General features: G+C 40.7%; 1 protein-coding gene across 2 annotated transcripts; it reads right to left on the reverse strand.

Annotated features, from left to right (window-relative positions):
* Window positions 1-36,252: 36,252 nt before the first annotated feature.
* DYRK2 (dual specificity tyrosine phosphorylation regulated kinase 2) lies at window positions 36,253-49,984 on the reverse strand. Of its 2 annotated transcripts, XM_045553413.1 has the most exons (3): window positions 49,610-49,984; window positions 48,819-48,967; window positions 36,253-41,789 (listed from the first exon to the last, which is right to left on the reverse strand). In XM_045553413.1, the coding sequence occupies exons 1-3, from the start codon at window positions 49,656-49,658 to the stop codon at window positions 40,182-40,184; spliced, it is 1,806 nt and encodes a 601-aa protein (XP_045409369.1). In that variant the 5' UTR covers window positions 49,659-49,984; the 3' UTR covers window positions 36,253-40,181. The 2 variants fall into 2 exon arrangements, with proteins under 2 accessions (XP_045409369.1, XP_045409370.1); XM_045553414.1 differs by lacking the exon at window positions 48,819-48,967 and having other exon boundaries at window positions 49,610-49,629.
* Between the last annotated feature and the right edge of the window lie 22,105 nt (window positions 49,985-72,089).

Raw genomic sequence — 72,089 nt, forward strand, 5'->3', positions numbered from 1 at the left:
TAATCTTATGGTAGTATTAACCGATAGCTTTTCGTGTCATTTCATGCAACCGACTTCTTATAAACTTGTGTTCACCCCCAAGCTGCCGGAGTGGACATGGAAACCACCATAGAAGAAACTGCACGAAGGCAAAGTAACATTTTCCGTCCATATCCTTTCTCTAATGACGTAAGTCTGCAGCTTTGGGTGGTATGTGGCCCTGTGGGAATTCCTCCTGCTTCCTCCCATCTTTTTTTTTTTTTTTTTTTTTTGACTACTGTCTTCATTCTCAGGCTTGAAATTTTTAGATGGGTTAAGGGAATTTCTATGCCACTTCTTTTTAAATGGGCCAAGTCAGTCAGAGCCTGTTTTTTGTTCCAAGGGTTTAAAGCACTGAAGATATGATCTTGCTTTTAAAATGAAGAATAAATGCCAGAACCAGGGAAATTGCAACCTGGAGAGGTTAAATTACTTGTTACAAACAGAGAACTGAGGGTGAAATCAGGATTTGAGGCTGAGCTGCTAACTTCTCCCACTAATTCCGTGTGTATGTGCTCAAGGCTCAGCTATGCGAATGATAAATTACAGTGGCTTCTGCAGAAGACCACGGACTTCTCTAGCCAGAGCCTTCTAATATTCCCTCTTATCATAGCACCATGCGATTTTTTTTTCCTTCATAATCATACACAATTATATTTAAAATGTATCTGTTGTTCCAGGTGATATGGAGTAACTATGGCAGAACGGCGCTCTTGCCCAGCAATACAAGAAAGGCCAAATTACATGCAGAATCGCCTGTTTGAAGGCAGCGACAAGCTGTGGCGACGCTGAGAACTGGAGGGACTCAGACTGGAGAGTGCAGAACTGCAGAGAGGTGAGCTGACACTGGCACCTGCTGTCCCAAAGGCCTTTGTCCATTCTGGGTCCTGGCAGAAGCCGAGAATTTAGGGACAGAGGAACCAGAGAATAAAAACATTACTGTGAAAGAGATCATACCAAAAAGTAACAGAATGGTGCAAACTGTGTGCTTACAGTTGGAAGGCTTATGCACCCTTCTTAAAGAAGAGCCTATTGACTTTTCTGGCGAGAAAGAGTTCTATCATTTGTTTTATACTACTAGATTTAATTTAAAATAATCAGAACACTTCCTATCCCAGCTGATACCCCTTTCCACAGCTAAGAACGTCAAGTCACTATTAGGTTAGTGCAAAAATAATTGCGGTTTTGGATTGTGAATTTTAAATCATTATAAGTAGACTCAAACACATCTTTATTAATCAAAATAGGAGCCATTATAATCAACACATTTTTGCCAATGAGAAATAAATTTGTTTATTCCTGTAGCATAAAAATCCATGCTTCAGGATTCAACAAACTCTTTTTTTTTTTTTTTTTTTGAGACAGAGTCTTGCTTTGTTGCCCGGGCTAGAGTGAGTGCTGTGGCATCAGCCTAGCTCACAGCAACCTCAAACTCCTGGGCTCAAGCGATCCTTCTGCCTCAGCCTCCCGGGTAGCTGGGACTACAGGCATGCGCCACCATGCCCGGCTATTTTTTTTTTTTTTCTATATATATTTTTAGTTGTCCAGATAATTTTTATTTCTATTTTTAGTAGAGACGGGTCTCGCTCAGGCTGGTCTCGAACTCCTGACCTCAAGCGATCCACCAGCCTCGGCCTCCCAGAGGGCTAGGATTACAGGCGTGAGCCACCGCACCCGGCCTCAACAAACTCTTGAAAAGGATTTTCTACATCCTGCTGGTTGTGGAAGACTTTTCCCTGCAAAAAGTTGTCAAAATGTTTGAAGAAGTGGTAGTCGGTTGGCGAGAGGTCAGGTGAATATGGTGGATGAGGCAAAACTTCGTAGCCTAATTCTTTCACTTTTGAAGCATTGGTTGTGCAACATGCGGTCAATGTTGTCCTGGAGAAGAACTGGGCCCTTTCTGTTGACCAATGCCAGCTAGCAGGCATTACAGTTTTCAGTGCATCTCACTGATTTGCTAAGCACACTACTCAGATGTAATGGTTTGCTGGGATTCAGAAACCTGTAGTGGATCAGACCTGCAGCAGGCCACCCAACAGTGATCGTGACCTTTTTTTGGTGCAAGTTTGGCTTTGGGAAGTGCTTTGGAGCTTCTTGGCCCAATCACTGAGCTGGTCGTCACCTTGTCGTATAAAATCCACGTTTCATCATAATCCAGTGGAGAAATGGTTCATTGTTGTTGCATACAAGAAGGGGACACTTCAAAACGATGACATTTTTTTATTTTCAGTCAGCTTATGAAGCACTCCACTTATTGAACTTTTTCATCTTTCCAATTTGCTTCAAATGCGGAACGACCATCGAATGGTCCACCTTGAGTTCTTCAGCAACTTCTGGTGTAGTTGTATAATATATAGGAAAACAAGGCAACCGGAGGCAGCGTGAAGAGGTTCAGCCTCACTGGTGAGCCCTGGCCCCCTCCAAAAGGTGCCGCCTCCTAGGCCATTACACCACCAAGCCTGGACCGCAAGGGGTTGTCTAATTTGTTTTGCTCTTTTTACAAACTATAGATATGTACAGTTGATAACTCAGGACTTCTAATCAATAACACCACCTTATAAGTAAACTTTTTAAAATTCCAGGAATGTTTTTAATTGCCTTCTCATATAGATCTCTAAGTTTATGGACTGAGGACAATAAGAGATTCTTTTCCTTTTGCAAATGTTTAGAAATACGGACAACTTTGATAGAATTTCTGGGTGCTTGTCACGCCCATGAACGCAACACGGAAATCACTTGTAATTTCTAGAGCACTTCAAAAGCTACACTGTAATCATATTTCAATTGGGGAATTAAATCCAATGAAAGCAACAGTTCCTTTCTCAGGTGGGAGGTGAGTCAATTACCGCATTTGTCCTAGGTGTGTTCACATGGAAACAGACATGCGGTTTTCTTTATTATTCCCTTTCTTATCCACTTTATCCCTTTCTCATCCTCATCACCTTCCTCTCCCACCTGTGCTCTGGGGCAGGCCAAAGGGTCCCTGTATCCCATCACTGTCCTTCCATTGTAGCTGGCAGCATGCTTCCCATACATCTCCTTCAACTTTGCTGTCTTATTACATAGAAGGTGGCTTTGCACTATCAAAAAATTATCCCACATGTTTTATTTTGCCATCACTGTGTAACAGATCACCACACACTTAACAGCTTCTAACAATATCCATTTATTAGCACTCAGTGCTGTAGGTCAGAAGTCCAGCGCAGTGTCACTCAGTTCTCTGCTCAGGGTACGGCAAGCCGGAAATCAAGTTATCAGCTAAGCTGAGTCCTCACCTGCAGGCTCTGAGTTGCCATCCCTCCCAGGCTCATTCAGGTTGTTGGCAGAATTCAGTCCCTTGTGGCTGTAGGACTGAGGATCCCACTTCCTTGATGACTCTTGGCCAGGGACCTCTCTCGGCCCTTTAAGGCTGTCTGAATTCCTTCCCACGTGGCCTCCTGCATCTTCAAGTCATGTCCTCTTTCTTCTTCAAATCTCTGACTTCTTTTGCCACCAGCATGTGATTAAATCAGACCCTCTAAGATAATCTCCTGTCTTAAGGCCAACTCTGCCATTGAACATAAGGCAATCACACTTGCTAGTGATGTCTGGGGGTTCTGGGGATTAGGGTAAAACATTGTTATGGGGGCATTTTAGGAATTCTACATATATACCATGTCATCCAGTTTTTTTGGCCTCATCTCTAGTGGAAATGCCTAGGTTTGTGAATTTAATCTTGTGCAGAGATCTAAGTAGGACAGAAAGAAGCCTCGTGAGATATGAGGGTGTTTGGATCTTTCTTCTTGCCTCTTTTAGCTGGTCTACAGTCCTTCATTTCCTGCTCATAGCATGCCTTGACATTTCATCAGTTCTGTTTTTTTCTTTCCCACACATTGTATTCCACCACTCAGAGCACTCTTGCAAATTGCAGCTTATAGGGATTTCTGGACGTTTTTGGTGTGTTTGTCTCAGCAGTGTCTTCACAGAGAAGGCATAAGCAGACATCTTGCCTTTGTGTTTCTTGAGGTCACCTTTAGCTAATCCTGACTGTATTGTTTGCTGCTCTATGCAACACAGTGTACAACGATTTCCCAGCCATGCACTAGCTGCCTCAAGCATTGCCTCAGGCAAAGATTCCTTAAGACACAAAAAGCAATAATTGTAAAGGGGAGAAATATTGATCAATTGGACTACATTAAAATTTAGAACATCAGTTCTTCAAAATCATTAAGAGAATAAAAAGGTAAGCCATAGACTGGGAGAAGAGATTTTCAGTACACACATCTGACAAAGGACTCCTATCCGAAAGACATAACCCACTCCTTCAAATCAATAAGGAAAACGAAGAGAACTCAATAGAAAAATAGGCAAATGTCAGAATAGATACTCCATAAGAGAAGATAGCCAAAGAGAAAATAAACATATGAAAAGGCACTAGATTTCATTAGTCATTAAAGAGACACAGGTTATAATCATAATGCAGTTCCTGTTTCCCAGCTACTTGAGTCCAGGATTTCAAGTCCAGCCTGGGCAACATAGCAAGATCCCATCCCATTTTAAAAACATCATAATGCAGAAACCACAAAATACCCTCCAAAATGGCTAAAATGGAAAAGACAGACAATGTGAAGTAATCAAAACTCTCTTACTCTGCTGACCAGAGCGTAAATAGTTACAACTCCTTTGGAAAACTGTTTGACACTATTTACGAAAAAATGAATATACCCATACCTTATACTCAGCAATTCCACTCCTCAGTATATATCAAAAGGAAATGCATGTATATATCTAACAAATGGCATGAATAAGAATGTTAACAGCATTAACATTGCATTATTTGTAATATTTCCAAACCAGAAACAACCCAAATGTCCATCAACAATAGAATGGATAAAAAAATTATGGTATATTCATACAGTGGAATAACATACAGGAATGAGAATAAATAAACTACAGCTACCCACACAAAAAAAAGAAACTCACAAACAAAATGTTGAGTAAAAAAAGCTAGTCAAAAAGGAGCACATGCCATGATTGCTTTTTTATTAAGTTTAAAAACAGACAAAAGTAATCTGTGGTTTAGAAGTCAGAATAGTATTTACCCACAGGGGTGGTCGTGAATAGAAGGGGTATCTGCAGTGCTGGTGAGATTCTGATTAGTGATCTGGGTACTAATGATATGTGTGCATTCCTTTTGTGAAAGTTAATTGAGCTGTTTACTTATTATTTGTGCACCTTCTATATGTACTTCATACTTCAACAAAGTGTTTATGTTATGTAAAGCAATTTGAGTACCTAATATCTTTCCTAATATGAGTGCAAAACCATATCTGGTTTGTTCCCTACAATATTAACAGCCCCTAAACAGTGTCCAACACAAATTATTGCTTGTTGAATGGCTGATTAATGAGGTTTTAAGAAGTGTTTCTTTAATACAGTTGGTCTTATTTTTTTGTCCTCATTAGTGGAATTATATTTACTCATGTTTTACCAAATATCTTTAGGTATTGCAAGGTAGTTATTTCAGGTAGATCAGCTTGCAGAGGAGAGAATGGAGCAAAACGCAATGAGGGTGCTGGAATTTAAACTCCCTGAGAGTAAGAACTTGAGTATCACTTGTTGACTATGCAAGGTGGCACCGTTCTGATAACTTTGTATGTATTAGTCATTTAATCCTCCTACCAACCAGTAAGGTCCCTCACAAATGAGGTTACTGATGAGAAAACTGAGGCTTAGAGAAGTTCTATAATGCAAGGAGGGAATAACACCACTGGGATTCAAACTCTGAATACGAGTTTAACCATAGCACTATCTTCTTACCTCTGCACATAGTAGGCACTTTGAAATTACGTGTTGTTTTTCTCCTCCCCGCTTCCCCACACAGTTATAACTGCATACTACTAGTCCGGTCTCCACAGGGGGTAGGGAGGTAGGGGGTGGGGAGCTGAGAGAGAGAGGGCAGGAAAGCCTTTTAGCCTGGTCCTCCAGTTAAGAGAGCATCTCAGACATAGACATTCGACATCCCCAAATGAGATCATATGTGCACTAAAATTCACTCATTGGATCAGAAGGAGTCATCTCTTACACCAGCGGTCCCCAAACTTTTTGGCACCATGGACCGATTTCATGGAAGACAATTTTTCCACAGATGGGGGAAGCGAATGGTTTCAGGATGATTCAAGAGCATTACATTTATTGTGCAGTGAGACCTCTCTGCTAATGATAATCTGTATTTGCAGCCACTCCCCAGCGCTAGTATCACCGCCTCAGCTCCACCTCAGATCATCAGGCATTGGATTCTCATAAGGAGCATGCAACCTAGATTCCTCGCATGCGCAGTTTGCAGTAGGGTTCGCTTTCCTGTGTGACTCTAAGGCAGCTGCTGATCTGACAGGAGGGGGAGCTTATGCAGTGATGTGAGTGACAGGAGCGCTGCTGCTCACCTCCTGCTGTGTGGCCTGGTTTAGGACTTGGGGTTGGGGACCACAGCACTACACGACCTTAAACTTGAGTCCCACAGCCTGTAGTGCAGCCTGCAGAAACATTGCCTATTCATGTTGTAAATCTTTTGGAAAGCAAAATAATTACGCTGCACTTATTTAAATGCATGTGTTAAAACTGATTTCTAAACAGAAACACTAAAAAGTGCACCACAGTGTTTGTAACCCTATTTTGGCATTTCTTCACTTTTTAACATACCATATTAAAAAAAAAAGGAAGTGGCTCAGGCATTTTGGCACTTTGTCTAGACAAATGTGTAAGAGGCTGGTTTCTGTGTGCACAGCAGGATTTTATCTCATGCCTACTGGGGTGAAAGCGCTGCTACGTGAAGAAAGACAAGAAGGTAGCCCTTGGGCTAATTGGAATCTTGAAACCCACAGAAAACCGAAAGCTTCATTCCATTGCAACTCTGTACCCTGCGATTCTTGTTCCTAGGGTGGTTCTTAAATAGCAACAGAAATGCTTGCTTTTACTTTCACTTCCTTCCTTCCCCATGTCAGGCCTCTGGTGGAGGTTCTTAGGAGGTTTTGATGACAACGGCAGACGGCAATAGCAACACTTTCCACTTAGAGGAGCTTTACAGTTTACAGAACCTTTCAGTTCAGTCTCCTTCAGTCCTCTCAAAAGCCCCAAGCAATTACTATTCTTGAGAGTTCTGGTGAAGACAATCCCCTGCTCACCCCCCAAAAATGTATAATAGAAGTGACTTTTCCCAGGTCGTGGAACTACTATATGGCCTAGCAGGGATCTCATTGCCCATGATGGGGAAAAGAAACACAATACAGTCCATAGACTGAGAGCCTTAGTATTGCCTTAAAACTGCCTGGCTTCTTGGTGCCTTCATCTTTAGTTATATGAAAGTTAAAAAAAAAATTAAATTTAAGTTCAGCAATTTTAATATTTTCATCGACTGAAAAGAATCAATCCATTGCAACTTCTTTCAGCGTCCACTAGAAGCTTGTGAAACTGTCCAGGTAACCCAGGTGAAGGAATTAATTTTCATTTGTTGCAGAAACCAAAAGGGGGAAAATGCATTCTGCAGAGGATGAAGCCATTTCCACTTTATTTCAAATGGAAAAAAGAAGAAAGAATATAACATAAAAAGGAAAATATTTCAAATTTGTAAGGGAAAATATTTTTCAGTAGAAAAGTTTTCTCATGGTCTCATTTTTGTTTGGCTTAGCCTAGCCATGGCATTCCAAGCAATCTGCCTCTCAGCACCGCAGCTGTGAAGTGAACACACTTAAGGAAATTTAGGTGGTTCTTACCCCTCCCCTATCTTGTTAGCCTCTTCACTTTCACTGGGCTTCATTGTGTGCAAGGTCGTGCCATTGACTCTCAGGCTGTGCTGTCTAAACTGATTCGCAAGTCTATAGGACACAATCACATTTTCTAATAGAAGTTAACATAGCGGGGAAAATGGTAAGAGAATAATACATGGTCACAAAACCACATTGCCATTTTGGAACAACTTATTATGTACACTATTATCCAGGCTATCCTCAAGAATGGGCAAGTTTTAGAATAAACATAATTACAGATTATATAACAGAAATTTGCGTCTACTAGATTAGGAGTTGGCGAACTTTTTTGTAAAGGGCAAGACAGCAAATATCTCAAGCCTTGTGGGCTATGCTATCTTAACTACTCAAATCCTCCATTGCAGGGAAAGTACGCACCAACAGTAGACAATACATAAAGGAATGAATGTGGTTGTGCTTCAATAAAACTTTATTTACAAAAACAGATGGCAGTTGGATTTGCTACATAGAGCTGCAGTTTGTTGACCCAGATCTAGATGATGGATATGTTTGCAAAGGCTGTTCCTAGGTGAGAGAGTCCTAAATATTTGTTTGCCAATTTGCCTGAAAAATTGTCATAGATTTTTAAAGTTAAAATTAAAATGAATTTTCTTATGAGAAAATATTTAAAAGAGTAGGTATTTGCCAAATATGTTGGAGGACACACTGGTTCTTTCTTTTTTATTTTTTTAAATAGAGACGAGGTCTCACTGTTGCTCAGGCTGGTCTGGAACTCTTGAGCTCAAGCAGTCCTCCCGCCTCCGCCTTCCAGAGTGCTAGGATTGCAGGTATGATCCACCACGCCTGGCCACACACTGGTTATTTCTCTACATCACAATAAAATTAACATAAAATAGGCCATTGGAAAGAAAAGAATATTTTTTGAAATGCTCATATATTGAATAAACTGACAAGGCCCAGCTGAGCCTTGAGCCCCCTCTGACCTTCAGGTTGAAGATTTGTCTATGCCCAGACTCTCCCTTACAGGAATTCTGGTGCACAGAGTCAGTGTCAAGTTTCCAGACATAGCTCCTTCTTTAATCGTGGTGGCACTGTTGTGCATTGCACTGACTGCTCTTTTATTAAGGCAATGCATAGGGCTTGTAGACTCAGTATGACTTCTTCAAGTCATTGAAAAATGACTTAATTTCCAATTTGACATTGGTGGTGACAGTCCTTTCCTTAATTTGGGGATCTTCCCGAGATTTAACAAAAATTTCCCACTCAGGATTTTGTTTACATTACAAACAAATAAATGAATTGAAAATCATCGCATGCCAGGTGGCACACCGTTGAGCCTCAGAGGAGAGCAGTGTTGTTGCCTTGGCTACCTACTCTTCCTCTGCACTGCTTTATGTCTGCTGGCTTAGACGTAAAACACTAAGGCAGCAGTTGAAATGATTGTATTCCAATATTAGTGTTTGCATATTAATGGAATTTACTCCAAAATATGCAAATCAGGTGCATATAAATAAAGAGATGGCACATTGTTCGGTCCTTAACTACACTGCAGGCTGCCCTCCTGAGTCCCAGGATAACAGAAGCAATCCTGACTTCTTATTTCTCAGAGAACCAGAGGCAGCATCTTAGGCTGGAGCAGAGGGGAAGGATTCTCTCTCCGGAATTCCTTGCCTATCTTTTCCTGGATGACCCTGGCTTACAGATCTTTCCTCGTCTCAAAGTGGGTTTTTCCAATGGTACAGCAATCAATCGAGACAGCTATTTTATACTACTCTTTTATATTCTGTGCCTGGTTGTGATATTTATTTTCTATTTGGCATTGAGCTTTTATCATCCATCCTCCTTGAGGTATTCTAACGAAGGGTAGCAGTGGTTAATGTCTCTTGAATAAATGAATGAATAAAAGTCTTCACTTATTGATTCATCCATTCCATGACTATTTATTGAGGGCCTACTATGTACTAGTGAACAAAACAGGCAAAATTCCTGTCCTAATGGAGTATACATTCCAGTGAAGAGTCAGAAATTTAAAATAATGGTATTAACTTAGCAAGTTGTAAGTTCTACAGGAGAAAGTAAAATAGGAATAGGGAAAAGGGAATCCCAGAGAAAGTGGGGATGTAAGTTTTAAAAAAGTAGCCAAGGAAGACCTCACTAAGAAGGAGACATTTGAGCAAAGACCTGGAGGAGGTGAGGGAGAGTGCCTCATTGGTTTCTGGGGGAAGAGAGTTCCAGGCAGAGGCGACAGCTAGGGCAAGGGCCCTGAGATGAAGAGAAACAGCCTGGGGCGTGAGGCTGTATCAGAGAGCGTGAGGAGGTTAAAAAGGAAGAGGAGGATCCACCATGAAAAGGACTCAGGGCATTTACTTTAAATGAGACCACCAATCACTTGCTTTTTCTGGGTTTTCAAAAGTCTATTTGAGCATGACCGGTTCAGTGGCTTTAACCCCTCTTTCTCATAAGGAGAGTTGACCCCAGATGTCTGCTTATTCTTTCATTTTCTTTTGTTTTCTTTCTTTCTTTTCTTTTCTTTTCTTTTTTTTTTTTTGAGACAAGGTCTTGCTCTATCACATGGGCTATAGGCTAGAGTGCCGTGGTGCCATCATAGCTCACTGCAACCTCAAACTCCTGGGCTCAAGTGATCCTCTTGCCTCAGCCTCCCAAACTGCTAGAATTACAGGCCTGAGGCACTGCGTCCAGCATTATTCTTTCATTTTCTATGTTTAATTTTCTTATACGTGAAATGGAAATAATAACTGCCTTTCCCTACAGAGATTATTGAAGGGATCAAATGACCATCATTATGGGAGCATGAGTCTACTGTTCAATAAAGTGGCATCACAACTACTTTATCAACAACTGTTGATTGAGCACCTGTTATGGGGAGGCAAATGGAACCTGTGTAAGAGAGGAAGGAGAAAAGATTGAAAAATTGGAGCAGGTTGGAAAGGAAAGCAAAATCAGTAAGATGGGGAAGGAGGAATAAGAAAAGGGAAATAAAGGAAAATTGCCATGTGCCTAACCACAGGGATAAAGAGCATGGCATTTGGTGTTGGGCTGACCTGGTTTTAAATCTTAGATAGTCCACTTACTGGTGGTGTGACCTTGGGTAAGTCACCACTTGGAGCCTGTTTCCCTCTATGTAAAACTGCAATTTAACATCTCCCTCACAGGACATTGTCAGGATTAAAAGAGATACTGCACCTCACCTAAATACCTAAAGAGACAATACACCTAATACCTAGCACAATGCCAGCACCAATTTAGCCAATAAATATTAATCATGTTACTATTATAATTGTCATTATCATCATTCTGGGAGGACAGGAAATTAGAAGCAGCTCTGCATTTTCTGGCAGGGAAAGATAAAAGTAGGAAATACCTCCTGAAGGGAAAACTCATAGGACTCATTTTAAAAGCAGTTGACTGTAAGATTATGCACTGAAACTCAATTTGTTGCGTGAATTGGGATGAAGCTTAAGGGACATCTTTTCAGTAACTCAAATCCCTAGGAATCTGGCTTAGCTGGGAAATGGGAGTTATCCTGGAGAATATGTACCTATAGGAAAGAGGATAGAATTCTGGAAAACCTTGGTGATGATTCCAAACTAAAAACAAATATAGGAGACCTTGTGTGACTTGGATAAAGACTGTAATGTATTAGCAGTTCCAGGAAAAGAAGAAGACAGATTTGGAACTGAGCGATACAAAAATGAAATAGTGCTATGCCAAGGAAGAAGGGATCGAGTTAATCAGCTGCCAAGTGCTTTTCCATTTGGGACAGACAAGGTTTATAGCTGGCAGCAGGAACTGCCAAAGACTTGATATATATGAATCTCATGAAATCATCTGAATATATTCTGTACTGTAGTGGGCATCTGCCACTTTTTTGCCTGGCATCCCTTACTGCAGAGATTTGCCTCTCCCCAACTCCACATGATTCTCTTGAGTCTGTGGATCAAGGGGCCCTGCTTCCCGCACTACCTTGTGAGCCAGGGTGTCTAATCAGAATGCCCCATTTCCTGGGCCACAGTGATTGGTCCAGAGGAAGACACATGACCCAAGCATGACTATTCAGAATTCTCTGGAGGCCTTGTTATGGTTGCTGAAACTCAGAGTCTCTCCTTTCGAGATTGCCAGCTGTCTGTACCATATAACCCTGGAGCTGCCTGAAGCCTCATTGCTACCATGTGGAAGAAGACTAAGAATTAAGTCCAAACCTAGGCAAGAAGAATCAAAAGAGACAGGATTTCGCTATTTCTAGTTTGAATTGGATTTTTTCCATTTGTAACCAAAAGCATCAATTAAGTGTGAAAGAAATGAAGAACCTAGCTAAATGATAAAGGCAATTTGAGGCAACCTAACTGGGGTACATAATTCTTCACCCCGAAAACATAATAAGTGTTTTAAGACATTACAAAAGATTTCAATGAAAGTGTAATATGGGGTTAAAATGGCCAGGGGACCTAGTCTGTCCATTTAATCCCAACAAAGGAATAGAGTTTGGCTCCCCATAGAATGTAGACCAATACATTCTACAATACAGTAGAGCAATACAGCTCTACAAGTCTGGGGCATGGGTAGAATCATTCTAGAAGTTTGTAGCCCTACGATTCATGTCTTAGTCTTGAATGTCTGATAAATAAGTAACAATATCACAGCCCCAAATCTTTCAACGCTCTAACTTCAGCCCACCTGAGATGGTAAAGCTGCTCCCCTCCATTGGGAAATGATTTTACAATTACAGGAAGGCTTAGAATTAAACATAAAGATCGTGAAGTAAACTGGACCAGGATAGAAGTTATAATTTGTGCGTTTGAAGTGAACATAATTTATGACCAATTTTATTCTCATTATCTTAAGTGGCAAAGTTTTGATAATTTGATAATGTTTACAGACAGTATTGGAATGTTTTGATTCATTATGGTTTTAAAGGTGAATTTTTAGATTTACAATTACTTTGATTTTGCTTGTGGAGGTTTAAGTCAGCCTTGTGAGCCATCCGAGTTGCTTGATATATGAAATTATAAATGTTTTTAAAAGTTTAGAGGAACTTAATTGATGACTTATTACTATAAGTATAGAGGATTTTAATCTACTAAAGTTGAATTAATCAAATAAGTAGAAGGAAGCTTTTAAATTATATAAAAATTACTTGATTTATAAGTAAAATCAAACTTGCAAAGAGAACTTAAAGTCCTAAGAAAATTATAGTTTAAAGGTTTTAACTTAAGTTAATGAAATATTATTTGAATACTAAAATACCTATAAATAATTTCTGTCTATGCACAAAAGCCCTCACTTCTCAAACATTGAAAAACCACTTCAACACACGGTAAGGAAAATCATTATAGACACAGAACCCCAGGATGCAACAGCACTTCCTACAGAGAATGAGTAATGTGTGATCTTTAAGAGGCATGAGGTCAGGCAAAGTATATAAAAGCATTCATAATAAACAATGATGAACCAGCCAGACCAGCTACCAGGAACTAAAATAAAAGCAAAGAACCAACAACTGGGGTGGTAACAACCAACCAACCATTCAATCATTCATTTATTCTTTTACTCAACAGATATTTATTAAATATATACTCCAGGTGAGGCTCTGTTCTAACACTTTAAGGTATACGTGAGGAAGGAAAATGCAGATTACAGCTGGATGTGAAAAAGGCAAAAGGAGAGTAGATGAAGTAATTGGGAATGAAGGAGAGATGCCAGCAGAAGGCAGCTTTGATAGAGGAAGGACTAGGTTGTCTTGTCTTGTATTCCTCAACTTTCCTCATGTCAGCAAGCGTGGAACATAAGGGGCGAGAGCATCTCAAGACATTCTCTGAAGAAAAGGAGAAAACAAAATAAAAAGAAAAAAAATGAAGATAACATTTTCAGTAACCATAGATGGCAGGCACAAAAGAAGAAGCACTGAGGGGGGAAATGACAGAGCCAGGGACAGGTGGAAGGGGTGGAAGGCACAGACATTACTGAAAAGAAAACAAAGTGGGGTTGGGGGTGGGGAGCTCCAGCAAAGTTTTCCGGAACTAATTAAAATTAAACAAATATGCATAAAACACCACATTAAGTAGGAACAGGCAGTACAAATAAGAAGGCAGTACAAGAAGAAGAACAAAAAATCTGGAAGGGCTAAATCTGTGGGATTCTGAGAAGAAAGTCTGGATATGAGTTGAGGCACAAAAAACAAGATTCAACACCAGCACATCTTGTTCCAGAGCATTGGGGTTGGACTCCTCATATCAATCTGGAAGGGAAAGGAGACACGTAGTATGGCTGCAGTTCAAGAGGAGAACCACATAGTCATGATATAGAGAAAGGGCACTATATCAGTAGATTCAGAAAAAAAAAATTGACGAAACATAATAGCCATTCCTGGTAAAACTCACACCAAACTAGAAATAGATGGGAACTTCCTCAACCTGATATAAAGCGTATACAAAAAAGCATAGCTAATATCTTACCTAATGGTGAAAGACTGGATGCTTTCCTTCTAAGATTAGGAACAAGACAAAGACACTCACTCTCAAACTTCTATTCAACACTGTATTGGAGGCTTTGCTAGTCCAGTAAGATTAGAAAAGTAAACAAAAGATATCCAGATCAGGTAAGAAGAAATAAGACTGTCTATGTCAACAACATGATTGTCTATCTAGAAAAAAACTGAATAAATCTAGTTTTTAAAAAAGCTAATAGAACTATTAAGTGAGTTTAGCAAGGTTACAGAAACCATTATGAATATGCAAAATCAATTTTATTTCTTATATACCAGTAAAACATAATTGGAAAATAAAATTTTATAAAATAACATTTACAGTTGGACCAAAAATATAAAATACTTAGGGATAAACCTAACAAATATAGGCAAGATGTGTTCATTGAAAATTACAAAATTGTTAAGAAATATTAAAGAAGACCTAAATAAATGGGAGAGATATATCTTGTTCATGGGTGAGAAGACTCCAATTGTTAAGATGTCAGTTCCTCCTGAATTGATCTACAGACCCACTGCAATCCCAATCAAAATCCCAAAAGTTTTTTTTTCCCTGTGGTATCAACAAGCTGATTCTAAAATTCATATGGAAATGCAAGGGACCTGTAGTAGTCAAAATGATTTTGAAAAAGAAGAACAAAGTTGGAAGACTAACACTACCTAATTTCAAGGCTTATGATAAGACTAACCAAGACAGTGTGATATTATTATAGAATCAAGATATAAACAAATAAATCAATGGAACAGAATGGACTCCATAAGTAGACTACACATATTTGAACAAGTGATATTTGACAAACGTACAAAGGCAATTCAGTGAAGAAAGGATAGTCTCAACACCTGGTGCTAGAACAATTGAATACATGTACGCAAAGAAAATTAATTTTGTGTCACACATCTTACCATAAACAAGGAGTATATTTATCCTAGACTTAAATATAAAACCTAAAACTATAAAACCCAGAAGAAAATCTTTGTGACTACAGATTGGCTATACAAAGATTTTATAAACACAACACCAAAGCACAATCCATAAAAGGAAAAAAGTAAAGATTGAGCTTCGCCAAAATTAAAAATGCCTATTATTCAGAAGGCACTGTTAAGAGAATATTAATAAAAAGGCAAGCCACAGATTGGGAGAAAATATTTGTAAATCATATATTTAATAAAGTCTTTGTATCCAGAACATATAAAGAACAGTCAAATCTTAAGAATAAAACCACCCAATTTTTTTAAATGACCAAAATATTTGAACAGGTATTTTTCCATGAATATATACAGATGACAAAAACATGACAAGATGCTGAATATAAATAGTCACCGGGGAAATGCAAATTAAAACCTCAACAAGATACCATAACACACCTATTAGAATGGCTGATAAAAGGCTGACTATGCCAAGATAAGGATGCCGAGGAGCTGGAACTCTCAAGTTACTGCTGATGGGAATGTGAAACACTTTGGAAAACAGTTTGGCAATTTTTTAGAAATTTAAATATATGCCTATCATATGATCCAATTCTTCTAAGTATTTATCCAAAAGAAATAAAATATCATGTCCAAATAAAGATTTGTACATTAATGTTCACAGCAGCTTTATTTGTAATAGTCAAGAACTGGGAAAAACAAGCAAACAAAAAACCCAAAAACCAACCAAATTTGCATCTATAGGTAAATTTGTTAACTGTGGTTTACCCACAGAAGGAAGGTACTGATACACACAATAACATGGAAGAATCTCAAAATAATTATGCTGAATGAAAGAAGCCAGATAAAGAAGCCAGACGTAAGAGTGCATACTGTATGATTTCACTGATATAAAATTCTAGAAAATGCAAAAGAAGTTATTGTCAGAGAAAGCAGAAGAGTGGTTGCCTGAGACTGGGGGAGTGGGGAGAGGCAGGAAGAATGGATTAGCAAGAGGCATGAGGAAATCTGGGGACACGATGATTACGTTCATTGTTTTGAGCATAGTGATAGTTTCAGGAGTATTCACATTTGTCTAAAACTTATGAAATTGTTCACTATAAATATTGTAACTTATTGTATGTCAATTATACCTCAATAAAGTTGATTAAAAACTAAATAAAATACATGCATAACGGTGATAAAAACCTCAAAATACGGCAAAATAGAAAAAGTCTCCCTCCCCTCCTACAGAGTTTGATTTGCCAGTGATAACTGCTTTTGATTATATCTTTTTAAAATTTCTTCTGAGGGTTGCCTCCATCACTCTGAACACAGTTATGCCTCTATTTCTTAATTTGTCAACTCTAAGCAACATCTACTGACCTCTCATTTTAAAAATAGCAGAAAATAAATTTTCTCAAACTACTACCTCCTTTTCCAATTTCTGCCGATTGAAATTTTAATTTTTTAATGTTTTGTGCTATACTTTAATTTGATTTTTTTAATTGACAAATAAAGAACTGTATATATTTATCATGTCAACATGTTGTTTTGACATATGTATACATTGTGAAATGGCTAAATTGTGATAATTAACATACGCATTACTGCACATACTTACAATTTTTGTGGTAAGAATACTTAAAATCTATTCTCTTATCAATTTTCGAGAATCTAATACATTGTTATTAACCATAGTCATCATGTTATATAATAGATCTCTTGAGTTTATTCCTCCTAACTGAAATTTTGTACCTTTGACCGATATCTGCCCAGTCTCCCTCCCCAGCCCAGCCCAACCCCTAGCAACAACCATTCTACTGTCTACTTCTGTGAGTTCAACTTTTTTAAACTCCACATATAAGCAAGATTATCATGTATTTGTCTCTCTGTGGCTGGGTTATTTTACTTAACATGATGTCCTCCAGGTTCATCTATGTTGTCCCAGATGCCAGGTTTTTCTTTTTTAAAGGCTGAATAGTATTCCATTGTGTATATACACACCAGATTTTCTTTATCCATTCATCCATTGATGAACACTTAAGATGATTCCATATCTTGGCTATTGTGAATAGTGCCAAAATGAACATAGGAGTACAGGTATCTCTTACATACTGATTTCATTTCCTTTGGAAATGGATCATATGGTAGTTCTATCTTTAATGTTTTGAGTTACCTCTATGCTGTTTTCCATAATCAATGTACCAATTTACATTCCCACCAACAGTGTACAGGGTTCCCTTTTCTCCAGTTTGAAATTTTACTGTTTAATTCTTTTGTTGTTTTTCTCCATCATCATCATCATCATCATGACAGTCATGTCACACTTTTTATGTGCCATTGTTCTAAGCACTTTATGTATATCAACTCTTTTTATTTTCAGAATAAGTTTTTATTCTGAGAATAATAACTATTTATTCTCATTTTGTGATAAGAAAACCAAGGTATAGATAAGCAGTTTTCCCAAGTCAAAATGTGGAGCAAAAATTCAAAATTCAAACCTAGGTATTCTGGCTCCAGGATCTGTGCTCTTAACAACTATGCCTCATTGTTGTTATACACTGCCTCAGTATGTCACTATAATTAACAAATTTTAAATAATATGCTTAAAACCCTATCTTGACCCCTGAAATGTAGGCACAATATCTAATTCCCTTAATTTTTGATGAAGAAATTCAACATCATTATACTTTCTTCCATCCCTCTTTGCCTCTCTCCAAACCTCCCTTCCAGCATACTATTGTTTTCATACTTGTCCTATAACTACAATTAATTTTAGATTTATTATCTATAAATTGATTTTTAAAATTAAAAACTAAAAAGTAGTATTCACTATATTTGTAGGGAAATATTGTTCAATGAAGAACCAAATACAGTCGTGCCATTGAACCTATAGAGGAAATGTTACTCTTGCCAATATACTTTTGCGGCCGGGTGTGGTGGCTCACGCCTGTAATCCTAGCACTCTGGGAGGCAGAGGCGGGTGGATTGTTTGAGCTCGGGAGTTCAAAACCAGCCTGAGCAAGAGCAAGACCCCGTCTCTACTAAAAATAGAAAGAAATTATCTGGCCAATTAAAATATATATATAGAAAAAATTAGCCGGGCATGGTGGCGCATGCCTGTAGTCCCAGCTACTTGGGAGGCTGAGGCAGTAGGATCGTTTAAGCCCAGGAGTTTGAGGTTGCTGTGAGCTAAGCTGACGCCACGGCACTCACTCTAGCCAGGGCAACAAAGCGACACTCTGTCTCGAAAAAAAAGAAATATATATATATATATACTTTTGCTATTGGAAGAAGAAAATTACTTTAAATTTGGAGGGGGTTGGGATGGCACCATACCGTTATGACCTACCATGCCTTTGCCTTGTCACAAGATCACTTAGCTTCTTAGTCATTCAACTTGTATAAGAAATCCATGTCCTCCCAAAAGCAATTCTTCACAGAGCCCCTCTGACTTCTGGTTCTAATTTGAACTGATGGCTTTCTAGGCCTGCCTCAAGGTTGTAATCTTGGAATTACATTTCATTACATCTTGGAATTACATTTCATTACAAGATCCACTATTTTTTGAAGCCTATGACTTCCTCTTACTTGGATTCTTTTTTGTTTTGCTTAAGTAATTCTTTCAGAAATAGTCTGTGGGTGGTAAATGGTCTGCGTTCTCGCATGTTTGAAAATGCCTCACTCTTGATTGATAGTTTGGCTAGGCAGAGAATTTTAGGTTCAAAAACATTTCATTTCAACATTTTGAAGACATGCTTCCTATTTTCTTTTCCTTAGACCTACAGTTGCTGATGATCTATCTAAAGCCAATAGGATTCTCATTTCTTTTTGAGTGGTCTATTCTTTTAGCTTTTAGAATCTTCCCTTATTCTCAGTATTTAAAATGTCACAAGAATATGTCTTGTGGTAGGTTTGTTCATTCATTCTATTTTTCATTCTCTAGGTTCTCACAGTCTGAAGTCCTATTTCCTCACATATGGAAAATTCTCTCCTGTTCTTCTCTGTTTTATCTCATTCTGAACATCGTTTTGGATGTTAAAACTTTTGGAATATTCTCTAATCTCAATTTTTCTCCCATATTTTCCATCCCTTTGCCTTTTTGTGCTATATTTAGAGAGACTTCTTTAATTTTTTCTCCCATGCTGTCCCTTGAATTTTTAACTTTGGAAAGTACTTTTTCATTTTAAGAAATCTTATTGGTTTGGATTGTTCTTTTTTTTTTTTTTTTAGCAACCATTTTTATTTTATTTAAATAGATTTAGGGGGTACAAATGGTTTTTTGTTACATGGGTGCATAGGGGTGAAGTCTAGGCTTTTAGTGTACTCGTCACCTAAATAGTGGACATTGTACCCAATAGGTAATTTTTCATCCCACATCCCCCTCTTACTCTCCCCCTTCTGAGTCTCCAATGTCCATTAAGTCACTCTGTATGACCTTGCATACCCATTGCTTAGCTCTCACTTATAAGTGAATATGTGGTGTTTGGTTTTTTGTTCCAGGGTTTACTTCACTTAGAATAACGGCCTCCAGTTCCATCCAAGTTGCTGCAAAAGGTATTATTTCATTCTTTTTCATGGCTGAGTATACACACACACACACACACACCACATTTTCTTTATCCACTCATCAGTTGATGGGCACTTAGGTTGGTTCCATATCTTTGCAATTGTGAATTGTGCTGCTATAAACATAAGAATGCAGGTGTTTTTTTTATAAAATGACTTCTTTTCCTTTGGGTAGATGCCTCGTAGTGGGATTGCTGGATCAAATGGTAGATCTACTTTTAGTTCTTTGAGAAATCTCCATATAGTTTTTCATAGAGGTTGTACTAATTTACATTCCCACCAACAGTGTATAAGCGTTTCCTTTTCACTGCATCCACATTGGCATCTATTGTCTGGTTTTTGTGTGGTTTTTTTTTTTTTTGACTTTTTAGAAATGGTCATTCTGACAGGGGTAAGGTGATATCTCCTTGTGGTTTTAATTTACATCTCCCTAATGATTAGTGATATTGAGCATTTTTTCATATGTTTGTTGGCCATTTGTTTCTCTTCTTTTGAAAAATGTCTGTTCATGTCTTCTGTCCATTTTTTAATGGGGTTGTTTTTTTCTTGCTGATTTGTTTGAGTTCCTCATAGATTCTGGATACTACTCCTTTGTTAGATACATAGCTCGTAAATATTTTCTCCCATAGGTTGTCTACTTACTCTGTTGATTATTTCTTTTGCTGTGCAGAAGACTTTTGTTTAATTAAGTTCCATTTATTTATTTTTGTTTTTATTGTACTTGCTTTAGGGGTCTTAGTCATAAATTCTTTACCTAGTCCAATGTCAAAGATAGTTTTTCCTAGGTTCTCTTCTACTATTTTCATGGCTTCAGGTCTTACATTTAAGTCTTTAGTCCATCTTGAGTTAATTTTTGTGTATGGTGAGAGACAGGGATCCATTTTCACTCTTCTGCATGAGGCTATCCAATTTTCCCAGCACTATTTATTGAATAATGTGTACTTTCCCCAGTATATATTTTTGTCTGCTTTGTCAAAGATGAGTTGGTTCAAGGTATCTGGATTTATTTCTGGGTTCTCTATTTTGTTCCATTGGTCTATGATACCATGCTGTTTTGGTTACTACCACTTCGTAGTATAATTTGAAGTTGGGTAATAAGATGCCTCCAGATTTGTTCTTTTTATTGCTTTGGCTATTTGTGCTCTTTTTTGGTTCCATATGAATTTTAAAATTGTCTTTTCTAATTCTATGAAAAATGACATTTGTATTTTGTTAGGAATTGCATTGAATCTGTAGATTACTCTGGGCAGTATGGACATTTTAACAATATTGATTCTTTTAATCCATGAACATGAAATACTTTTCATTTGTTTGTGTTATCTGCAATTTCTTTCATCAGTGTTTTGTAGTTCTCCTTGTAGAGATCTTTAACCTCCTTGGTAAAGTATTTTCTAAGATTATTATTATTATTATTTTTGTAGGTATCTTAAATGGGATTGAGTTCTTGATTTGATTCTCAGCTTGGTTGTTATTAATGTATAGAAATACTACTAATTTGTGTACATTGCTTTTGTTACCTGAGAGTTTACTGAATTCATCAATTCTAAGAGTCTTTTGGAGGAGTCTTTAGGGTTTTCTAGGTATAAGGTCACATCATCAACAAACAGAGATAGTTTGGCATCCTCTTTTCCAATTTGGGTGCCCTTTATTTCTTTCTCTTGCCTGATTTTAGCAAATATTTTTTGCTCTACAAATGCTTCTTCTTGAATTTTTCTTCTATGAGGATACTAAACAGAATTACTTTAAAGATATTTTCTATTTCCTGAATTATATATTTCCTTCATGGTCAGTATATTTCTCTCAACCTACTTTTTCGTCCTCATTTTTCCTCAGATTTTTATATTCCTTGGCTATTGATTCATGCTTGCAAGTGAGATAGACCAGCTTGTTCAATACAGGAAGCTCTGCCTTGCCCAGGTCTCCCCCTTAGCTATACGGTGGGCTGCCACTGGCAGCCTTTGTTTAGACCTTGTGGTGAAAGAGGAGGAAGTAGGATGCCCTGTCTCTACCTACCTCTCCCACTTCCCAACAAAAATGGGAAGAATTTTACTCAGATGGGGCATCACCCCCACTAGGCTCCTCCTCATAAAGACTATTCAATTATTTTAAAGATTAGTCCCCTGGTTTTAGCCAGAGCATGTGATGCAGGGAAGGAGAATGTGGACTATGACTCACACAGTCATTCCACAGTTGAGTTCTTTCCAGCTCCCCTCTCATGCTCCAAGTGTTGAGCCTCTCTCTGGGTCTGCTGCCAGGAAAAATAGTTCCAGCCCCTACTGCAGCCTTCTCCTGTGAATGTGATTTAATCTGTTAATACAATTCCAAGTATTTTCCATTTTCAAAAAATTGATCTATATCCTTACTTCTCTGGTAGCCCTTCTCCTCTACCTGGTAGTGTCTTTAATTATCACTCTTTGTTCTCTTTTTACTGACATATATGAGATTTGGGAGTAGAAATGAGATATATGTATGTTCTCTGTCATACCATCTTGAAAAAGAATTCCTATTGTATCTTTGAATATCTTTGTGAATTTCTCTTTATTTTGAGGCAAAAAGGCTCCTTATACCTTCCACTGAGGGCCAGAGGACCATGCAAACAATTTCTTAATTTCTCTTTTGCTTTTCAGCTCTCCATATATTTGAAACTAGCGTTATAACCTCCTATCCTCTCCAAGTTAAATATTTCTAGTTCCACTAACCACGCCTCACTGAACTTTTAGTCCTATCATTCTGGTCATTTTCTTCAAACTTCTTCCACCTTCCTAAAATAATTCAATGTAATGTCTAGCGTACTACTGCCAGCAACTATTACATAGTAACCTAGTCCTTCTTACTCCATCACATATATACATTGTCCAGTTACTACTCTGCCCTAGGCAAACAAAATTAATGTTATACCATCACCAGCTGCTGTGACGACTCTATACAATGGTGACATTTTTAAAAGCCATGAAATTATGGGAAAATAGAATTTCCATGTAAGAATATCCAGGTTCTCTATCACAGATTCTAACTTGTACACAATTACTTTATTGCCTAAAGAAAAGTTGTTTTAAAAAATTCTTAGTCTTAGTCATTTTGTAAAGAATGATACTATGTGCTAAGAAAGAAATTTGGGATAAATTATTCCTAAACTGATTAAAGCATACAGTTGAATTCACTATACATAAATTTTTAAGTTATTTGAAATGCAACTTGAAAACTCCAACACATTTTCCATTTCTCATGAGCAAAAATGAATACTTTTCTAAGAGCCTCAGATTGTTTGCAAAATCATCACTAATTAAAATATATATAATACTTATAAATCAATAAAAAGAGGATAAAGACAAGTATTATACCAACCTAAAACAGCATACCTATGGTGACATCTCTTTATAGCAATGTTTAAAAAATTTAAATAAAATACTGTCTGACAAAATTATATGCTACAGTTCCCAATTAACACAAAGGTTTTTCTGATATGTGTAACTTCCTTGGAATATTCTCTGTCCCAGTTCCTTGAAGAGCAAATTTGTAAGCCATAAAAGAAAAAGGTTTCTTAATATATTAATGTGTCAGGAAAGATTTTTTTCAGATGTATAAAGAGACCAAGCTATTTTGTAGGAATTTAATAGATGTTTTCAAAACTTATTTATGTGTTTATTTAATAAAAATAATTAAGAAACTGCTATATGCTGGGCACTAGTGATTCAATAATGACGGGAAAACTTGCAGTCTCTGTTCTCTAGGATCTTGCATGAATGAAAGACAAATAGATTTAAACTTGTTAAAGCACCTTTTTTCTACACTTTGGTTAAGGGAGATAGATTTAGATGCACACCAAATTTGTGCCAGCCTCTAGAAAGCAAAAAGCCTAGCATCTTTTCCATTCTCTGGGCCAAATGGACTATGTCAATAACGTTGTGGAATGTTGGCTGTGGGAGTCAGAGATGAAAAGTTAGCTGGAAGTTAAGAGGCCATCTCTGGAAAAAACTTTTAAGCACCCCATCCTTATTTCATACTCTGATCAATGAGAATTTGGAGATCAGGCCTTCCAGTTTCTAAGGTCATGTGGCAACACCTGGCATTCCCAGTTTTGGTGGCCCCTTTGCAACTGGATCTCCTACAAGCCTAGTAAAACGCATGGTCTTGCCCTGGAGAGCTATCTTTAGTTCGCAGAGCACGCCATGCTCAGTTGTACTTCCTTCCCTTTGCCTGAAATGCCCTTGCTCTCCTCATTCACCTGGAGTCCTCCTACTCCAGTTTCAGAGCTCAGCACAAACACTGCTGCCTCTGGGAAGCCGTCACTGAGTCCCAGGCTGTGAGTCAGCTCAGTGGAGTTGTAGCAACTGTGAGGAAAGACAGATCAGGAAGTGGATCTCAGTTCTAGCTCTTCCCAGATGTGTAGTTATGTAAACTTTCTGAATCTTAGTTTTTCCCATCTATAAAACACACATACTTGCCTTGCAGGGCTGCTTTGAAGATTAAATACAATGGTGAAGGTAAAGTCCCTACATAGAGAGCTTGGCACATGGACAGCACTCAGTAATAAATGTTGTTTTCCATCTTCCTCCTTTTTAGTTACACCTTTGAAGGGCATGAACTTAAAGTCTCATGCTTAGATCGACCACAGTTCCTATGATGAAAATCATTTAGATTTTCAAATTTAAGCCAGTATTATAAATCAAAGCTCATTAAAGATTTTCTGATTACTTACAAAGATGTTTCATGTAAAGTATAACCATAAAATAATTAGGATGATCTTTTATTTGAAGTATATGCATGCAATATTTTCAAAGATACTGATCAAGAGCCTCAGCACTGTGTGTGACAACGTATAAATTTTACATAGAGGTCATGTTATATTCTTAGCAATCACATCTGCTCTTTTACCTGCTTTGCAAACTCAGAGGTAGGCCAAGAAGCACTGAGGTGAATGGTAAACAAAGGCACTTAAAAAGTATTTAGCAGATGAATAAGGAAAAATCATAATAGAGTGAAGCCATAAATATAGGTTTTGGAAAACCCAGGTGGTTTTCATGAATGGCTGATGTCAGAAAATACAAATTTAAACATTCATATGATTACGCCTCAATGACATGCTCATTTGCCTGAACACAGGAGACAGACAAAAATGAAATTATCTGCCCATTATCACAAAAGACAAACCAATGAAAGTAAGTCAAGTAGCTTTGTGCACAAATGTCACTTTTTCAACCTGGCTTTAGTATGAGTCCTTTTAAAAAAAGTTTATGAACCTTATTTAATTGTTAGCCAAATACACTGACTCTCCAATGAAGTCATGTTTGGAAATCTATGTATCAACATTTTAAACAACTCAAAACCATAAGAAAATCTTAAATTCTTCAGCCAAATTCTATCTCAAAACTGAAATAAATGTGATATAAAAATTAGGGTAAGGCATATTATGAATTGGATCATTGTGTTACGCTACCCTTTATATGTAATGAGCACAGAGTAAAGGCATTTCGGGATACCACCATTAAAACTGCAGCACAAACCAGTTCTAACCACTGCTAAAAGTTCCAACACTGCTAAAAAATACTCGAGAGAGCATAACTACAATATTTACATCTGCCTACAAGATCGTAAGTCTCAATTTTAAATACTGATATTTTCTTTTAAAGTTCTTCCAAATTGTGTGTTCTGTGAAAAGGGGAATTTAAAAAAGTATTACTATCTACAGCTGCAGGGGTGCCGGAGCTATTAAGGAAGGTGTTTAAAGAGTAAATGCAAGTAATTGACACAAATCAAAAATAGCACAGAGGACTAAAGAACACAGGCTGGAGGAAGAAAATCACTTCCTTTCAATCGAGAAAAGGAGAATGTGTGCATTTGACTATGAGTTCTCTTTTTTATTTTTCCAGAGATGATAACATATTAGAAACCATCAGTACTTAGAAAGTTAGTCAGTATTAAGAAAGGCCTTTTCAAACATCAGCATAGGTAATATCGTTTTCACTGTGAAGGAAATTAAGGGTTGGTTTCTTTAGCAACCAATACAAACAGACTACTGACAAGAGGGAGTAGAAAAGCCAGAGAGAATGGTGAAGGCATTTTTTTTTAAATATGGTAATGGAAGCTTCCTTCAGTGGCTGGGAGTCCTGAAACCACAGATGATCCCTGAAAATCCCTGAAGAAGCCACACACACATCGCCCCCCTTTCTTTCTCTCTCAAAAGTAATGATTGATAAAGGTGAGAATTAGCTATCATCTGAAAGTTCCTTGGCAGGCAGATATTATGTTATCTTAGATTTTGCTTTATTTAAATAGTGAATTAAATTAATACATAGTTCTTTAATATTTTTGCTTATTGTGAGTTTTGGCAAAGAAAGAAAAGCAAAGGGGAAGGGCAAGTTGCGTGCTCTTTGATTCCACTAACTCCGTGTTCTCTTAGCAGCAACTCACACAGGTTACAGACAGAACACGCCTTGTCGCCCCATTGCTCTCCACATCACTTTTTCTTTCTGGAGGGAATGAATCCCAAATATGAGTGTATATCCCAAACATTCATTTGAAAGTGTTAATATTATGCTTTAACATACCTACATTTTTTTCTTGATGTTGTAATAAATTATCACAAATTTATTGCCTTAAAACAGCATGAATTTATATCTTACAGTTTGTTAGGTGAAAGCTTCAACACAGGTCTCGTGAGGTTAAAATCCAGGTGTCAGCAGGCCTGTACTTCTTCCGCCTCCTTCCACTTTTAAGGACTTTGTGATTACATTGGGTCCACCTGGATAATCCAAGCCAATCTCCCCATCTCAAAGTCAGTTGATTGACAGCTTTAATTCCATCTGCAACTTTATTTCCCCTCTGTCATGTGTGTTAGTCTGCTCTGGCTGCCACAATAGAGACACCCCAGACGGATGGCTTAAGCGTCAGAAATTTATTTTCTCACAATTCTGGAAGCTGGTGAAGTCCAAGATCAAAGTGCTGGCAGGATTAGTTTCTGGTGAGGCTGCTCTCCTTGGTTTGTAGACATCTGCATTCTCACTGTGTCCTCACAAGGTTCCTCGTCTGCACGCACACACGGAGAGAGAGCGTGAGCTCTGATGTCTCTGCCTCTCTGACAAGGACACCAGTCCTCTCGGATTAGGGCCCCACCCTTACAACCTCATTTAACCTCAGCTACCTCCCTAAAGTCCTTATCTCCAAATATAGTCACACTGGGGGTTAGAGCTTCAATATATGCATTTGGCGGGAGGTGGCAGGAACGCAATGCAGACTAAAACATCACATCGCCCCACCTATTCACAGGTTCTGGGGACGAGGACATGGACATCTTTGGCAGAGCCATTGTTCTGCTTGCCACGATGCCATATTTGGATTGTAGACCCAAGCTGGCGATACACTCCTGAGCTCCAATGAGGGAACCGCAGTGAGTCTGAGTCCAGACAGGGCGAGCAGGTGGAGGAGACACTGCGCAGGGCAGCTGCTCTTGGCCTTTTTACCCAAAGTGCTAATAGTAGCAGCTTGGACAACTTCCAAACAGAACCAACCTTGCTCTCTGGCACCGGTTCAGGGGAGATCACTGGTAGCACTTAGGTTAGAAGGTGGAAGTGGCCATGGTGTCAGGCTCTCTAAACCGCGGGGCTGTGGTAGGCGACTCACAGGTGCCCGAAGGTTAATCTGAACGCTATTAAACGGCATGTGCTGAGCAGATCCTGGTCAGAGGCCTGCGGGTCAAGCATTCTGTGCTGGATTTTAAAATTCGCATTTCAAAATAGCATGATGCATGAAAAAGACAGGACATAAGTGCAGTGCACTATTGTTATAAAGGAGTATGTCTCAAAAAAAAAAAAAAAGTCCAGAGAGAAGCTGATTCCCAGAGCAGACAAAAAAAAACTCTTATCTTTATATTCCCTTTTCATCATTCATGGAGGTCACTGGGTTAATCAGCCTCACTATTCATCATTTGTGTGTCAGAACACGCAAGAATGTGGCCATCTTGATAAAAAGTGTTCTCCAAAGGAAATAATGAGCCCAGACAGTAAGAGACTTGCAGATTCCAAGCCTAAAGAGACAGAGGCTTGCCAATGAATTTGGTACCCAGTATAAGCTACCATTCTGATGTCACCCGAAAGATCAAGCAAAGAAAGTATAAAAGAACAGAGATTAAGATGATAAGGAAATACATTTTTGTCCTTCTCCCATCCCATTGAAGACATACAGACATACGTATAGATGTCATATTAAAGAATAAATTAGTAAACTGTACTGATATAAAATCATGTATGCTCTTCATGTTCCATTGGCTTCTGAAGGAAAGAAAAAAAAAACTACCTGTACATTAACTGAGATCTAGTCTCAGCATATCCTGAACACAATGTCCATGTATGAAAACAAGACTTGAAGCAATGCACACAGGAATAAGAGAAGTCTATTCCACGGCTAAACCGCCCCTTCCTATGCCCGTGGAAGGCATTGCTAATCAACCATAGCATTAGTTCCCAATGAACCCTGAGTAAACTTCATAATCCCAAATCAGGGTTCAAAGTTGACATTAGAAATGATATCTATTTGCTTTTCTGGCATAAAACATTTTTAATTTCGCCCTCTCCTATGGCTTCCTCTTTACTTCCTCCAAACATACATAAGCCTCACACCTCATGACAAATAGTTGTGGAACACCTACTGTATGCCAGTGCTGTTTAAGGGAACAGGAAATACAGAGGTACCAAGAACTAACATAATATAAATTACACTTAATGAGAGAGACAGACAAACAATCATTAAACAGATTAACAAGATTTTTCTAGATACTGATTCATGTTTTTAAAAAAATAAAACACGGTAATGTGAAGGAGAAGGCCTGGGAGTAGGGGAAATTGGTACCGGCAGAGTGTTTAGGCAAGTGCTGTCTGAGCAGACAGTGCCAGATCTAAGTCATAAACGGTAAGACATTAACCATGCATGGAGTGAGGGGAGAAGTGTTTCAGCAGAGGGAACAGGAAGTGCAAAGGTCCTGAGGCAGGAATGAGATTGAGGCATTCAAGGAACCCACAGGAAACATGTGGCTGGAACACACTGAGCCGGGCAAGAATGGAGGGAACCAAATAAGGTTGGAAAGAAACAGGAGCCAGATCCCAGAGGGCTTTGAAGGACGTGTCAAGGAAATTGCCCATCTTATCCTTGGCATGATGAGAGATCATGGGACATTTAAGCAGAAGAGGGGACCAGACTCTGATTTACTTTTACCTTCCTGGAAAAAGTATTCACTTGTTCCACCTTTGCTAGTCATCTTTCTCTCCATCTCTCCACATTCACTGCTGGGATTAGTGAGTGCATGTGCACCCACCACGCCATTTGTTCACCACCGGCCTCCATTTCAGCCCTGGGATAACATATTCCATTTCTTGTACTCTCCTGGAACCTCCTTCTGATAGGGGACTGATGGCCTCCACTGGGGACATCTCTCCTGGACACCCTTTCCAAGCACTGCACTCAGTCACTCAGGAATTTTTACTGAGGCCCTGTTTTGTCCCAAACGTCATGCTCGTCCCTGGGAATACCATAGTAAGCAAGAAAGACAGTTCCTTGCCTGCATGCAACCCAAAGTCTGACCATTAAACCAGCCTCAACACTGAAGTCTAAGGTCTCGAGAGCGGGCGTCGAGATGAACATGGCAGGCCTCGGCGGGAGTGTCTCATTGGCTGAGGAAGGCTGCGGAGACAGGGACTGGCGCAGCAGAGGAAGCGCTGGCGACCTGAGCCCTAGGGACAGAGGGAGCAAGCCAGGCCAGGAGGACAGCAGCCTGTTCCAGGTGGCAGAGACTGGAGGTGAGACACGCACAGAGAGCGGGAGGAGCTGAAACGGCTGGGCATGGCTCCACGGGACAGGAAGGCGGTTCCCTCCCTGTCATTAAAGTGTGCTGTTCGCCCGGTCCCTAGCAGTCTTCTTTTTATTGTATTCCTTCTCTTCCAAATACTTTTCTTTATAATAACGTATTTGTTATTAAAAATATTATTAAAATGTGAAGGCTCATTGTGCAAACTGATGAAAAACATGTAAGAAAATTAACATTAGAATCGGTTGCTGGTTACCACGTTGGTGTATTTCCTCCTGATCATTTTCCCTGTGCCGTCTCTGCTCTGCCTCCGCCTGTTTTGGCAGGGGGGGCCTTCAGTTTTGTGTCCTGTTTTGGGTTTTGTTGTTTTCCTTTCTTTCTTTTCTCTTTTTCTTTCTTTCTTTTTTGCCTAATATACACTGTAAAACTTTTGTCCATGAAAACATAAATTTGTCATCATTTATTAAGCAATCCCTGTTGAGGTACACAAGTTATTTTCCCTAAGTTTGTACTAGCAGATATGATTATCCTTGTACAAAACTCTTGGTTGACATCATGGATTACTTCTGATACAGATTTCTGGAAGTAGAACTGTCAGGTAAAAACAAATGAGGATTTCTAAAGCTCTTTCTACAGATGATCAAGCTGCCCTCCAGAAAGGTTCTGCTAATTATATCGCAGCAGCATCAAACGGGCGTTTTGTGCCACCACACACCCTTGCTAGCAATGAGCAGCATGTTTCATTAATTGTTGATACTTCATGGGTTAAATAAACTCATTGCTTTCATTTACATTATTTGGATGCATAATTTTTAACTTTTTTGGTCTATTTATGTTGCTCATGTAAATTTTTTTGAATGTGCCATTGTCTATTTTTTTTTACTGGGTTATTAGTGTTTTTCTTACTAATTTAAAATGTCCTTTAGAGATTAATTACATTGCATCTACAATTTTTTTATAGTCACATTTAAAAAATGCACTTTTCTTCCCTTCAGTGTAGAGGAGGGAGACAAAAGAGGGGAAAAATACCTTTTCCAGCCTAGGTTCCTCTAGTTACAAAAATAACACCACAAATGGTGTCCTCAGAACCCCACATGGTCTTACCCCACCTCACCTCCCTTCCAAAACAGAACCCGTGGTGTAGGACCATCATTATTCCTGTTAAATTCCCTCTCCCTGACGTCTCCCAGATGGTCAGGACTCCTCTGCCTCATGAAGTGTCACCATTTCCATTTGGCTCCCTGCCAGTTTGTCTCCACAGGAAACCGGAATGACTATTTCAAAGTCTACTTCCAATGCCTCAATGGCTTCCTGGCTCCTGGCAGGTCTAGGTGGCCTTCTCTCCCTCCCACGGCCTGGCCCTGCTTTCCTCACCACATTCCAGCCCGCAGACCTTCCTTCTGGTGCTGGAGCCCATGCTCTGGGTTGTTCTTCCCCCAAAGTTTTGAGCTCCACCTTCAGAAGGGCACACAAATACCACCACCCCAGAGGGACCTTTGCTTACCTCCCAGCCCATTATTCTTTCTCACAAAATCTAGCTACTTTTCCTGCCTGGCACTTCTCACAGACCGTAACTATCATTTTTATGATTACCTGCTTAATTTAACATCTACCTCCCCCACTAAAATGTTACGTCCAGACACCACTTGTATTTTGTTTGCCAGCGTGTGCCCAGCAGGAAGGAGGGAGGGAAACGGGAGAGGATTCTGCTGCCTCTCTCAACTCAGTTCCATTCACCTGGTCATTAGCAAAACTCCCTTCCAGACATGGAGAAAAAGCTTGCCAGTATTAGCTTTGGTAAGGGCGACCTTGCTCACCTTAGGTTAAGGAAGGCTTTGAGAGGGAAGTGACGTCTCACCTGAGTCCCACAGGATGAGGCAGAGATTTAGGCATTCTAGACAGAGACAGCACATGTGCAGTGGCTGAGACAACACAGCACATTTGAGGGAACCACAGGGCAACAAAGCCCACCTTTTCAAAAGAATTATTTCCCACTTCCTCAATCTGCAACAAACCAGTCTCTTTGCCCACCCTTTGTAGTATGCCAGAAATTATATACCTAGGTGCTCAATAAATATTGGATGACCAGAGGAATGAATGATACATGATATGCCTCAGTTAGAGCAATTCTCTTTTCCTAGAAAGTCCTTTTTCTCTCTACCAATCTGAATTTCATCAAGACCTGGCTGGAGACTCACCTCCTTGAAGCTAGTCTTATCCAGCAGCAACACAAATGAACGGTACTTACTCTGAATTTTGTCTTCTATTGTTCTCAAATTGTTTAATGTTTCCTGTTTAATCTTGTCTTCCTAATTAAACATAAAGTCCTCAAGGGCAAGACCTATCTCCTTCTCCTTCTTCTCCTCTTTTCCTTTTTTTATTATTATTACTGTTGTTGTTGTGACTGTTGTTTTGTTTTGGTAAACCCAAATATGCTAAATCCAAATATACTATCCCTAAGTATATGTTTAATTTCTATGGAAGGAAGGGAAGGAAGGAGGAGGGGAGGGGAGAGGGAGGCAACCTAGCACAGAGGATTGCTCTCTTTGGGAAGAATTTGGCTTAGCTGACCTCTACATGAGCCCCTACACACATGCACGTGCGCGCGCGCGCGCGCGCGCGCACACACACACACACACACACACACACACACACACACACATATTTTTACAATCTCTTAAATCTAAAATTTCCTGGAAAAAATTTGAATTAATAAATGAGATTTTACTCAAAAGCTTCACATTTTCAGCAAAAGATAAATAGCTTACCAGTACTTCATATTCTGTAACCAAAGGCATTAACTTTCAGCCCTTTCTTTTCTTGTTCAAATCAATTACTGTAACTTCCTTTGATGCAATGTAGCAAACTAGACACTAAGACAGCAACAATAGTTTTCATACACAAAGAAACACCCCTGTTATTTCTATCTTAACACAGATACTCCTTGACTTAGGATAGGGATATGTGCTGATAAACATGGTAAGTTGCAAATGCCCTAAATTGAAAATGCATTTAATACTGGGATAAACTCATCATAAAGTCAAAAAAATTTAAGTCGACCCATTGTAGATTGGGGACTGCCTGTCTTTTTGCATCATAAAGAGGCCTTATATCCAACTTCTTTAAATGTCCACACTCACTCTATGGTCCAATCATCCATCTCTTGCAAACACTTCCAATTGGTCTTCCTTCGTCTACTCCTACCCTTCTCAGTATATTTAACTAAAGACAGGAAAAGCCAATCTGCTCATGGCACTTCCTCCTTAAAATCCCTTGTGCATAGGATAAAGACCAAAATATTTAACAGAGCCTATAGACTTGGCACGATCTGGTGCCCAACAATATCACCTGCTTCATTTCACAGCAAGTACCCTCATTCTCTGGACTCTGGCCACATGGCCCTTCCTTCAATTGCTCACCTTGTTTCCTCTAGCTCCAGGGTCTCTGTCCATGGTCTTCCTTCCTCGGCTGAAAAGCTTATTCCCTCGGGAAGCCATTCTTTATCTATATAAGACAACACAGTCCCTCGTCATTGCACACACACTCAGCACCACATGCTTTTCCCTCACCCCACTTAGTACATTTGCAATTATGTATTTGTTCATATAATAATGCCTGCCTTTCCAACCAGTCTAAAAACTACCTATAGATAGGAACTATGTCCGTTTTGTTCACCATTATATATCCGTAGTGCCTACAACAGAACTTGGCACGTAGTAAGCATTTAATAAATATTTGACAAATGAATGCCATCTGTATTGGATGTTAATAAGATTCTATCATTTGGATATATACACATACTTTTAATTTAAGCCTACCCTAGCCAAAATTCTAATTAATTGAATTCTAGGGAAAGAGAAAATTAAGCAGGGTATTCTTCTTCACGTAACAGAAGAACAGATTAGCCCAACCCAAATTTACCCATACATTTATTTACTGCAGGTCTACATACATTGCTTATAATTAATCACATTTCCCCCAAAACAACTAAAAACAATAAATGTTTACATAAATGATTTGGGCCTATTCATAAGCTTTTGTTTTGCAAATAGCACACTTCATTTTTACAAATGGAGAAATAGTCCTGATATTTAAAACTCCTTAAACTTAGGAGGGAAGATAATTTGGGACAAAAAGCAAGGAAAGACACAATATTTTAGTTTGTAAAATTGGTTTATTTACAATTTGGTGTTTTAAAATTGTATTTGAAATTTTTATTTTTATTTATTTCCCTGGCAGGCATTCTATATTTTCTTAAATATGGAGGCAAAAGATAGAAAACCTGAGTAAATTTAAATTTAAGAGATTTACCTGCTGCTACAGTCAATAAAATTTAACTTTTAATCCCTGAGAACTAGTAAAGTGTCAAAAATAATATTTTTATACATTCAAATGTAAAAAAAACATTTTAAGAACACAGAAAATAAAGAATAAAGCTATATAATTAGCCTCCCCACAAATGGCAATGAGAAGTCACTCTTCCACAAATTAACTGAGGGTGTGTGCACAGGCATTTAAAGTTATTAGGTGCACCTAAAGAGACTAAGATGTTCTAGTCCTCATTTTTTTGTAGTTTGTCCCATTTGAAAAATATTCCTAGGAACTGATATGTAATTTATTTAAATAATATAAATGCCCATTGCTAGCTCAAATTTCCCCCCTTTCTAAATTTGTGTGTGATGTATGGTTAGGAATTTTCTTTTATTGTCCAAGACCAAAATTAGTTGATTACAACCTAAGCCCCAAATTTTGTGGTGTTTTTGCAAAGTCAGTTTGGAGCAAGTTCCTTCAGTTTCCTCAAATATCAAATAAGGATAATTATAGCTCATAGAGATGTATAAGGATGAACCGATGTTCATACAACACCATGAGATCTGTGAAGGAGCTTTCTAAGTAAAAAGCAATGCTCTCTGGAACAAGTAATACAATTGTAATACATTCTTGCCGCTCCTTATTATAGAAGGCTTGTGAATACTCCTAAAATGTCAGCTTTCTTCAGAAGAGTAAATATTAATTCATTAATGCATTAGTTTCCTCATTAAACTTCCTTGAGATGCAAGGCAATAGCAATTATTCTCCCCCATTCCACCCGCAATATATATGAATTGTACCACAGATTTTAAGAATGTGACCATAGCAAAACAGTAAGTCAAAGTCAAACCAAATAAACAAACCAAAGACTTCGCAGTAAGATGCAATTTTCTTAGGTGTGTACAACACACTGGCAGTCGTTTTTTCATTTGGGACCGTGTTAAAGTATCACTAACGAAAAGGGCCTAATGGCCCAAAGGCAGGGTGGTGTAATTCAAATAAAAAAAAAAAAAAAAAGACAACAAAAAAACAATGAAACAAAGCCACAAATACCTTCTTCAAATCCCTCTTAATGCTCCCTTTCCAAAACAGAAAGTAGTCAAACCAATTTCCCCTTCTTTAAAGAAGACCAACATCAATGTCATCTAGCAACATTCTCTACTGCTAGTTCATAGGCAACTTTGAAGTTCCAAGAATATTTATTTGTATAGTTGTTGATTCCAAAAGGAAAAAGATTATGGAGATTGAAACAGAATAGAGCATTAATCAATTTAAGAAAGAACTTTGAAAGATTTGATATAAGGAAAGAGAATGAGTATGAACTATAATTCACTGAGTCAGTCAGGACTGGACAACAAATTTTAAATTTAAATTGCTGCTTTAGTACCAACTTTCAATTTTATACATAATACACACCTCTTAAACATGTATTTCTAAACATATTGTTTTGGGGGGTTAGTTTGTTGGTTGGGTTTGCACTGCATATGAAATTTGAGAAGCAAGATGAGCAATAATGAAAATCTATGGCATGGGCTATAAGACAAAGGCTGGGCTCAAGGAACTCTTATAGTGTTCCCTTGTTCAAGCAAATCCCACTTTGGATGCAGGAAGCCACACAAGTAAATTCCTTGGCTGTTGGTGGCAGGAGGGATGTAAATAAAAATGTGAGGTAGTTCTTTCCACAAGAGGGAAATATGTGACTACATAATATCCCTGCAATGTCTGACAAATTACTAGAGCATCTGCTTGCTGTCATCCGTAAGTAAACTCTTAGCTTGGTATTAACTGAACCTGACAAATCATGAGCTAGTTGCAGTTTACAGGCTTTCCGTTCTGACCCAGCCATGACAGGAGACATTAACACCCCAAAAATGTGCACCAGAGAGAGCACCACGTACAAAAACTGCAAAATCATAAGCATTAAAAAGCATGGGGTGGAGCTGGTAAGAACACGTAAGAATAGTTCACCAGAACTTGTGCACAAGAAAGAATGAAGACTAGTGGGGAATAATTGATAGATTCTGCTCCCACAGCTGAACTGCAACCTTCAAGGTTAAAATAAAAATAGACGTGATGTTCTAGCATGATAAAGAACATGGCAGAGGACATATAAATAAAACTAAACATAAAAATATTAAAGGTAATGGAATAGAATATTCCGAGAAAAGCAAGAGCTGCCTACTAAAACTTTAGTCTTTCTTACTTGGAATCTGCATATTTACACTAAACTAATGAATAATTGCTGATGAACAAACTATTATTAGTAGAATGAATCATTTTAACTTCCCAAGACACTGATATAGAACTACCTATTTAGCATTCTAAACCCTCTCCAGGCTAACAAACCAAGAATAATACCAGAAATAGATCAGGAGTTAAATTATAGTTAGAAAAGGGGAGAAAAGTTAAGGTAGGACATTTAAATTTTATTCTGAAATTATCTCTGGCCACAACAATAAAATTTAACAAATATTCACTAAACAGTCTTAACTCCTGTCATCAGCTGTACAATACATACAGTATCATAGAACTGGCCACTAGGATTAAAATCCACTAGAACATGTTCTATGTTAAGTGGCGACAGCAGCATCTCACAGAAATTTTTACATACATATATACACAGTCCACATTCAACCATTTTCACATATTTTCAGTACACACAGTTGCAGCATATCAGTCACGTGTCTAAGTTGTTGCTCGATTAAAAACCCAAGCCACTGCCTAGACATAACTGTAGCAGTTGAGCTGAGTACAATTACAATTAATTTTATATATGTCCATAGCAGAGAGATGTACAAGCCCCTAAGAAACAGAGTTCACAAATACTTTTTTTTTTAATGCTACCACAGCATTATGTTGGGCAATATTAAAACCTTTACCAACCAAATCAGTTTTTTAAAAAGTCTTCTGCTTACCAGAAATATTAATGAAAAAAATTACAAAAATGAATGCTCTCTTTAAAATAATTCACACTTTTATTTAAGATTCCAATATGGCCCAATGCTACTGATGCCTAAAGTGTTTTCTAACATTCTGATGGAGTCATTTAACATGACTCCAAACCACCCATTAAGTTTAAAAGTGGCTTAAGTGCCTTGCACCCAAATTGTAAAAATCCCTGGCCGTCCTTACTAGAGCCAGGCACATATAAAAGGAATGCACTTTGGTTCATACCAAATGCCCTGGGATTAATCACACTATAAAATTAAATGGTTTGAGGTAAATTTTTACAAATACAGTTGATTTTTGTCTACTGTTAGCATAACAAAAAAATATCATTTAAAAATCAGTCTGATGTTAAGATACAACAAAGACCATCTTTAACCCCTTAAATATAGGAATTCCCTGTGTAACTAACCGATGGTTATCTTTTCTCAGTGCCTGATGATTCACGCCTTATGGTTTCTATTAAGGCCTGTTAGATATTTAAGACAGATGTATCTTTGCAGAGGTGGGTTCCATCCTTCCTGACTAGTATTCAAAGAGTTAAAGAGGCCAAAAAATGCATGCCCTACAACATGGCATTCAGAACAAAAGGCACATTGTTAACACTAAGGGCACAATTCCTCCTCTACTGTTAATCTACACTGTCTTGCACCATTCTGTTATTCCACTGTTGTAGCAATACACTTAAGTGGTGCAAGAAACAGAGCCTAATGAGACTGCAACCAAAGACAAGACAACACTGTGCTATTCCTAAATCTGAAAACAGCTCAGACAGACAATGGTAACCTGTGAGACCAAAAACTGTTTCCAAGCCAACTCCTAGTAGTCTATCAGAGCCCTTCGTTGATGTTTTAAAATCACAAGGATGCAACAGTTTTCTTTTTTCTTTTTTGGACATTATTAAGCTAGAATTTTTTAAAAGCAGCTTCATCACTTAACACTGAAACGTGGCGGCTCTTGTGAATAAAGGAAATTTCACTGGATTTGGACAAACTAACAAAAAAGCCCCATAGCACTGCACATTATAGTTTGGCTTAAAAGTTTCCGGTTGCATTTGTGAATAAAGATAGTCACAAATGCACTGCTGGCATCTAAAGAACCAGTTTTATGTGGTGGGGAAAAGACAAGCAGTATTAGTCCATTTATAAGTTTTCACATGTATTAATATAATCATTTTGTAAGAAATTAATAATGGCAGGCTCAGGTTCATATATTTAAACACAAATGTGAAGATGAGTGGAAATGAAAGAGGAGCATTAGGAGGGGAAACTATGACCTAAAGAAGCTAACCATCATTAAGAGGCTCGTGGTCTTACAAAGCCACCAAATCAAGTCTTAGACTTCTTATGCCTTTAAGCCAAAATCTTAATAAATACACAAATCTTTAAATTCTATAAGCCACTGATTGGGGGTATTGTCACATGAGCATCATTTGAAGTGTAACTTACTAACCTATTATTGCACTTCCACAGATTACACAGAAATGTGTACAATATGCTAAAGAATTTGACTAGGGGAAAGAAGCTATAATTTCTAGATACAGACAGAAGTACAAAGTAATTTTTCAGTGACACTCATAAATAGTAAAGCAAATATCAGCATCACTAATTTATTAATAAGCTAATCTTATTACTGTTTTTTGGCAAATATCTGAAATATTTCCTGAGCATTTTTTTCCACCATCAACCAACAAAGCCTCAAGATAAGTAAAGTGTTTTGTTCAAAACTACTCTTTTTTTTTTAAGTAAGAGAAACTGTAGGATTAATATTCAAAGAACTTAACCGGAAACTTTCTTGGCCTCACTGGGACCATGCTTTAAGTACTTGTAAAATCAATATACAGGCAATACAATAATATCTGTGCATATAAAAGATTCTTTATCCTAATTTGTACTACCCAAAACCTACCGTCCAAACAGGCAGAAATCTTTCTATATTAAATTGCACATACCAAAAAATTTTTCCTCGTGCCTTGAAATTGTTATATATCACTGCTTATACATTAGTGATAAAATACTGAAATTTTCACTGTGAAAATAATTATTATTCAGAGAAGAAAATATTCTTTTACCTAACTCTCAGTTACTTTTCCAGGTAAAGTGTCATTCCCACAAAAACAATCAGTGCAATCCAAAAGAAAGTAAAATAAAATAGAGGAATGCAATTTCTGTGGTTCTTCTAACGATACAAAGAGTAAGTCAAACCATTTAACTTGAGGTTGAACTTTTCCTCCTTTAAATGTGTGGTTAAAATTGGCCTTACTGAACAGCCACAGTGACTTCTGTTTATCAAGAGGATTTTCAACGCTCTTTCTTTAAAGAGTTGATACTTTCCCAGGCAAAGAGAACCTAATAGTGGCACCTGAAAAGTGTGAACTCACTTTAATCTGCTAAATCTTCTTTGGGACTACGGAAATCCCCACCTTAAGTAGCTAGGCTGCTGTTCTTTTTAAAATTGGAATATGAAATGATGGTCATAATCACAGCTGAAATGTCTCTTTGCTGTATTACAATAACAGTCAAGGATATACAGTTGAAGGAAGAAGGCAAACTAAATGCAAGCAACAGATGTATGGTAAAAGAGGAACAGAGGAAAAAAGCAAAGAGAAGGAAGGAACAGCTCGTGGAATACATTTCTAAATTTAGGTGCAAAACCAATTCTGTAATATGAGGCTTCTTCACAAAACAGCTTGCCGATCATACTAGAAAATTTGGAGGAACACACATTTCCATTTCCATTTATCCACTAAAAGCTGCTCTGCTGGCTTTTAGAATGGCAGGATGCTAACCGAGCAATTTAAATCTTGGGGATTTTATTTTGTATTTATTTGAGCACTAGAGAAAAAACTATCTCTAAGGTATAGTTTTTCTTAGAATATCACTTTTGTCCTGACCATTCTCCTCCCACCACCACCACCTCCCAGGTTAACTTATGAAAAATGAAAGCAGGACAGGCTACACCTGTGCATGGACCTGGAGTACGGAGAAATAAGGAGGGCCTTAGGGGGCTATCGCTCTGGGGAGAATATAATGTGAACCATGAAAACATAATAGTGAATGTCTTTGACACCAATCTGTAGATGCGTGGCAGTCATGAAGTAATCAATGGCCTGCCACTGATGTTATTATTCTGCCACACTAAATACAGTAAGGCTCATCGTACTTTTAGAACACAAAAAGTTTCAGAAAGTATAAAAACTTAAAGCATTGTCCTCATGTATTTTATAAAAACAAAATGAACAACTTTCTTACATTAAAATTAAGTGCTGAAAAGATACAAATGAGTAGAGTTATTAGCAAATAAAAACAGGTCTGAGCTACTCCTTTTCAACCCAATAAGGCTCAGCAACGTCGTGTCTTTCAGATTACCAGCATCAGCGGATTCGAGCTCAGCTAACGAGTTTTGGCAACACTGTCCTCTGCTGAATATTCCCATTGGCATCTGTCATTTGTGCCAAATTAGTCCTCAGTTTGGAAGCTGAACTGGAAGGTGGAGGTAACTTGGAAATAGACGTGATAGCACCGGTGCTCTCCGTTATCCTTTTCACTGACGTTTTCTCCCCAGTGGGAGGCTTTGGCAAGCGCCTCCTCAGCCAAGGGTGCCGCAGAGCCTGGCCAGGGGTCATGCGCACCGCAGGATCCCATTCTAAACACTGTTTCAAGAAGTCAAGGAAAAGGGGGTCGTCACACCCCTTCAGTGCATTCCCCCACTCTCTGCTCTCCGGTGGGCCCCTCAGTTTCCCCCTCCGGGAACGGCCTCCATTGAGGACCACAGAGCCATCCGAGAGAGTCGTGACAGTGCAGTAACGGGGATACCCCTTGGAGCTCACAAAATTTTTGGCTCGTTTGGCTGCATCCAACAGTTTCTGGGAGGGCATGCCCAACAGTTCAATCATGCAGGCCAGCTGGTCCCCTTCGTCTTCCCCAGGCAAGAGCGGGTAACCCGTCAGGAGCTCTGCTAAAATGCAGCCCAGGCTCCACATATCAATGGGCATACCATACCTGGCCCCAAGGATCACTTCCGGAGCCCGGTAAAAACGCGACTGGATGTATGTGTAGACACGCTGATGCTCGTAACAACTGGAGCCAAAATCAATCACTTTAATACCACTTCTGCCTTGCTGCTTTAACAAAATGTTCTCGGGCTTAAGGTCACAGTGAATTATTCTGTTTTTGTGCAAAGCATCCAAGCACTGCAGAATCGAGTGAGCAAACTTTCGAACCAAAGGCAGGCTGAAGCCCTGGAATTTATTCTTCTTGATGAGCTCATAGAGGTTCATGCTCAGCAGTTCAAACGTCATGCAAATGTGGTTGCGGAAGGTGAAATTCTCCAGCATGTGGATGACATTCATAGTGTTGTCCTTGTCCTGCTTCCGCAGGTGTTCCAGGATTCGGATCTCCTCCGCTGCTTGCCGATGGAAGCGCTTCTCATTCCGCACCATCTTCAGGGCCACGTGCTGGTGGACTTTGTGATCATAGGCCTTGACCACCTGCCCAAAGCTCCCCTTGCCAATGACCTTGAGGACCTCATACCTGTAAGCCACGTGATCGTGGGGCACCTGCACATATGATCCCTGGTCGTCATCATAGCCACCGTTGTTGGGCCCACCTGTCATGCCCTGGCGCTTCTTTGCGTTTGGACCCAAGAAATACACTTCAGGGTAGCTGAAAATTTCATGGTGTTCGAAGGCAGTTAGTTTTTGCATGTATTGCTTCATAGCTTGTTCGGGTGTCATGGGGCTGGCCTTCACCTTCCCCATCCCTTCCATGGACTTCAGAGAGGTGGAGCTCCCCTGCCGTCTGTGAATGCTCTCCAGCTGCCGCTCCGGCACCACCGGCAAGCCCGTCTTGCCCACTGTTGTAAGCCCATTTGGTTGTGTTGTGAGCACTGTCCGCTTGTTACTGTTATCCTCAAACAGCTGCTGAACCTGGATCTGTCCGTGAGTGTGGCTGCCGACGTGCAGGTGATCATTCATTGTGTGCTTGTTGCCACCAATCTGGAATTCAGACAGGAAATATGAGCAGAATGGAAGAGGTCTGTCTGTTCAAATGGGGTATCTTAAAAGTCAGTCCCCGTCCCCCACGCCCCATCTTTACAAAATCCAATTTGGTTTGAATTCACAGCCAGGATCAGGTTTACTCAATGGAAAGGGCTGTGCAGCCGGGAGGGACCTCATGAGCACACTAGCAGGGACAGCGAATATGATGCTGATATGGCGCTGACGGGCTCTGACAAGGTAAAGGAAAAAGAGATCGGGGACTAGGTAAGGGTACGAAAGATGAGATTCTGAAAAAAGGACTCCATAAATGCCACATCTAGCAGATAATGGGTTTGCTGCCGTAGAGGCAGAGACTGTGTGTGTATCTGTGTGTGTATCTTTCCTGTTCACCATGCTACACCTAACATTTGTACTGGGCCCACCACGTCACAGGTGTCCCACTCAATCCATACTTGACATAAAAATGAAACAGGATGCAGAGAAAGCATAAGCATGTAAGACTCTACACGGGCTCCCCCACCCCCAGATCACAGCACCCTTCACATTTCATTTAGTTTCTTTAACATGAGGATAGGGCCCTGTCTGTCTTGTTCACTACTCTTTCCCTAATATCTAGCTCTATTCTGAAAACACTTTATCACCAGTATTTTCCCTTTCCTGGGAAAATCTGATTAAACCTAGGAACATACATGATGCGGTGACAAAAAAAACCTGTGTTTTTAGGCTTGAAAGATTCCTACATAGATATGCACAATAGTATCTTGTAGACCCATAACCTATTTTTAAAAGTTTCCAGGCTTCACTGACTGTGATGACCATTTAAGGCCATTCAGCCCAACAAACCACGCAACTCCCACACTGTTTTGGGCCTTCCTTTGGTCAATGGTTTGGCTTCCTTAAGACATGGGCTGCTGGGCTACTCAGCTTTCCAACAAAGAATCCAAAGAAGTAATTTCCATTTCAGGTACAAATGTCATGCCTGAACATTCCTGCCTAAACAAAACCCATGATGTGAACCAAGGGGCCCCCAGCCTTCTACTGAGAATCTACTTGGGATTTCCTTCAAGCACTGTCACTGCTAAGAGCTGAGGGGTGGGAGAAGACCAGGATACCCTTCCAGTTGGGCATTCTTGCCAGCCTTGGACAACCACAAGTCTTAAAGCTGCCTGGCAGGTGAGTTTTATATGAAACCTTAAAGATCAACTTGTCATTCACAATCTACCTTATCCTTTCGACCAGTATTATTATTGATAACAGAGGCTTAGCCGCCAAAGTGGCAGAGTCCCTGCCCTCTGGGAGCTAACGATCAACTAGCTGAAATCCTTTGCCATCACTATATTTTTTATTACCCTCTTCTAAATCCTACCTTTTGGGCCTCATATCCTACGGAAAGAGTAGAATGGCTCTGTATATGTAACACTACAATTCAAGAAATGATTTGGGAAACCTAGATTATTAAAACGAACTTCCAAGTCCTTCCTACCAGCAGACCAAGACCTGCACGTTTTCTTCAGCTGACACGTAACAGAGGCAAGGACTATGTGTGGAGCAAGCTTTCTCTCTGCTGGCTTCTAAAACAAAGCAGACGATGGGGCTTGGGCCTGTCTGACCGTGACTTCATAGATTCAGGGATTTTATTTCTCGGGGAGATTCTTAGAAGACTTCTAGTTGAGCTTTTTTGTTAAACTCATAGATGATAATCCATATTAGGTAACTTTATATTCTATAAGGGTAGTTAGACAGGTTGTTTCACCCTTGTTCTATGCCAAAAGCAGGGCAGTCCATCAAAATGAATTAGGAAAGTCTTGGGCATATATAAAAGTAGTACAGGCTTGTCCATTTGCTTTTCTTCCCCTTGCTCTCTGCACCCTCTCCTCTTCACTGTGGTCCTTCAAACACTAGGGAATGAAGGCGCCTGAAATTCAAAATCTCTCTCTCCTACAGAACCCTACTCTTCAGGACAGGATGATGATATTTCAGAAGAAAAATCCACATTACCTGTGTACATGCTATAATAAGCATGAAGCTTCATTAGGGACAAAATTAACCTTGGGGCTTTAGAGATTCCTCAAAAGATAGCAAAGTAAAACTTTCTGAGCACCAGAAATTCACTTCAATGTTCACTACGGCAAATTTTATGTTAAATTTCGTTATATGAAATAACATAATTTATAACATAACCACCACTGTTTTAGTGATTAGAACCAAAGGGAGTTTGCCAATAAACTGGACCACCCCCTCTCTCCAACTGCCTTCTCTTGGTCTCCTCTGCAGTATCAACTACTAGTTCACCTACCCTCAGGTGGGTGCAAGGGTTCCTCAGGGTTCAAGCCGCCATTCTCTTGGTTTCTCACTCCCATAACTCTCCCCAGTTGATCCTGACCACAGCCCAGCTTTGGCAACCGCCCACAGGCCAATGTCTGCACATCTGCTCCTCAAGCTCAGACCTGCCAAATCCATACCTCCTGAACTCAAGACATACGTGCTCAACTCCTGCTCAGTTTCCTCTCCCACGGGCAACTCAAACTCAACTCATGATTCTTCTATCGAAACTGTTCCCTCATCCCATATTCCTCAATTTTCAGTAAAGAGAAGGCATCACCTCCACATAGTCACTGAGACTATGACGCCTGGGAATCCTGGCACTGCACACCTGGAACGCCTGCTCAACGTCTCCCTCAACCTCCCCAGTCACTGCAAAGCCTCACTGTTAACCATCCCACCCCCTTTCCATCAACACGGCCTCTCCTCACACTCCCGCTGTCTGTCACTGGACAACTGAGGTGGCCTAATAACATGTCCCCTTGCTTCTAAGTCTAGAGTTCCTGAACTCTCCTCCCCACAGTGCTTCTAGAGTTGCCATTTAGAAGTGTCCATCTGAGACTGCTCTTGCTTTTCTCAGTGCCCACAGCTGGGACCATTTCCACAGCTAATACAAGAATTTCCCAGTAAGAACACGAGGTTCTAAAACGTGGAGCCTAAATGATCTGAGCCTTCCAGTCTCATCTGCCACTGGCATTCTTCTGTCCGAGAGGAACAAAACCAGCTTCCCCAGGACCCGTGGAAGTACCATGCTTTGATGCTCCTCTGCTTTTGGTGAGGTCATGCTTCATAATGGTTAGGAGCACACAAAATGAAACCAGCTCCACCATTTACCCACTTTGTGACCCTGGGCAATTTAATCTCTCTGAATCTCCATGTCCTTGCCCACAAAAAGAAGGTAACAAAGTTACCTCATTAGGGTTATCAGGAGGATTAAATAAGATAACATGTGTAAAGTGCTTAGTACAGCACTTAGCAAATGAGAGCTATTATTCTTGTCTTTTCCAGATGCTGCTTGGAATCTCCTTGCTTCCCAAGTCTAGGTGATAAACTCCTATTCACTCTTTAAGGTCTGTTCAACTCTCACCTCCTCTCTGATACCTTCCCTGACCTACTAAACAGCTATTTCTGTGCTCAGAAAGCACTGCTATAAAACATATTTCACTGTACTGTAATTGTTTTAACATCAGGTGCACCCATCTGGCTGTGAGCAATTCCAGGGTGGGGTCACCTCTTATCTTTCTAAATTCTTATTAACATAAACCCAGGCATATAGTAAGCAGTCAATAAATACCTGTTGAATGAAAGAACACATGTCAACAAATCCCTGTTAACTCTTTCCTCTCTTGGAGTTAATCCTCAGAACTAAATTTTGTACCTTCATAAGAAAACATGAAGTCAACACCCTGGGAATTGGGAAACATCCCTGGTGATCTAAGTCACAAGTTGTTAGGTTTGCAGTGCATCAGCAGAGACTTGGGCACAAAGGATGGCCGGTTATAAAATATTTGTAGCAGACACAGCAACTAAACACCAAAAGTAACTCTTGGAAGCTTAAAAACTTTCCAGAGATTCATTTGAGAGGTTCCAGTAAAAGAGGACTTTGAGTCTCAAACACTGCAGAACTTTAAAATCACAACCAAACTTGGAAGTACAATTAACTGATCTAGGGTGGTGGAGAGAGAGACTAGAAAAGCCAGAACATTTCCAGAATACATATGCCAGGACTACATCATAAACGTAAGGATATTAAAAACCTCTCACTCCTGCTCAGCCTCTTGAAGTCTGAGATCATGGCTTATTCCTACCTGCCAATGTCTAGTGCAATGTGTGTCACTGAATAAATATAATTGTTAAAATACCTATGATTTATGGGTTAAAATGGAGAGAATTACAAAAGGCTTCTTTGACTATGAAATACTTTAGTATTAAAAATTATGTAAGAATAATAGTCTAACCAGTTTAGTAGTTTTAATCACTTCCAAGAAAAAAATGGCAAACAGCAGATATTTCACTGTGCTAATATTTCTGGGCGTCTTAAAACTTCTCTGAAGTCATCCTAGAAATGTTGTGTAGTGTTATGGGACTAGAACTGAGTCCAAGAAGACTGGAATTTTAGCTCCTCCTCAAACATACTGACAGTCTGTGTGGCTCTGAGTCAAATGCCTACTTTTTCTTCTTCAAAATATTACTATTTTTTAAATGTAAATTTTAATTCTTCTTTCATTCCAATTATTTTATAAAGATAAAACTGGTGACTGGAGAGTACTTTAAACATTAAAAGCTATGATACATATTAATATTTCGAAATTAAAAATAAATACATTAATATCTCCCACACAACATTAAAAGAAAAAAACTAATAGGAATTAAGATAGTTACTGAATATACTTTTAGGGCAAATAGAAATAAACTAAATGACTAAAGCATAAAACAATATATGCATGGAGAAAACAAAGGGACAATAGACTAGATAAAATCCAAAGTTCATAATCTTTATAATCATATATCTACTTGCCTACTATTTCATTTACAAAGGAAAATATGGGCAAGCTCCTATGACAAGATCATTTTCCTCTCCTTAATGCCTTTTCTCCATTCATTCTAAAAGTTCTTCCCAGGTGTAAGTGCTCTGGAATTGAAAACTTAAAAAAACCTGACAGACATATGAGAATATGGATCTGCAAAGGTTCCTACATTTATAATGATGCTAATACAATTTCCTAAAAGTAGAAGCGGCCAGCAGTACGTTAAAGCTAGACTCAGAAGGGTGTGGGCTTTCACTCCAGCCTTGATATGAGTTGGCTAGGGAATCTTGACCAAACCAGTTAACTTGTCTCAGTTTGTTTCTTCATCTGTCAATTGAAGGATACAACAGGATAAACTCTGTGGTTCTTTTAAACTTTCCTATATTATGAACTCTACAATGTTACACAAATAAAATCAAAACTAAACCATCGAAACTCAAATTCATACTTTCAAAACCATGCATCAAATCATTAACAGCATACTGAAGCTTACATTTATGTTAAAAACAAGTAAATCAAGCATATGCCACAGCAAAACCCAGGCCTCCATTATTAGGGGTACTGAGAAGCACATACACATCTTTTTTCTTGTCTGGTGTACCACAGACCATTTCTCTAGTAGAGACTTATCATTTATCTCTAATTTTATCACATATTTCAATTGCAAAGAGGCTCTGAGCAAGCAAAGCTGATCCTTACAAAATTGGAATGCAGACGCAAACCAAATATTTCTTTCCCAGTTCACACCATGTCATGTGATTTCATTAACACATGGAAAAAAACTGGATGTTATTATACTTTCCAAATTGTCAGATGACTCCAAGCCAAACAAACAAAAAAATCTAAACCCCTAAAACCAATGGCAGTTCCTAACTGAAATGTCGCTGTGACAAGAACACTTCATGGTAACATAGAATCATGCATCCCACTGAAAGACTACCACTCATAGTGCCACACAGATTATTAGTTCACTTCTGTGCAGTGAATTCCTGGCCCCTGGGACTAGATGTGTCAGGAATGGGAGGACAGTGACGGGGACAGAATAACAACAAAATGCTATGAAACTTGTATACATCTCTTCAGATCTAAAAAAATGCAACTATAGTCTAGACATCTCACAAATTCTCCTCTGATCAACAAGTTTCCCATAACACATGACCCCCAGAGCTGCTCCCCTGTAGGCTAGAAATGGTCTTTTCTACAAGAACTCAATTTTCATTTGGCAAACAAAACTACATTCCTAGCAAGCATCCCTCACACAGAACCTCCTCTGGGAGATCCAACCAGAAAAAAGACCACCCATACCATCACTCCTCCAAGCGCACACCTCCTCTGTGCTGGCGGTCACCATCCAAGGGCCATCCCCGGGAGCTGGGAAAAGGTACATGCTGAAGCAGAATCCAGCTTGCTAACCTCTGCAGCCACCAGTCCCACGCTGGCCTGGTCCCTCCCTCTGGGCCCTCTGAGGGCCCTCAGCACCTGTTAGGAGCCTGTTCCTAAAGGGCAAAGCTAGCCCTTTCCTTTTGAATAATGTCCAAGTGCAGAACCCTACAGGGGTGGCTCGTTTTGTTTTGACTGCTGCTGCGGCTCTTATTTTTGTTAATGTTAATTACAATTTCTGCTGTGCTCAAACCTGTAGCACTCATAAAACATGCTTACACACGCGGGGGACAATTGGCGATGCTCCCTGTTGGCTGGAGCAAGGCCTGGGAGGCTCTTTGGGGGATCGATTTTCCGGGCAGGCAGGCCTGGCTGTCCCCTAACACATATCTGCTTCTATAAATACCCACGGGGAGGGGCTGGGGGGGGTGTTGTGGAGAGGAGAGATGTTTACCGGGTCGGGGAAGCCGAGCTCTGGGAAGCAAGGACGGAAAAAAGAACAGAGAAGGAAAGCAGCAAGGAGGAAGTTCCCGGGAAGAGGAGCTCAGGGGTGGGCGGGCTCGGAGGGGAAGTGAGGGCCCACGCCACGAATCTTCTTTGTGGCTGCAATTTTTGGCTCGCCCAAGTTACAGAGGGCGGCGTCGAGGACAGGCCACTGGCCAGGGGCGTGGAGCTGCTCGCACTTCGACCTCTTCTCCCGGCGTCAGAGCCGTCAGAAGCCTCCAAGTCCCGGTGTTTCTGCCCAGGGCCCCACCCGCCCCCGCACCGCCCGGGCCGCCTGCGGGCTGGGTCTCACCGTGTGGGCTGCGGCGGCAGCGTTGCTGGCCCGGAGAGGCGGCAGGGCGATGGGGGAGGGCGGACCGGTCCCCACTCCGCTCCGGGGGGCCCCCGCACCGAGCCCCGGGGAAGCCTGAAGCTGGCGAACGGCGCTGTCCCCTCCTCGGCCTGGGAGCCACGTGCGGGAGGAGACAAAAGAGGGTCAGGGGGGAGAAAGTCACCCGGACCCCCACCCCCACCCCGCTGGGCAGCGAACGTCCTCTCCGTGGGGAAGACGCAAGGAGAGACGGGGACAGTAAAAACGGGTGTCTGGGGGACGAGGGGGACGCCGAGGCCACAGCTCCCCGCGCGCACCCACGGGTGGGACTCCGGCAGCTGCAAAGTTAAGTCGGGCCCTGACGCGCGAGTTCGCGACCTGGCGGGGGAGCCAGGCCGGGCCGGGGCTTGGGGGCCCACGGTGCAGGCGGCCACGGCCGGGAGGAGGGGCTGCACCGCCGAGGGCGCGCCGGCCTCGCGGAGCCCCGGGCCGGGAGTGAGGCCCAGACGGCCCCCGCCCGAACCCGCGGCGGGCAGAAAAGCCCCGCCGGGACGGCGGGCTCCCCTCGGAGGGGCCTCGGGGCCCGCCCGCAACAATGAGCGGAGCCCGGGCTAGGCGAGGGCGCGCCGTCCGCCCGCGGGCTCCCCGCGCCGCCCCGCCGCGGCGCAGACTTTGTTCGAGGTCCCGCAGGCGGCGGCCGCCCGCGCCACAAGGGCTGGCCCGGGGGCCGGCGGGGGCGGGCGAGGGCGGCGCGGTGGCCCGGTGCGCCTTACCGGTCGGGTAGGCGGCGGGAGCGGCGGCCGAAGGCTTCCTGGTTAACATGGCCGCTGGAGAGGAAAATGCATTGCAAGGCTGCCGTCTCCGCCGCCGCCGGTCCCGCTGCTCTTCGCGCGGCCGCCGCCGCCGCCGCCTCCCGGTAGCCCCTCGCGCGGATCTCCCGCACCTCCTCGCCGCCTCGCGTCAGCTACAGCCAGACACACACAGTCCGCTGCATCCCCTCGGCCCGGGCCCGCCGCCGCGAGCCCCCCGCTCTCCTCCTCGCCGCCGTCCTCCTCTTCCTCGGGCGGCTGCAGCACCCCCCGGCCCGTGCACATGCCTCGCCCTCCCCGGCGCGCCGCTGGCCTCCCCGATTCCCTCACATAGGGGCGCGGGGAGCGGGCTGCGCCGCGAGCACAGACTCGCTCGGGAGCCTAGTCCCGGGCTCGCGCGCGCGTCCCCGCGCACACACAGGCGCCGGCGCGCGGCCCGGCCCGGGAGGGCAGCCCCGCCCCCGCTCCCCTCCGCCGCCGCCGCAGGCCCCGCCCCCGGACTCCCCCTGCCCGAGCCACGCACTCTCGCCCACACCCCACCCCCACTCAGCCACCCACCGGAGTCCCTCCCCCACCCGACCTTCTGCACGGCCGCCCCTCGGATCCGAGCAAAACTCTGCAGCCTCCGCTTGCCCTCCGCCTCCCTCTCCGGCCATCTGCACTGCCCCCCGCGGTCCCCCACTAACGACCTTCTCCCCTCCCCGGCCCCGCCGGCCCCGCAACGCCCCTCCTTTGCCCTGCGGCGCAACCTACCGCTGCTTCCCTCCTACCGAAATCTCTGCAGAGACCCCTCCCCTTCCATGCGCGCCCCTAAACGCAAATGCATTTTCAGCTTTTCGAACCTAATGGCTGCTCACAAACAATACTTCCCCCCGCTCCCGTGTCCCAGTGACTTAACCACTCCTCCTCCCCAGTTTATCTTGTAGATAACTTAGTTGTGCGAGGGTCACCTCGGAGAGCCAAGCCCCGTGCGGGGGCCGCAGCTGAGCCAGGTGACCCCGAGCATGGGCGAAGAAAGGGGCTGCCCTCCCACCTCCACCTCTGCCACACACACTCTCCCCGATTTACTGACACCAAGTGACCGCTCTCCAGTCGCTAGGACAAGGGGAGGCAGAGAGGCGTGTGCGGACGGCCGCTGGGGAAGCAGTTGGCTGTGGGTTGCTAGGCAAAAATAAACATCAGAGTCACCTCCCATTTCCTTACAACTCCGAGCCTTTCCCCTGCGCGGCCACTGGGAGGGACACACCTTCTTTTCAGCTCTCTGCTGCAAGCGTTCCTCTAATTCCTCTCATCCCCCAGCGCATCTCTTTCCCCTTCCCTTCCAAGACAGTGGAGAATTTCCCTGCCCTTCTAATTTGCCATCTACAGCGTCTCTTTTCCTGAAGACCAAAAAATTGCTTGTCCATCTCACAGCCGCGCCTCATCGTGCGTGGCGTGCCTGTGCACCTTTATCCAGAGGTCATAGGTTTTGCCACTTCAACGGTTAGGAGGGGGAAACAGGACAAATCTCGGATGACAGGGCCGAAAGTTATGCCATACACTTCCTTCCTGAGAGGTGTTGCTTTCTGAAGTTCTCCTGGGGACGTGGCTCTGCCCCACCCCGTGTTTTTCTGGGCCCCTGACTGAACCTAGTGTGCAGGCCCGAACTCGTGCAGACTCCAGTCGGAAGACAGTCACCTCCTGCGGAGTTCCATCGCCTCTGCTGTTTGCAAATTGTCATAGCAACCTCCCACAGAGATCACCCTCCGCTTTATACAAATGCCAAAAACTGAATGTTTCAAGGTACAGTGTGACCCTCTCAGAGTCTCTGGGACTCTTAACAGAGGCATTGGCAGAGGTAACCTGTGACGAAGAGTAGAATTTTGCCTAGTAATGTGTCCCTCCCAAAAAATCCTCCTGGGGCCTTTTCCTAATAAAGTAGAGCCACAGTAAAATAGCCAATCCAATAATATGCCTTTAGAAGAATCATGACCTGAACTGGCCCTAGCAAGATGTATCCCCCTATGCTTGTCATTGGAGACTATCACATTCAATCCACTTAGGGAAGCATATTTAGTGTTCAGAATTAACTAAAAGAAAGCTGCTACTAAGTAGCAGGATGACACAAGAACCCATTTCCTGCCTCCCAGTCTAATTTCATTACGATTTCTAGCACACCACCTTGCACTTTCAAGAAACGCACCTCTTTTCCTTCCTTCCCTTTTAAAAACAATTATTTTAATACCATTTTCCTTTTTTTAATGAGCAATCCATACCATTAATGTTCAAATCAAAAATTTGAAGAAAAAAATCAATTTTAATATAATCTGACACCTTTTACTTAAATTATTTGTGCAGTACTTCAATAGAAGCTAAATATGCCACTGCTTTTTCATGAATAAAGGGAATGCTAACTACTGGAAGTCATAGTTTGTGATTTCCAAATTAGTAATATTAATTTATACATTAAACATGAGCAAAAGGAGCACTATTTTTTTTTTTTTAACAAACAAACACAAACAATCATTAACTGTAATCAAAGAAAGAAAAGGATACCTGTTGTTTAGGGAACTTTTCAAAATGTTATATAGTGTTTTATAATATGACAAGTATAATTTCAATTTTATACTTTTTTGTTGCTTAACATAAAGAAAATTTGCAGTTAACCTAATCCTTAGCTATTTTGGTTATAAATGGTACATCTTTGAAAATTATATTAATTCTTACTGAACTCTAAATTAGTATTAATCACTGCTTAGATTTCCCTCATTCTGTTAAATATTGATGACCTCAACCTGAATTAATGTCAAATAGAAAGATGTACAAATGCACTCCTTGGGCTTTTGGGGAGATTGAACTGAGTAAATTCTGGATAAATTCTGGTAAATTATTTTCCACAAAATTTATTATTATAATTCATCATTATCAATTTTACTGTATAATTATGCTGCACATTTATCTCTTTATAAAATCCTTTCACAAATATTACTATGTTTAATCTTCATAACTCATAACTCAACCACAGCTGATTTGACTTTAAATAGTAACTCCCTCAGGGGCTCCCTTCATTTATTAACAGTGTGCTCTTTGGATCTTGCCCCTTGTAAAAACTCTATCTGTTTCTGTATGCTTATAAAATCCAGATTCAAATAACAAGTAGGTCGGCAAGATTTAGCAGGAGTAGAGAGAAAGAAACTTAGAACTCAGAATTGAGCTTTGTGGAAGGTAGTTGATTTGTCACTGGTAAAAATACTGATCACAGAGAAAATTGGAAATGATCAAGAAAATTGCTGGTTTCAAAACACATTTACTCATTTAATCTCCTTTTCACAGAAACATTTACAAAGAATTTAGTAAGTGGTAGGTCTAGGAAATACAATGAATCAACAGATATACTGGGCTAGGCTTCAGTCTGGCAATCTATTAGGAACTCATTCCTTTATTTAATTAAGTAATAAACAGTAAACACCTAACATATTTTTGACATGACTAGTAGTGGGATATTATGGTCTGAATATTTATGTCCTCCCCAAATTTTATATGTTGAAATCCTAACCCCCAAGGTGATGCATATTAGGCAGAGCACTCATGATTGGGATTGGTGCCCTTAAAAAAGGGACTGCAAAGATCTAGTAGCCTTTCTACCATGTGAGGACATAGAGAGCAGACACCATCTACAAAACAGGAATTGGGTCTTCACCAGACACTGAATCTGCAAGTGCCTTGATCTTGAAATTCCCAGGCTCCAGAACTGTGAGAAATAAATTTCCATTCTTTATAAGTTACCCAGTTTATGATATTTTATTATAGCAGCCTGAAAGGACTAAGATACGGGGTTACACAGTTAACTAATCAATCCCGGGCTCTGGTCATTGCTACCAAGAAGTTCACAGTCCAGTAGGGAGACTAGACATTTAACAGAGTGAAAAGGACAGTAAGCAAGGCGGATAGAAGTCACATGGATGGCACATAAAAGGGAGCAATGAGCTCTACTTAAGTGGAGTCAGGCCTCAAAGGCACTGTGTTTCAATGGAGATTTTAAAGATGCTTGGGAGTTTGCCAGTCCAATGAGTCAGGCCAGGACATTCTAGGCAGAAGAAATAGGGTGTGCAGTGGCACCAAGGTGTAAGAAGGCATGGTGAGTCCTGGGAAAAGTGTAAGCAATTCAGAATAGAGGGAGCTTGGGATGGTAAGGAAAGGGGTGTACTGTCATCTTCCTAGGGTTAGGGTTATGGATAGATTGAGTCAGGAATTTATGGAATTATCCTAAACTATCTGCTCTGGAAATGTGAAAACGAGGCACAAGGGCTTTTGGAGTAGCTAGGTAAATTCTAAGGAACATATTAATTTTGAGTAATATAAACTGTGGGTAAGGTGGATCTAACTCCCTTTAAACTGATGGTACCCTCTATGTCTCCATCACCAAGTCCCAGAACCACCTAGAGAAGAACATGAAGACCCTAGGGCTTTAAGTCCATTAATATAAATTCCTCAGATACTACCAGGACAGATGCCAGCAGAATGGTGCCCAGTGCGTCCAGGAGCTTCGGAGGGGTAAGAGTGCTATGACTAGGTAGGGGGCCCAGCAGCTGGCCCCCAGACCAGTCTTCCCATGCTGGTGGCCACACCATTGGCACTCACAGAGCAGTGGCCAGTGGAGTCAGCGTCCAGGAGACCAGCCCATGGGCTGCACTGGGAGCTGCCAGCCAGGAACAGGCTGATTCCAGGGCCCTGGGCATTGTGCTGGACACCGCACTTGGTAAAGGATGAACATGTAAAAGTGGCCACAGAAACTCTGAAAGAAATTCTCTTCTAGGGAATTTGCTATGAGAGAAGCAAGGGTGCAATTCTACAAACCAGAGAAGACTAAAGGGAAGCGGTCCTGTGGCATTCCAGATTGTGGGGTCTTTGGTGCTCCTTTAGCCAAAAGTGACACTGTCTGATAGTCCACCTGCTGCTTGTCTGCCTCAGCACAGACGCAATAAAAATTTCTTTTAAGTGAAAATTATATATTCGTTCTTATTTATAAGTGGGAGTTAAATAATCTGTATACATGAACATAAGAGTGTGAAATCATTGACACTGGAGACTTATTAAGGGTGGGAGGGTGGGAGGGGGTGAGGGATGAGAAATTACTTAATAGGTACAATATACGCTATCCAGGTGATGGTTATGCTAAGAGTCCACACTTCACCACTACCCAATATATCCATGGAACAGAACTGCATGTGTACTCCCTTAAATTTATACAAATAAAAAATTATTATTTGTGAAAAAAATTCTTACTGATGGGAACTGAATTTATTTTAGCTAAAGATGTGCTAAACTGTCATGACTGCTCATAAACCAAAAGGGACCCAACTTGACTGACTGCTTGATCCATGAATTATATACATATTAATTATCAAGCTCCTACTATGTATAAGGTAGTGATCTAGTATTTGTAGCAAAGCAGATCAAGTCCTTGCTCCACGGATCTTCTATTCCAGTGCAAGGAGAATAACAATGAACAAACAACACATATATCACATGTCAGGTGGGGATAAGAACTAGATAGAAAATGAAAGGAGCTAAGAGGACAGGGAGAGATGAGAGATGGTACTATTTTACTCAGGGTCTTCTGTGAAGGCCTCTCTGCTGAGGTAACATTTCATCAGACTTGAAAGAATGAGAAGCATGTGGACATATCCGGGCAAAAGGCCCAGCAGGTACAAAGGCCAGGAGGTGGGAACATGTTCAGGGCACAAGAAGGGAGGGCAGGTGGTGGAGCAGTGATGTCACCAAGAGGGAAAGTCATAGCGATGAGGCCAGAGAGATAGTCAGGTACCAGGCCATGTGAAAGATTTGGATTTTGCTTTGAATGAGTTGGGAAATTGAAGTTCAGATGCTTGAAAAGACATCAAACCCAAACCCATTACAACTGACTCTTTACAATCTTCAATGTACATGTATTTTTATACTCTTTCAAATTCACATTGAACCATGCACCACGGAAGATCAAAGTCAAATGCGAGCTGTCGGCTCTATTCTCAAGGAGCTTTCAGTCTCACTTGTGAGAAGACCCACGTCCTGGGAAATATTTCCACAACACAGAAATGAGCATGTTTGATATATATTCCTGCTGCCCATCAGATCCACTGTCTACTCCTCCCCCCTACTCTGTGCCACAGGAAGCTTTAGAGACAGGATCAATGACCTCTCTTGCCCACCGACTTCCAGTTGGATTTGACCGATGGAAGGTACTGGCAAGAGACCAAAGGGCCCAAGGACAATGAGGTTGGGCTATTTATCTCCCTGGCTCCCTCCATGATCGTTTGCCACAGATTGACTATGTTCTTTGGCAGAAGATCTCAGTTCCTGTTGGGAGACCCTCTCCTAAGCTGTAGCTACTCCCTTGGAGTTTTGGAAACCATCCAGCACCCTTGCCCCTTAGAGGTAATAAAGATTTCCTGCCGTGGCTAGCTCCTGTGTGCCTCATTTTCCCCACTCAACTTCCCTTCACCCTACCCAAATGTAGTCCTTTAATTAAATTTCTGATCGTGCCATGTTTTTCCTGCCAGATCCTGACTGATACAGAGGACACCGTGTATCTAAGCACTGTGCAGTGTACGTAGGCTATGCTATCTGAATGTCATATAACTCCGGAGGGCTAGGAGAATCTGGGCTTGCTGGAGGAGTCAAATTCCTAGAGAAGGTAGGATTTGATCTGAGCCTCAGAAAATGGGCAGGCTTCTCTTAAGTAGAAGCAAAAGCACTCCACGCCAAGGGAGCAACACAAGTGAGGGCAGAGAAGTGGGGACGAGCACTGCAGAAGGAGAGGTGGCCCTTGCAGGAGAGAATAGGGACTCAGGAGGACTAAGAAACAATACTGGGAGAGCAGGGTGTGGTGCACCCAGGTCACAGACTGCAATGAAAACCAGAGAAAGGAGTTCACAGGTGGTGTGAATGGCAGCAAGGTGCCTCTGGGGATTTCTGAGTAGCGGTGGATCTGAGGACGGTGCTAAGCAGGGAATGTGCAGCATTTTGGCTGCAGGGTATTAAAGAGACTAGAGGGAAGAGACAAGCTTGGAGGTCATTTCCAGGGCTTGCTGAGGGTTGTGCTAAAGGGGGCAGGGGCAGATACTATTCATTTTGATGCTTCCTCTGGAGCCCAAGAGAGGGGCCTTCTTTTTCAAGTAAGAAGAGGCCAGAAGTAATAGAAGAGCCAGATGGTTCCCTTTGCAAGATTTGGGTTTCAGAAGCATACACAGTTCTTAAAGCTGTTTATCTAGGCATTTTGTAATAAAGCTCATTAAAATGATGACCCAAAGTGAGCTACAATTAAGAGATAACAGATCAGGGAAGTCCAAAATCCAAAAAGGTTCTTCATCACATCCTTTCCCAGGAATCTGTAGATAGAATTTATCAATCTCTCAGGGAGAAAAATGAGGTAAGATGAGCAGTATTGTGTGTTCTGGGGCCTATTTCAATAACTGATGTCTCATCTATGGAGAGAGTTGATATACTGGCTTCTGGCTGATGTTGTACACCCAGTGTTTAAATTTAAACTAAAGGGTACATGCCATTAAAAGAAAATGGAAAAATCTGAAAACTTCTTTTTAAAGAACCATTATGAAAAGATGCAGGAGAGGGACGCACCAGTAGGATCTAGAGTGGCTCGCTGCCCTGCTTCACTGGCCGTCCTGGGCACTGAGGTCCCGTACACCTTGGGAGTACGAGCCATCCCTGCATCTTTGGGTGCTCTAGGTCCAAGCCTCTATGGGCCAAGTCCAGGGACACAACTTTCGTTCTCCCTGTGGATATAGGTCTGTTATAGAGAAAGTTCAGAATAATAAAAATCAGCCAAGAAGTAATGATTATCTGGTGGGCCGATAATAAGAGATCTGAAGAGAGATTAAGAGGGAGTTTTTTAAATGGTCAGTTAAAAAAAGGATTGCTTTTTGCAGAAAGAAAAAAAACAGTTTTCTTATAGCCTGGAAGGGACAAAAATAAAGTAACTAGCAGGATAGAGAGAGCTATGCTTTTAAAGAACAGCAAAAGATAAATAAATCACAGTGGAGGTATGGGTAAGCATGAAGAGCAAGAAAATGAGTAAGGGAAAGAGTAGGAACAAGAAAGGAGGAGAGAGGAGAAACTTTATAGAAATTTTTATAAGAAAGAAGAGGGACATGAGGGAATGTATGAGGTGAGGCCAAGCATGAGGTAAAGTTGAGAAAAAACAGAGAAAGAAGTATGACTAGAATGCTATAATCAAATTATTTTCTCATAATCCACATTTTTGCCTCTTTTCATTTGGAGCTACAGTCACACCCTGTCTAACAAAGTTTCAGTCAATGACAGGCCACATATACAGCAGTGGTCCCGGAGATTATAATGGAGCTGAAAAATTCCTATCACCTGGTGATGTCACAGCCATCATAAAGTCGTAGCACAACGCATTACTCATGTTTTGTGGTGATGCTGGTATAAACAAACCTACTGTGCTTCCAGTTGTATAAAAGTATACCACATACAATTATGTACAATACATAATACCTGATAATGATCATAGACAACTAGGTTACTGTTTTATGTACTTATTATATTATTGATCATTATTTTAAAGTGTACATCTTTAACCTTATTTAAAAAAGGTATTCCACAAGAAGGCATTGTTATCATAGGAGATGACAGCTCCATGCATGTTACTGCCCCTGAAGACCTTCCAGTGGGACAAGATGTGGAGGTGGAAGACAGTGCTATTGACTATCTTTTCCCTGTGTGTAGGCCTGGGGCTAATGTGTGTGTTTGTGTCTTTGTTTTTAACAAAAATGTTTTAAAAAGTAAAGAAAAATTAAAAATTTAAAAAATAGAAAAAAGCTTCTAGAATCATGACATAAAGAAAGAAAATACCTTTGTAAGCTGTACAATGTATTTGTGCTTCAAGCTAAGTGTTAATACAAGAGTCAAACAGTTAAAAAACAAATTAAAAGTTTATAAAGTAAAAAAAGTTACAGAGCAACTTCCAATCCCAAAATTCCACTCATGGTAAGTGCTCTATTCAGGTGGACCATTTTTTATCTTTTATACTGTATTTTCAATGTCCCTTTTCTATGTTTAGATACACAAATACTTACCACTGTGTCACAAGTGCCTACAGTATTCAGTACAGTAACATGCCGTGCGGGTTTGTAGCTAGGAGTAACAGGCTATACCGTACAGCCTAGGTGTGTAGTAGGCCATATCATCTAGGTTTTTGTTAGTACACTCTATGATGTTCGCACATGACAAAATCGCCTAACGACGTGTTTCTCAGAACATACCCTGTCATTAAGTGACGCATGACTATATGTTTTCTCTCCCTCTCGCTGGAGAAGTTCCATTCCAGTCATCTGTTTTCCCTTCTCTTCCTCTCGTACCAGTGCTCTATTATCCTCTCCTCCTTACCTAATCCACAGTGAGTGAAAAAACCTGCCATACATTTCATATCTGCTTTAGAGAAAAGACTTCCTCAATTGCTTTGTTCTTAACCTGTGTACCAGGCTCTGTACTAAGTGTTTTGCCCGAACCATCTCCTTGAATCCTCACAACAACCCAGTGAGGCAGGTACATTTTACTCCTGATTTTAAAGACAAGGAAATGGCAACTTTGAATGGTTAAGTGACTTGTTAGTAACTGGCAGTCAATGGATTTGCATTCAGGGAAATCTGATGCCAAAGATCACTTACCTCCCAGAACAGATTGCATATGTGCTGTGGGGCATGGGGGATGGAGATGCCCCTATCTTCCACTACCTGCCCACACATTTTCATCTGACCTAACAGAGGCACCTTCAGCTTCTCTGGCAGTACTTCTGTACTCCACAACTCCCAATGGCTGGGGAGTGGGAAGAAAGAGCAATCCCTTCGATAAAAGTCTAGCCATCAGACGCCCAACCCAAGCAGAATCTGAGGTCTCTCTCTCTTTTACTGTAGGCCTGTTTCCATGGTGCTGGTTCCCAGCTTGGTCCTTATTTTGCCTTTCTTTATGTGCCTATCTCTTCTCTCTCTCCCCACACCCCGCCCTTTTATTTTAGACACAGAATCTCACTCTGTCACCCAGGCTGGAGTGCAGTGGTGCCATCATAGCTCACTGCAACCTCGAACTCCTGGTCTCAAGTGATCCTCCTGTCTCTGCCTCTTGAGTAGCTAGGACTGCAGGTGCATGCCATCATGCTTGGCTAATTTTTAAAATTTTTTTGTAGAGATGGGGATCTCACTGTGTTGCCCAGGCTGGTCTCAAATTCCTGGCCTTGAGAGATTCTCCTGCTTCAGCCTACTAAGGTGCTGGAATTACAAGCATGAGCCACTGTGCCCAGCCTGTGCCTATCTCTTGAGCAGAATTGCTTCCCCTTACTGAGCTATTAAGACAGCATCTGGAAAAAAATGAAGTAAGACCCAGAGAATTTATGCAAAGAAATGCTCTATCAAGTCTGAGCGCTGGACTGGAAATACACATCTGATGTGATTCAGTCAAGTATGGTCATAATCGTCAACAGGAATGTTGACTAATAATCTAAATTGATAGAGAAAGATGATCCAGGGCCAAGAAATTACTGTATATTTCAGATCTTTGAAGCAAAAAAAAAAAAAAAGCGTCTACACCACGGTATCACGTGAGTGTTTCCTCTTTGAGAAATGAAAAATCAACATAATTTTTAGAAGAAAGCTTCCCTTTATGTAAAGCCGTTGTGGGCTGAGAACATGGTTAGATCCCATTAGATGACTAAACACATGACAGTTATTCAACAAGAATAAAATAATACAATGACCTTCCAAAAAGACATAATGTTCTCTAACCTGGTAAGGCAACAGAAGAGAGAAAGACACTTCCCTCCTTTTTTTTTTTAATTAATAATAAAAAGTGTTTCACATGGAGCTGACAGTAAAAGGTGTCTAAAGGGACCGTTTATGAAGAGTAAGTCAGGGGGAAACACTAATATCCTGAAATCCTGCAAGGCCTTACCAAGTGCCAAAGAAATCACTGAGTGAACACATGGCTAGCTGTCACCTGCACCAGAGCCCATAGCAGCGTGAGGATTTTCAGGGCCAAATTTTCAGCAGTAGCTTTTGACCACAGGCTTACCACTTCTGATCCAATGTCAGCAAATCTCCCTAAAGTTCATCAAATAAGATCTGCTGAATTTAAGGGTAAATGATGAAGATCTATTCAGCAACTGCTCCTTGAGCCAAGCTTTTCCAAGCTTACTTTTTCCTTCACAGCTCTCAGGCATCTTTTCTCTAGTCATTAAGAGTTTTCCTAAAAGGATTTGGGATTATCTAGAAAATGGGGTTGGGAGTGAAGTTAACTAAAATTGTCCTTCCTTTCTCTAAATTCTAAGAAGTTTTCTACTTTCATCTCAAACAACAGATGATTTTTAAAACTCCCTGAAGAACTTGAAGAAATTTTAATTTGTCACTAATGAGACCATATAAAAATAAAAACCCTACTTATCTTTTAAACCTAATCTTGAGAAAAGACTAAGCCAGAAAATGTAAATGCCTGTCCTACATTTAATATACTGTAATGCTGACTCTTTCAGAGGTCACTCAAATGGCAACATCAACTATCCAGAACACAGCTGAGGAACGGAAGAGAATTTTAAAAAGACTTCTAGATAAACACAACTGGTGTCACAAAATTCATGCATTGCAATCCATGCATTTTATTAATAGAAGAATCATTCATCCTTTTGCTCAGAAACAATCCATAACATGGCACCAGGTCAGGTGACCTGAGCACAAATTGTGGTTCCCCTACTTACTGATGGTATGGCTTTGGGCAAGTTTCTCAATCTCTCTGTGTCTCAGTTTTCTTATTTTTGAAATAGTATCTTCATTGTAGGGTTCATATGAGGATTAAATAAGATTACCTATTTCAAATGCACAGAACAGAATTTAGCACATAGGAAGTGCACAGGATGTATATGGTGTCATTACTTAATACACCCTTATAGTAAACTTAGAAATCTGGTTTTCCCGGCCATTGCATATTAAAATCAGCAAATCAAGAGAGGTGCAAGTAAAAGATCCACTGATAATTCCCAGTAAGGAAAGAGAGAAATTATCAAAAGCAAGCAAAGAATCTAAAAAGCATAACTACTTTAAGCCATAGAGCATTGAAGCAAAATGCCCTGACCCTTCAATAACCCTAAGGTGTTAACACAACGATGGATGCAGTGAATAATCTCTTATAGTGATTAAGAAATAGTTCAATTTTGTTTTTATACTTACTTTGATTTGTAAAACAAGAAAAAGTACAGTAATTTCACAAATATTTTCATCAAAACATTTAAAAATCGGTCAGTTTGCTGCTTATAAAGAGTATGTTTCAGTTATATTGAAAACGTCACCTAGGAACAACACTCCTTCTTGTCATTTAACCTATATCCTTAATGTGTCTGGGGTAGGTAGGAAACCACGCAGAGAACTGTTGAGTAACTTTAACAATGCGTACATGTGTGAGCCTTTCAATATTGTAGAATATAAATGAATTTGAAATGTCAAATGATAATATATATCGTAGTCTGACACTGGAGTCACAAATCTACCTGAAGATGTTGCATTCATTTAAATTAGCATTTACTATATCTAAGATGTGTGCCTAACCCTGTGCCAGGCATTGCAAAGAAACACAAACAATCTCAACAAGCCCATCAGCCCACTGGGGCAATGAACACTGAACCCCACAATGCTTTTTCTCCCTGGAAGCCAAAGTGATAGGAAGGCTATACCTGAACACCTGCTCTAGGCAGAATTGACTGATGCCCTGACATCTCCAGTTCATGCTCTTTCCAGTCTTCAGGAGCTTCTGCTGTTACTTCCTGGTAGTGCTGTCTGGATTCCCTGGCCCTGCTGGGAAAAAGAACAAGTCATTCTTCCCACCTCAGGCATTAGCTGATAAGGGTTTTAAGATATTACCCACTCTAGGGATAATATCTATTCTCCCAATTGTTTTATAAGAGAAAAATGAAGACCCCTCCTCCTCCAAATCTATAGGTGTATGTGGAAGTGAATCCACTACAGGCCAAAAGGCTCTTAGGAAAATGCCCTGGAAGATAGAACTCTTCCCAGATCCCTCCCAATCTACAGTACCTGGACTAGGGTCCTGCTTAGGCTATCAAGATGAATCAGCTTGAAGCATTTCCCCAATCTATCCAGTCATATGGTATTCTTGCTTTTCAATGAAGATTTCTAGATAGAATGATGGAGAAAATGAGTTACTGGGAAAAACTATGAAGAATAGCCTTAGTTATAATGAAAATCTCTCCCTCTACTTGTTGTTCCAATCAGAAACAGTCCTTTGCCATCAGCCTATATGATTTCTGAAGCCAAACCTCTCTCAGAGAAGTATTCCAGGAGAATCTTACAAAATGTCAACCTATTTTAGAAGCAGCAGAGCATAATTCGACCTTATTCCGCATATTTAGTTTAATGCAGACTTAACTTTGAGACTCACAGGAAAATCATAACAAATGTTGATAACTTTCATTTTTAAAAATCCTGAAAAGGCAAGATATTATTTTTATATTATTATTATTTTGCTTTTACTCTTTTGCACTTGAATATTAGGACTTCATATTGAAACAGAAACTTTAGGTCACATACAAAAAAGAAGGGTTTCTCCTGCGTAGGGGAAATAATTGTCATAACTATGTAGGGATTTAAAGGCTCAGTTTAGTCAATAATTAAAACTGTTTGTATGTAAATGGCAAAGTTAGAAGTTGCAAAGTTAGAAATTACAGACTAAAAGCAGCCTGCAGATACGTTTTGTTTGGCTTACACAGTGCTTTCTGAAAATGTGAACTAAATGCCAACATTTAAAAATCAGGAGATTTCATGTAAATACCCAGATTTCTGGCTTTTCTGGAAATAAGGCAAAATCTGGCTGCACTGTGCTCCCTCCCAGTCCAACATGGCAATGAAGGACACCTCCCTTCCCCCACCCCTTTATCCCCCCCCAACTCCCAACCCCACCAGTGCCCTGCAGGTCACCGCAGTCCCTACCACTTCCTGTTATTGTGTGTGTGCTAGGCTGGCTTCACCCATTGACATTACCTGCCTTTCTCCAGCAGGCGTTTGGGTTTTTAATCTCTACTATGAGTTTTGTATTTTCTGAAATTCCCTCACTGTTTGCAAATTTATCCCGACACTCCTACCCTTTTCGTTTCTTAGGCTGCATTTCTTGGTGCTACTGCCACAACTAACAGGTCAATTGTGATTTGCACATTCATACTGAGGCCTTCCAGACTAGCATATGGCACATTGTTTTCCCTTGTGCTTGCAAATCAAACCGATTTATACTTAGTAACAAAGAATGTGGGGACTCTAAAACCACTGCCTGCGTCAGAGCTAACTGCAGTGAAATCTGTACTGCTTTGCCCTTTGGTGACCTATTGCAGCTACTGTAGACAGAGTTAGCTCTATTTTGGGACTCTTTTTATATATCATAAGCACACAAGTGATATTCTGTTACCAGTTTGCTTTTTCTGAAAGCAGTGTGGAGGTTCTGAACTTCTTGTAGAAGTTCATAAACATGTTTTATATCAAGGAGCAATTCAAACACATCTCAGTACTACAGAAGCACTCAGCTGTGAGGAATATATTCAGGACACACATGAGCCTTAAGGCAAGCTGTTTATTTAACATCACTGCTTAGATATCTGATAAATAAGGATCTCAAACTTAACATAGCTAATATTGAACATCTGATTTCCATCTCTCTCTCACCACACCTGTTTTTCCCAACATGTTCCTTATCTCAGCAAATGCCAACTCCAGGCCTTCCCTTGCTCAAGCCAAACACCTTGGAGTCATTCTTGATTCTTCTCTTGTTCTTACACATCACATCACATCCATCTGCAAATCCTGTTGATTTTACACTCAAAAATATCAAGAATCCACCCACTTCTCACTACTGCCATAAATATCACTGGAATCAAAGACACCGTTATCTCTTCCCCGAATTACAGAAATAGCCCCTTAACAGTAGCCATACTGACGTCTTTACAACTTAAGATCATATCACTTCTCTTTTCAAAACTGCCCAATAGTTGTAACATCTTAACATTGTGCAGATTAAAAGGCAAAGTCTTTGGAGTAGCCAAAAGCTCCTATATGATTTGCACGTTTTCCCTCTACTTTTCTTATGTTATGTCTTGTTTCACCCTGCCTTGCTCACTTTGCTCCAGCCACACTGGCCTTGTTAACGTTCCCCAAACACACACACAGGCCCCACCTCAGAGATTTTGCTCCTGTTGGTTCCTTTGCCTGGAATGTTCTTCCCCTAGAAAGCCCTCACCTCCTTCAGACCCTTGCTAAACATTACCTCCCTGACCTCCTCGCTATGTAAAATTGCAACACTCCCTCTTCAGACACTAGCTTTATTTTTTCCTTCCTACTTATCACCATCTCACATTTTATGTGTTTTTAGTCCCTTGTTTTCTCTTTGTCTCCCTCCATGACAATGTATGCTTCCTGAGCATGGGAACTTTTGTCATCTTTCTTTTATTTAACTGCTATTTTTCAATACCCAGAACAGTGCCTGGGACATTTAGAGTTTCTCAATAAAACATTTGATGAACGAATTAAGTAGAAATGCTATCAATTTAAACTTTTCTATTTTCAGAATTAAAATCTACAAAGAAGAATGTATGTTTCCAATCATGACCATATATATATGATCTTCAAAAGAATGGAAGCCAAATAAAAAGATTTATTTCTTACATTCTATGGACATGACCCATGATTCTTAGTTTATCAAAACTAAGCCTTATTGCTGAGTTCCAAATGTGGAATCTCTATATAAAGGAAAATTCACCATTTCAAGTTATGCCATGCTAAGGTAGAGGATTCACTTTGATGTCATGATGACTCTGCTCATTCTTGTCAATTGCATTTAGGATTCCAAATGTACCTTAAAAGTCCTTTGGAGAGGCATGTTCGGGCCACTGTCAGGCATGTTTCTCGGTCTGAGTTCTACTCTGCTAATTCAGTGGCATCACTGCTGCATTTGTTTTAACATCTTACTGTGGATTAAGATGTTACAACTCTTAGGACTTTGTTATTTACATATAGCATGTTTGTTCTGAACTTGAAAAAAATAAGACTACAGGAAAAAAACAAAACACAACAGAAAAGTCTGCTGCTTTAATAGAAACAACGTAAAACAAAATGGACAATATGTTGGTCACCTTAGTGTTTCTATTAGCTGTTGATTTCCCAGCACTCATTTAGACATGAGCGTAGTCACCATTCATTATTGTATGTGCCATCAAAGAAGTTACATTAAAATGGGATGTGATCAATTGTCCAACATGATTACTAATTCTGGAGCTGGCTTGCCCATTTTGGGGAATTTTTTCATGCTGACTTTTTTTTCAAAGCATTGTGAGACAATTTACAAAGTGCTTAATTTACAAAGTGCAATTTATGGCAGTGTCGTATAGGCATTATTCTACACACAGTAACTCACTACAATGCCATGAAGTGGAGAATGTTATTATCGCCATTAACTGATGAAAATATTAAGGCAAAAAGAGAATAAATAACTTGCCTGAGATCACACACTTAGTTTCAGTGCCTGCTTGGACCCAGGTAGTCTGGCTCTGCAGTTCATGTTCTTAACCACTGCAATAAAAAAAAAATAATGCAAAAACAGGACTCACATAATTAAGGTATTTATAAAGTTTTATTCATAGATAGTAAGAAAGTTCTGCAGGAGGTATGAGATAAAGAAAACCTATCTCTTGCAGAGTCAAAAGCACTGTTGTGAATTTGACAACCTTTGAACAGAGAGATGCAATCAAGAATGCAAAAATATAACCCCAAGCAATATAAACTCTTCTGAAAATGTCTTTCATCTCCCTACAATCTCCAGCTCTTTGATATGAAATCCCCAAAGTGACTTGATATTGTGCAACATCAGAAAAAGGGTATAAGGGGGTAGCAGAATATTCTGCCCAGAGATTTTCTTTTTTTTTACTGAAGCCAGTACAAGGACTCCAGTGACACCACTGGACATATGGAAACGTGTAGCATGGGGTCACTTGTCACACCTCAGCTGCACCCATGGCAGTAGATGACACCAATGACAGGATGATTATTATTCCCAGGCAGGAAAGGCCAAGAGCTCATAAAGAACATAGCTTTGCCTCTTCATAAATTCTAGTCACATGCGTCAAACATTCTTTCAGAATACTTATGAAGTTGCTTCTGCTGCACATTTATGAAGCAACAACAAAGTCTCCTGACATTATAAGTTGTAAATGTATTCCTTTTTCTTCTCAGTAAGCTTTTTGAATATTTTTTTCCTTAGTGTCCAATATAAACATATTGTAATTAACTTTGGAAAAACAAAACTCTTTGAATATGTCTTATTCATATGCTTAAAACATAGATCAGCTATACAGTTTTAAAAAATTTTCATAGCATACTGTTCTAATTTTCCCCAAAGCACAAAATATGAGTGTTTTGCTTATTCTAAGGGCTCATTTAATGCTTGCTAAATTGAACACACGCCTTGAGAATCAGAGGACATAGCGCTGTTTCTAAGATGTAAATCTAGCCATGTTGTACCTGTATTTAAATGTTGTTATGGCTCTTACTACGCTGAGGATAAAGTTCAAATTCCTCGGCAGAGAGTTTAGGGTAAGCAAGAGCCCCATCATGCCAGATCTTTGTGCCCCCTCCTTCACCTGGAAGCCCTTCTGCACACTCTCCCCACGCTTCCTCTCACCTCTCAGGCTTTCCTGACCACACCCTAGCAAGGTGGTTGGATGCTGTATTAGTCAGAGTTTTCCAAAGAAACAGAATCAATAGGATATTTATATAGATGTATAGAAAGACATTTATTATGAGAAATTGGCTTAGTGACTACAGAAGCTGAGAAGTCTCATGATTTGCCATCTGCAAGCTGGAGGCCCAGGAAAGCCAGTGGTGTAGTTTCAGTCTGAACCCAAAGACCTGAAAACTGGGAAGCTGATGGTATAATTCCTGGTGCTAGTCCAAAGGCCTGAGAGCCAGGAGTACCGATGTCTAAGGGCAGAAGAGGGATGTCCCAGCTCAAGCAGAAAGAGCCGATTTGCCCTTCCTCTGCCTTTTTGTTCTATTCAGGTCAACAAATTGGATGATGCTCACTCACATTGGTGAGGGCCATCTTCTTTATGGAGTCTACCAATTCACATGCTAATCTCTTCCAGAAACATCTTCTCAAACATAGCCCCAAATAATGTTTTACCTGCTATTTGGGCATCCATTAGCTCAGTCAAGTTGACACATAAAATTAACCATCACAAGTCCACCGCTTGTCAACTTGGCACCCATAAACGTCTCTTTAAACCATACTTAATCTCCAAATAAAGACAATAACAAGGTCTAAATTCCACCTAACATAATACGACTATCCTGAGTACAACAGAAAATGTACTAATCCTTCTCAGACAAGGAGGTAAAGTCCTTAAGTGATGTTTGCTCTTCCCTGATATCCTATAACTTAAGTACTATGGTGTAAAATTAATAATACTTAAATACTGACATAAAGTCAATACATCTTATACTATATGACAAGGGAATAAGAGAGGGAAAAATAGATATTTGTTATACATATACACACATAAATATATCTGTAACAAAATAAGGAGGAAATGCTTATGACAATTATAATCCTCATTTCTGTAGCTGGTCATATAGCCATAGCTGGTATTAATAATTACCTTCTACTACCCATTCTGTATTCCTTTAGCCTCTAGCAAGTGTCTCAGCTGGTCATGGCTCTTTACCTAGTAAGGGTGACTTAAACCTTCACTCCTGAAGGGTCCGGGCCATTTGTAGTCCTGCCTTGATTGGATAGTTATAGTTTTCTATTGACCTTAATCACAGGGCATGGTAATACTAAGAGATGCCCTAGCCGTGGTCCCCAACCCCCAGGCTGCAGCCCGGTACCGGACTGTGGTCTGTTAGAAAATGAGCTGCTCATCACCGCCTGAGATCCACACCACCCTCCCCCTACCCATGACACCCCACTACATCCTGGTCCGTGGAAAAATTTTCTTCCATGAAACTGGTCCCTCGTGCCAAAGAGGTTGGGCCCCTGCTGCCCTAAGGGATCTCCTGTATTTCAGACATTTGCTTCCTTACCTCTATTGTGGAGTAGTGGTCCGGTTTCCCCTTGGTAGTCAGGCTCAGTTACCCCAGCCAACACTGTAACTCCCTTCTTGGTCTGTTGATTCAGAGGAATGAGGAGCTCCAAATGGCTGGGTGGGTCTTAATTTCCAGTCCAACAGAATCATTGTTGTGTCTCTTGCTGGAAGCATTCCTCCCTCTGCAACTAAGACCTCTAGGCCAGCAAAACATAAAGATGTAGGAACAGGAAGAAAAATTTTGCTAGTAGGTCTCCAGTGGTAATAGCAAGTGGCACCACTCCCATTTCCTCCCCTTTATTACTAGATCTGTGAATCCTGACTATCAGAGAAACAGCACTAGATATTGGATGCTGATTCAGAGAATATTCTGAAGAACTTTGGCCCACCCCTGCAAGGTATTGCTGATGCTTCCAAAGGTCATTCCACCATTCCATCCAGCCAGCTGCTTCAGGGTGGTGGGTAAGGCCAGTGAATTCCATGAGCATGGGCCCATAGATACACTTCTTTTGCTGTGAAGTGAATTCATTGACCAGAAGCAATGCTGTTTAGAATATCATGATGGTGGATAAGGCATCTGTAAGTCCACATGTGGTAGTTTCATCAGAAGCATCACATGCAGGGAAGGCAAATGCATATCCACTGTGTCTGTACCAGTAAGGACAGAATGCTGTCTCTTCCATGATGGAAGCAGTCCAGGGTGATCAACCTGCTACCATGTGGCTGGATGATCACCCTGGGGAATGGTGCCATGTCAGGGGTCAGTGTTAGTCTCTGCTATTGGCAGATTAGGCACTCAGCGGTGGCCATAGTCAGGTTGTTCTTGGTGAGTAGAATTCCATGTTGCTGAGCCCATGAATATCCTCCATCCTTGCCACCATGGCCGCTTTGTTCATAAGCCCATTGTGTGATTACAGGGGAGGCTGGGGAAAGAGGCACACTGGTATCCACAGAACATGTCATCCTAGCCACTTGATTACTAAAGTCCTCCTCTACTGAGGTCACTTTTTGATGAGCATACATGTGGGACACAAATATCTTCACTTTTGGTTTTGCCCATTCAAAGAAATCTGTCCACATATCTCTTTCCCAGATTTCTTTGTCAACAATTTTCCAATCACGTTTCAGGTCCCTGACCATCCAGCCACACCATTGGCTACAATCCATGAATTGGTATATAATTGCACATCTGACCATTTCTTCGTCTAAGAAAAGTGCACTGCCCAAAATGGTGCCCACTGGGAAGATTTCCCTTCACCACTGTCCTTCAGAGATGTTCCAGAGAGGGGCTGTAGTGCTGCAGCTGTGCATTTTTGGGTGGTACCTGCATATATCATGCAGAATCATTTATAAATCATGCCTGAGTCTTCTCTTCCTCTATCAGCCAATCATAAGAAACTCCCCATTAGGCTTTGGTAAAGGTTGGGAGAGAGAAGGCGGAGTTAGGAGGAGTGAGGACCATAGCCATTTGGGCTACTTCTTTATGCAACTTACTTGTGCCTTCAGTACTTACTCTGCCCTGACCACATATGTACTGCTTCTATTTGATGATGGAATGTTGCTGTGCACACGCAACTTCATGGTTTGGTGGGTCAGATAATATTCAGTTCATGATAGGCAGCTCAGGTCACATGATAATTTGGTGGCCCGTGTCAAGTGTTTAGTTTCTGTTAAGGCCCATTTTCAGACCAAGAACTATTTGGGACTGTAGTTATCTGTGGATGATGGCAGGGCATTGCTCCAAAATCCTAAATGCCTGTGTTGCAATTTTACCTACAGGGGCCTGCCAGAGACTCCAAATAGCATCCGTATCTCCTGTTGACACTTTAGACACTGTTGGATCTTCTGGATCATATGGCCCAAGTGACAAACCAGCTTGCACAGCAGCTTGACCCTGTTGCAGAGCCTTCTCTTGTTCTGAGCCCCACTCAAAACTAGCAGCTTTTTAGGTCACTCGGTAAACAGGCCAGAGTAGCACACCCAAATGAGGAATATGCTGCCCCTAAAATCCAAAGATGCCCACAGTGTGTTGTGCTTATTTCTGGGTTGTAGGAGAGGCCAGATGCAACAACTTGTTCTTTACATTAGAAAGGATATCTATCTCTACATGCCCCACACCACTGGACCCCTAGAAATTTCACTAAGGTAAAAGACACTTGAATTTTGGTTGGATTTATTTCCCAATCTCTGAGACACAAATGTTTTACCAAACTGAGAGTAATTGTACTTCTTGTTCACTTAGTCCTATCAGCATAATGTCATCAATGTAATGGACCAGTATGATATCTTGTGGAAGGGAAAGGTGATTAAGATTCCTGCCAACTAAATTATGACATAGAACTGGAGAGTTGCTATACCCCTGTGGTTGGACAGTGAAGGTGTATTGCTGGCCCTGGCAATCAAAAGGAAACTGCTTCTGATGGGCCTTACAGACAGGAATGGAGAAAAATATATTTGCCAGATCGATAGCTGCATGCCGGGTATTAGGAGATATGCTAATTTGCTCAAGCAATAAAACCACATCTGGCCCAGCAGCTGCAATTGGATTCGCCACCTGGTAAGCTTACAATAATCCACTGTCATTTTCCAAGGTCCGTCTGTCTTCTACACAGGCCAAATGGCAGAGTTGAATAAGGATGTTGTGGCAATCACCATCCCTGCATCTTTCAAGTCCCTGATGGTGGCACTAATCTCTGCAATCCCCATAGAAATGCAGAATTGCTTTTGATTTACTATTTTCCTACATAGAAGCAGTTCTAACGGCTTCCACCTGGCCTTTTTATGATAATAGCCCTCACTACACAGGTCAAGAAACCAATGTAGGGAATCTTCCGGCAGCTAAGTATGCCTATTCCAGTTATGCATTCTGGAACTGGGGAAATAACCACGGGATGGGTTTGAGGACCTACTATGAGATGCACCTGAGATAAAACTCCATTGATCACCTAACTTCCATAAGCTCCTCTTAGAACTCCTGGGCCACAGAGCCATGTTGGGTCTCCTGAAATTGATGGAGAGTCTGTGACTCTCTGTTTCTATGATTCAATTTCATCTTTTATTCATTTGATCTAGAACTTTTCTTCTTATGCAGATCTAGTAAGTATTCAGTAGGCTTCCTATCTATAATGCTTCTATGTAGAACATGATTAACTAGCCAATGCCACAGGTCTGTGTAAGTCAGACTATTGTGATTGCTACTTTGGCTCTGTTGTCCCTTACAGTAACCACACTTACCATGTCTTTGGCAGTGAAGTACTCTGGGATCCAGTTAATCTCATTGCAGTTAGTTTTTCCAATTCAGTGACTACA

This window comes from Lemur catta, chromosome 6 (assembly GCF_020740605.2).
Source record: "Lemur catta isolate mLemCat1 chromosome 6, mLemCat1.pri, whole genome shotgun sequence".
NCBI classification, from domain to species: Eukaryota; Metazoa; Chordata; class Mammalia; order Primates; family Lemuridae; genus Lemur; species Lemur catta.

Excerpts from the sequence above, each read along its gene's own strand:
- DYRK2 (XM_045553413.1), bottom strand. The coding sequence starts at position 49,658 with ATGTTAACCAGGAAGCCTTCGGCCGCCGCTCCCGCCGCCTACCCGACC. Across the intron at positions 48,968-49,609 it reads TCCCGCCGCCTACCCGACCG|GCCGAGGAGGGGACAGCGCC; the intron begins GTAAGGCGCACC and ends CGTGGCTCCCAG. Across the intron at positions 41,790-48,818 it reads CTGCCGCCGCAGCCCACACG|ATTGGTGGCAACAAGCACAC; the intron begins GTGAGACCCAGC and ends TCTGAATTCCAG.